Source organism: Paramisgurnus dabryanus, chromosome 5, assembly GCF_030506205.2.
Source record: "Paramisgurnus dabryanus chromosome 5, PD_genome_1.1, whole genome shotgun sequence".
Taxonomy (NCBI): Eukaryota; Metazoa; Chordata; class Actinopteri; order Cypriniformes; family Cobitidae; genus Paramisgurnus; species Paramisgurnus dabryanus.
In genome coordinates, this window is record NC_133341.1 from 2,301,022 (window position 1) to 2,373,110 (window position 72,089).

Here is a 72,089-nt window from a genome sequence, read left to right on the forward strand (position 1 = left end):
AATCCAAGCCAATCAAACAAACGCTGTTGGAAGAGTTTGAAAAGTTGGTATGCTTTGTAATTGAAAATGGCAAAACGTTTTGATATCGTTTGACTCGGCATGCCTCAAGGAATCTAACAATAACAATTTCATGATTTTAGACTCAATTTTGCAGTATATAAGCAAAAACAGTCACTTTTCAAATCTCGTGACCACTAGGTGGCCCTGTGACAAACCATTCCATGCACCCTCAGTTCATGACATTTACAAGTTGTGAAATATTCACCTATTCATACACTGTCAGCCATGCGAGAGCCATCCAGCTCATCAGGAGCAGTTGGGGTTCTCAATGATACCTCAACACTTGGTCAGGTGGAGCTGGGGTTTGAACCACCAACCTTCCGATTTGTAGACAACCTACACTAACCACTGAACCACTGGCAATGCACACATTAATGTGCAAAACTTTTGCAAAGATATAGCCTCAAATCCATAAATTTAATATCAAGTTATAATTAGATATAAGCAAAAATAGAAATTTTTCAAATCTCGTGAAAACTATGTGGCACTGTGACGAAACTGTGCACGCACCCTCATGTCATGACTGCCATCAAAACTATTTAGGCAAAGTTACAGCCTCAAATCTGTTTGTTCGCGCTCTACGTAAAATGTTATGACGCGGTATACGGAAACGGATTGGCGAATCGACACGAATTCCATAACTTTTTGCCATTAGTGTCTCTAGATGCTAAACACCCATTCTTTACGCAAATTGGACAAAAGCTCTAGGACGAGTTCGAAAAAGTAGGTTTTACAAACAATTCAAAATATCAAAATAATTAGCATAACGGAAATGACGTCATATGGTGCAATCGAATCGGCATGAGCCAAGGAATCAGAAGAAACAATAATTGCATTTCTATGACGTATGGGTCAGCAGTTACAACCAAAAATGCAAGTGAAAATTTGGACTGTTGGTGGCGCTATCGGGTTTGACAAAGACACTCCAAATTTGGTGTCGGGACTATTTGGAATGTCCTCTTTGAGTGTGCCAAATTTCATAACTTTCCGACAAAAAAAGTTAAAATTCAAAATGGCCGACCCCCAAAATGGCCGACCGAAAACATTTTGGTATCGTTTGACTCGGCATGCCTCAAGGAATCTAACAATAGCACTTTTATAATTTTAGACTCAAGTTTGCAGTAGTTATAAGCAAAAATAGCCATTTTTCAATTCTCGTGAACACTAGGTGGCGCTGTGACGAAACTGGGCATGAACCCTCAGGTCATGACTGCCATCAAAACTACCAAGTGTCGTGTGAATACGTTCAACTTTGGCGAAGATACAGCCTCAAATCCGTTTTTCCGCACTCTACGTAAAATTCATTGACGCGGTATACGGAAACGGATTGGCGAATCGACACAAATTCCATAACTTTTTGCCATGAGTGTCTCTAGATGCTACACACCCATTCTTTACGCAAATTGGACAAAAGCTCTAGGACGAGTTCGAAAAAGTAGGTTTTACAAACAATTCAAAATATCGAAATAATTAGCATAACGGAAATGACGTCATATGGTGCAATCGAATCGGCATGAGCCAAGGAATCAGAAGAAACAGAATTGCGTTTCTATGACGTATGGGTCAGCAGTTATAACCAAAAATGTAAGTGAAAATTTGGACTGTTGGTGGCGCTATTGGGTTTGACATAGACACTCCACATTTGGTGTGATGACTATTTGGAATGTCCTCTTTGAGTGTGCCAAATTTCATAACTTTCCTACGTACGGTTCTATGGGCTGCCATAGACGCAATGGCGGAAGAAGAAGAATAATAGAAAATAATAATAATAAATATAGCTGCAAGCAGCAATACCGAGGTCAAGCCGAAAAGGGCCCAAAAGGATGTAAAATTGAGATTGGATAAGCAGACTGAAGAACCTAGTTAAACCAAGTTTAATTAGTCAAAAGAGCCCACCCCCGTGTCTCTACGATGTTCCGATGCAGAGATATAGCTTTTGCAAAACCGGTTGATAAGGTATTCTCATTGGTTGCTAGGGAGTGAATTGGCAACCATCAGTGATTATAGTCAAAGCCATGAAAGGAATAATCCATGATGACTCATGGTTTTAGAAGTGTTGTTGCAGTAGTTTTAGGCAAAAAATACCATATTCTATCTCAAAACCAGTAGGTGGCGCAATGACAACATTGTGCATGCAACATCAGGTCATAACTGTGTTACATCTAGCTAGTTTTATGACTATACACTTTAGTTTAGTGAAGAAACAGTTGTATGACCATAGGGCTGGCTTGATATCAAAGGTTTTGTTCAATTATAGGGCCACCTAGTGGTGCAAGCATACAATTTTTTTTGTGTGGCCTCAAAATATGCTCATACATCAGGGTATCAAATATGGTGAAAAAATCTATTTTCGTTGCGAAGTTATAACCATTTATGTGTAAAAAACACAAAATGTAAAGGTAATTTTTCGTTTTTTGCAATTTTCGGCCATTTCTGATGAAAATTTTAATATAACGCCAATAGAGTTTTTTGTTCAGAAGGTAATGCAATGTTCTTCCTATGGCATTTTCGAGTCGATCCGAATAACGCTCGCGGAGATATTTGAGCGTGTTTTTTAAGTGCTATTTTGCCGCGCAGGGTTAACCGTAAGGCGAATTCTGGCATGTTTGGTATCGTTGGACTCGGCAACTATTCAGAACTCCAAAGAAACAAGTCCCGTGAAAATATGTCAATCGGAGCCAACGTTATAGGCGTTTAAAGCATAAGTCTGACCACTAGGTGGCGCTGTGACGAAACTCTGCATGCACCCTAAGTTCCTGACTCGCATCACAAGTACCAAGTATCGTGTCAATAGGCTTAAGTTTGGCAAAGATACAGCCTCAAATCCGTTTTTTTGCGCTCTACGTAAAATTCGTTGACGCGGTTTACAGAAACGGATGGACGAATTGACATGAATTCCATAACTTTTTGCCGTGAGGGTCTGTAGATGCTGCATACCGATTTTCGTGGAAATTGGGCAAAAGCTCTAGGACGAGTTCGCAAAAGTAGGTTTTACGAATAATTCAAAATGGCGGAAAAATTTCCATGACGGAAAATGACGTCATAGGGTCAAATCGAATCGTCTTGAGCCAAGGAATCAGAGGAAATAAGAATTTCGTTTATAGGACCTACGGATCAGAAGTTATAAGCAAAAACGTAAGTGCAACTTTGGACTGTTGGTGGCGCTAGAGGGTTGGAGATAGAGACTCCAAATTTGCTGTGGGGACACATTGGACTGTCCTTTATCAGTGTGCCAAATTTCATAACTTTCCTACGTACGGTTCTATGGGCTGCCATAGACCGCAATGGCAGAAGAAGAAGAACAACTAATAACAAGCAGCGATACCGGGGTCAAGCCAAATATGGCAAAAAATGATTCATACGTGATGACTGCCATGATTTAACATCTAAGTTTGCATTAGTTTTATGAAAAAAAGCAATTTTTTCGTATCTTGAGACCACTAGGTGGCACTCTGCCGAAAGAATAGATGGTGCCTCAGGTCATGACTGTGATGACACATACCAAATTTTGTGTAAATACAATAAAGTGATACGGAGATATAGCCTTAAATGACTTGACCACTAGGGGGCACTGACCAAAAAATAAATTGTGACTCAGGTCTTGATTGTGATGACACCCACCAAATTTGGTGTGAATACAATAAAGAGATGCAGAGATATAGCCTTAAATGACTTGACCACTAGGGGGCACTGACCAAAAAATAAATTGTGACTTAGGTCTTGATTGTGATGACACCCACCAAATTTGGTGTAAATACGATAAAGAGATGCAGAGATATAGCTTCAAATCTCTTGACCACTAGGGGGCACCGAAAAGTTTACAAGTTCTCCCAGAACATGTTGCTGATGAACCATACCAAGTTTCATAACAATACGCAATTGCGTTTCTGAAATACTTGAACTTAAAGAAAAATTAAAAATGGCCGACACACAAAATGGCGGACCAAAAACCATTTGGTATCGTTTGACTCGGCATGCCTCATGAAATCTAACAAGACCAGTCTCATAATTTTACATTCAAATTTGCAGTAGTTATAAGCAAAAATAGACATTTTTTATATCTCGTGACCAGTAGGGGGCAGTGTGACGAAATGGTGCATGCACCCTCAAGTCATCACTGTTATGACATATACCAAGTCTCATATTAATACGCAAAAGTTTTGCAAAGATACAGGCTCAAACACATTTTGGCGTGCTCGCCCTTGCATTCTTTGATGCGTTATACGACAACAGATAGGTCTACCGAAAATCTTTTGATAACTTTTTGTCTAGAGTGTCTCTAGATGATGCATACCAAAAATCAAGTCAATCACACGAGCGCTCTAGGAGGAGTTCGAAAAAGTAGCTGTTCAATATAAATCAAAATGGCCGACAGGAAGTAGGTTTGACTCTGACATATTTGGTACAGTCGGACTCAGCATGAGCCAAGGAATCAATAGAGTGAAGTCTTATGTCATAGTGGCAATTTAATCAAATGATATAAAGATTTTAAAAATTTATTTTACATATCCTGACCACTAGGTGGCGCCGTCCTAAAGATTTATAGGTGCGCTCAGAACATGTCACTGATTAACCATGCCAAATTTCGTAGCGATACGCCAATCTGTTTGTGAAATACTGAACTCAATGAGAAAATTCAAAATGGCCGACACCCAAAATGGCCGACCGAAAACCGTTTGGTATCGTTTGACTCGGCATGCCTCAAGGAATCTAACAAGACCACCTTCATGATTTTAGACTCAAGTTTGAAGAAGTTATAAGCAAAAATAGGCATTTTTCGAATCTCGTGACCACTAGGTGGCGCTGCGTTGCAGGCATCCTCAGGTCATGACAGTAATGACATATACCAAGTTTCGTGTCGATACAATAAAGTTTTGCGAAGATACGGCCTCACGTCCGTTTTGGCGTGCTCGCCGCCATATATGTTGTCAATTTATACGAGAACGCATTGGTCTATCAAAAAGCTTTTGATAACTTTTTGTCTGGGGTGTCTCTACATGCTACATACCAAAGGACATGCAAATCGGACAAACGGTCTAGGAGGAGTTTGAAAAAGTAGGTTTTACGAAAAATTCAAAATGGCGGAAAGATGTGCATGACACAAATGACATAAATGTGTGCATTTGAATCATCATGAGCCAAGGATTCAGAGGAAACAAGAATTACGTTTCTAGGACTCACGGGTCAGAAGTTATGAGCATGAACATAAGTGGAATTTTTGGACTGTTGGTGGCGCTAGAGGGTTTAAGTCAGACACACCAATGTTGCTATAGTAACTTCTGAGACCGTCCTCTACATGTGTGCCAAATTTCATAACTTTCCTATGTACGGTTCTATGGGCTGCCATTGACTTCAATGGCGGAAGAACAAGAAGAATAATAATATATAATAATAATAATAAATATAGCTGCTAGCAGCGATACCGGGGTCAAGCCAAACATGGCAAAAAATGATTCATATGTGATGACTGTCATGGTTTAAGATCTAAGTTTGCATTATTTTTATGAAAAAAAGCATTTTTTTCGTATCTTGAGACCACTAGGTGGCACTGTGCCGAAAGAATAGATGGTGCCTCAGGTCATGACTGTGATGACACATACCAAATTTAGTGTAAATACAATAAAGCGATACGGAGATATAGCCTTAAATGACTTGACCACTAGGGGGCACTGACCAAAAAATAAATTGTGACTCAGGTCTTGATTGTGATGACACCCACCAAATTTGGTGTAAATACAATAAAGATATGGAGAGATATAGCCTTAAATGACTTGACCACTAGGGGGCACTGACCAAAAAATAAATTGTGACTCAGGTCTTGATTGTGATGACACCCACCAAATTTGGTGTAAATACGATAAAGAGATGCAGAGATATAGCTTCAAATCTCTTGACCACTAGGGGGCACCGGAAAGTTTACAAGTCCTCCCAGAACATGTTGCTGATGAACCATACCAAGTTTCATAACAATACGCAATTGCGTTTCTGAAATACTTGAACTTAAAGAAAAATTCTAAGTGGCCGACACACAAAATGGCCGACCAAAAACCATTTGATATCGTTTGACTCGCCATGCCTCACGAAATCTAACAAGACCAGTCTCATAATTTTACATTCAAATTTGCAGTAGTTATAAGCAAAAATAGACATTTTTTATGTCTCGTGACCAGTAGGGGGCAGTGTGACGAAATGGTGCATGCACCCTCAGGTCATCACTGTTATGACATATACCAAGTCTCATATTAATACGCAAAAGTTTTGCGAAGATACAGGCTCAAACACATTTTGGCGTGCTCGCCCTCGCATTCTTTGATGCGTTATACGACAACGGATAGGTCTCCCGAAAATCTTTTGATAACTTTTTGTCTAGAGTGTCTCTAGATGATGCATACCAAAAATCAAGCCAATCACACAAGCGCTCTAGGAGGAGTTCGAAAAAGTAGGTGTTCAATATAATTCAAAATGGCCGACAGGAAGTAGGTTTGACTCAGACGTATTTGGTACAGTCGGACTCAGCATGAGCCAAGGAATCAATAGAGTGAAGTCTTATGTCATAGTGGCAATTTAATCAAATGATATAAAGATTAAAAAAATTTTTTTACATATCCTGACCACTAGGTGGCGCCGTCCTAAAGATTTATAGGTGCGCTCAGAACATGTCACTGATGAACCATGCCAAATTTCGTAGCGATACGCCATTCTGTTTGTGAAATACTGAACTTAATGAGAAAATTCAAAATGGCCGACACCCAAAATGGCCGACCGAAAACCGTTTGGTATCGTTTGACTCGGCATGCTTCAAGGAATCTAACAAGACCACCTCCATGATTTTAGACTCAAGTTTGAAGTAGTTATAAGCGAAAATAGGCATTTTTCGAATCTCGTGACCACTAGGTGGCGCTGTGACGAAACGTTGCAGGCACCCTCAGGTCATGACTGTTATGACATATACCAAGTTTCGTGTCGATACAATAAAGTTTTGCGAAGATAAGGCCTCACGTCCGTTTTGGCGTTCTCGCCGCCATATATGTTGTCAATTTATACGAGAACGCATTGGTCTATCAAAAAGCTTTTGATAACTTTTTGTCTTGGGTGTCTCTAGATGCTACATACCAAAGGACATGCAAATCAGACAAACGGTCTAGGAGGAGTTCGAAAAAGTAGGTTTTATGAAAAATTCAAAATGGCGGAAAGATGTGCATGACACAAATGACATCAATGTGTGCATTTGAATCATCATGAGCCAAGGATTCAGAGGAAACAAGAATTTAGTTTCTAGGACTCACGGGTCAGAAGTTATGAGCATGAACATAAGTGGATTTTTGGACTGTTGGTGGCGCTAGAGGGTTTGAGTCAGATACACCAATGTTGCTATAGTAACTTCTAAGACCGTCCTCTACATGTGTGCCAAATTTCATAACTTTCCTATGTACGGTTCTATGGGCTGCCATTGACTTCAATGGCGGAAGAACAAGAAGAAGAATAATATATAATAATAATAATAATAAATATAGCTGCAAGCAGCAATACCGGGGTCAAGCCGAAAAGGGCACAGAAGGATGAAAGTTGCGTTTGGATAAGCAGACTGAAGAACCTAGGTAAACCTAATGATTTCAGATGAAAAAATGCAAAGGTAATCAACAAAAATAATCTATATTCTTGTCTACTGCAACTGTCCTTCGGTTATTGACAATCATGGAACATTAGAGCACTGAAGGACATGTATGTGATGCTTACAGTGGGCAAACATGGGTCACAACATGTTACAACAAGTTAAAAGAGTCAAAAGAGACCATCCCCATGTCTCTGTGATGTTCTGATACAGAGAAAAAGCTCTTGCAAAAACAGTTGATAACGTATTCTCATTGGTTGCTAGAGAGTAAATGGACATCCTCTAGTGATTATAGTCAAAGCCATGAAAGGAATAATCCATGATGACTCATGGTTTTAGATGTGTTGTTGCAGTAGTTTTAGGCAAAAAATGCCATATTCTATCTCAAAACCAGTAGGTGGCGCAATGACAAAATTCGTGCATGCAACCTCGGGTCATAAATGTGTTACATCTAGCTAGTTTTATGACTATACACTTTAGTTTAGTGAAGAAACAGTTGTATGACCATAGGGTGGCTTGATTTCAAAGGTTTTGTTCAATTATAAGGCCAACTAGTGGTGCAACCATACAATTTTTTTTGTGTAGCCTCAGACTGTGGTCGTACATCAGCGTATCAAATATGGTGAAAAAATCTCTTTGCGTTACGAAGTTATAACCATTTATGTGTAAAAACACAAAATTTAAAGGTAATTTTTCGTTTTTTGCAATTTTCGGCCATTTCTGATGAAAATTTTAATATAGTGCCAATAGAACTTTTTGTTCAGAAGGTAATGCAATATTCTTCCTATGATGTTTTCGAGTCGATCAGAATTACGCTCGCGGAGATATTCGCGCGTGTTTTTTAAGTGCTGTTTTGCTGCGCAGGGCTAACCGTAAGGCGAAATCTGGCATGTTTGGTATCGTTGGACTCGGCGACTATTCAGGACTCCTAAAAATCAAGTCCCGTCAAAATACGTTGATCACAGCCAAAGTTATAGGTGTAAAAAACATCTGTCTGGCCACTAGGTGGCGCTGCAACGAAACTGTGCATGCACACTCAGTTCCTGACTGGCATCACAAGTACCAAGTGTCGTGTCAATAGGCCTAAGTTTGACGAAGATACAGCCTAAAATCTGTTTTTTTGCGCTCTACTTAAAATTTGTTGACGCGCTATACGACAACGGATTGGTTTATCGAAATTCTTTTGATAACTTTTTGCCGTGAGGGTCTCTAGATGATACATACCAATTTTCGCGGCAATCGGGTAAAAACTCTAGGACGAGTTCGCAAAAGTAGGTTTTACGAATAATTCAAAATGGCGGAAAAATTTCCATGACGGAAAATGACGTCATAGGGTCCAATCGAATCGTCTTGAGCCAAGGAATCAGAGGAAACAAGAATTTCGTTTCTAGGACTTACGGATCAGAAGTTATAAGCAAAAACATAAGTTCAACTTTGGACTGTTGGTGGCGCTAGCGGGTTAGAGATAGAGACTCCAAATTTGCTGTGGGGACACATTGGACTGTCCTTTATCAGTGTGCCAAATTTCATAACTTTCCTACGTACGGTTCTATGGGCTGCCATAGACCGCAATGGCGGAAGAAGAATAACTAATAATAAATATAGCTGCAAGCAGCGATACCGGGGTCAAGCCAAACATGGCAAAAAATGATTCATACGTGATGACTGCCAAGATTTAACATCTAAGTTTGCATTAGTTTTATGAAATAAAGCACTTTTTTCGTATCTTGAGACCACTAGGTGGCACTGTGCCGAAAGAATAGTTGGTGCCTCAGGTCATGACTGTGATGACACATACCAAATTTAGTGTAAATACAATAAAGCGATACGGAGATATAGCCTTAAATGACTTGACCACTAGGGGGCACTGACCAAAAAATAAATTGTGACTCAGGTCTTGATTGTGATGACACCCACCAAATTTGGTGTGAATACAATAAAGAGATGCAGAGATATAGCCTTAAATGACTTGACCACTAGGGGGCACTGACCAAAAAATTAATTGTGACTCAGGTCTTGATTGTGATGACACCCACCAAATTTGGTGTAAATACGATAAAGAGATGCAGAGATATAGCTTCAAATCTCTTGACCACTAGGGGGCACCGAAAAGTTTACAAGTCCTCCCAACATGTTGCTGATGAACCATGCCAAGTTTCATAACAATACGCAATTGCGTTTCTGAAATACTTGAACTTAAAGAAAAATTCAAAATGGCCGACACACAAAATGGCCGACCAAAAACCATTTGGTATCGTTTGACTCGACATGCCTCACGAATTCTAACAAGACCAGTCTCATAATTTTACATTCAAATTTGCAGTAGTTATAAGCAAAAATAGAATTTTTTTATATCTCGTGACCAGTAGGGGGCAGTGTGACGAAATAGTGCATGCACCCTCAGGTCATCACTGTTATGACATATACCAAGTCTCATATTAATACGCAAAAGTTTTGCGAAGATACAGGCTCAAAGACATTTTGGCGTGCTCGCCCTCGCATTCTTTGATGCGTTATACGACAACGGATAGGTCTACCGAAAATCTTTTGATAACTTTTTGTCTAGAGTGTCTCTAGATGATGCATACCAAAAATCAAGCCAATCACACAAGCGCTCTAGGAGGAGTTCGAAAAAGTAGGTGTTCAATATAATTCAAAATGGCCGACAGGAAGTAGGTTTGACTCAGACATATTTGGTACAGTCGGACTCAGCATGAGCCAAGGAATCAATAGAGTGAAGTCTTATGTCATAGTGGCAATTTAATCAAATGACATAAAGATTTAAAAACATTTTTTTACATATCCTGACCACTAGGTGGCGCCATCCTAAAGATTTATAGGTGCGCTCAGAACATGTCACTGATGAACCATGGCAAATTTCGTAGCGATACGCCATTCTGTTTGTGAAATACTGAACTTAATGAGAAAATTCAAAATGGCCGACACCCAAAATGGCCGAACGAAAACCGTTTGGTATCGTTTGACTCGGCATGCCTCAAGGAATCTAACAAGACCACCTTCTTGATTTTAGACTCAAGTTTGAAGTAGTTATAAGCGAAAATAGGCATTTTTCGAATCTCGTGACCACTAGGTGGCGCTGTGACGAAACGTAGCAGGCACCCTCAGGTCATGACTGTAATGACATATACCAAGTTTCGTGTCGATACAATAAAGTTTTGCGAAGATAAGGCCTCACGTCCGTTTTGGCGTGCTCGCCGCCATATATGTTGTCAATTTATATGAGAACGCATTGGTCTATCAAAAAGCTTTTGATAACTTTTTGTCTTGGGTGTCTCTAGATGCTACATACCAAAGGACATGCAAATCGGACAAACGGTCTAGGAGGAGTTCGAAAAAGTAGGTTTTACGAAAAATTCAAAATGGCGGAAAGATGTGCATGACACAAATGACATCAATGTGTGCATTTGAATCATCATGAGCCAAGGATTCAGAGGAAACAAGAATTTAGTTTCTAGGACTCACGGGTCAGAAGTTATGAGCATGAACATAAGTGGATTTTTGGACTGTTGGTGGCGCTAGAGGGTTTGAGTCAGATACACCAATGTTGCTATAGTAACTTCTAAGACCGTCCTCTACATGTGTGCCAAATTTCATAACTTTCCTATGTACGGTTCTATGGGCTGCCATTGACTTCAATGGCGGAAGAACTAGGAAGAATAATAATAAGAAAACTAACAATAACAATAGGTGTCTACGCCACTTCGTGGCTTGACCCCTAATAATAAGAAAACTAACAATAACAATAGGTGTCTACGCCACTTCGTGGCTTGACCCCTAATAATAAGAAAACTAACAATAACAATAGGGTTCTACGCCCCTTCGGGGCTTGACCCCTAATAATAAGAAAACTAACAAATACAATAGGGGTCTTCGCCCCTTCGGGGCTTGACCCCTAAATATAGCTGCAAGCAGCAATCACCGGGGTCAAGCCAAAAAGGCACAGCAGAAAGTACAGTTGACTTCGGATGAGCAGTTTAAAAAACCTAGGAAAATCTCTTGATTTCAGACAAAACAATATAACAGTTATCAGCAAAAAAGCTGTGTTCTCATTTAGTGACAATTCTCCCTCTCTTTCAACGAGCATTGATAACTAGAACACTGAAGTAAAAATGAGTGGTGCTTGCAGTGGCAATACTCAGCTCACAAAATGTTACAGTGGTGTTAATGAGTCAAAAGAGCCCACCCCCGTGGCTCTACGATGTTCTGACGCAGATATATAGCTCTTGCAAAAACGGTTGATAAGGTATTCTCATTGGTTGCTAGGGAGTGAATTGGCAACCACAAGTGATTATAGTCAAAGCCATGAAAGGAATAATCCATGATGACTCATGGTTTTAGATGTGTTGTTGCAGTAGTTTTAGGCAAAAAATGCCATATTTCTATCTCAAAACCAGTAGGTGGCGCAATGACAAAATTGTGCATGCAACCTCAGGTCATAACTGTGTTACATCTAGCTAGTTTTATGACTATACACTTTAGTTTAGTAAAGAAACAGTTGTATTACCATAGGGTGGCTTGATTTCAATTGTTTTGTTCAATTATAAGGCCAACTAGTGGTGCAAGCATAGATTTTTTTTGTGTAGCCTCAGACTGTGGTTGTACATCAGCGTATCAAATCTGGTGAAAAAATCTCTTTTTGTTGCGAAGTTATAACCATTTATGTGTAAAAAATGCAAAATTTAAAGGTAATTTTTCGTTTTTTGCATTTTTCGGCCATTTCTGATGAAAATTTTAATATAACGACAATAGAACTTTTTGTTCAGAAGGTAATGCATTGTTCTTCCTATGGTGTTTTCGAGTCGATCGGAATAACGCTCGCAGAGATATTCGCGCGTGTTTTTTAAGTGCTATTTTGCTGCACAGGGCTAACCGTATGACGAAACCTGGCATGTTTGGTATCGTTGGACTCGGCGACTACTCAGGACTCCAAAAAATAAAGTCCCGTGAAAATACTTTTATCGCAGCCAAAGTTATAGGCGTATAGAACATTCGTCTGGCCACTAGGTGGCGCTGCAACGAAACTGTGCATGCACCCTCAGTTCCTGACTGGCATCTCAAGTACCAAGTGTCGTGTCAATAGGCCTAAGTTTGGCGAAGATACAGCCTAAAATCTGTTATTGTGCGCTCTACCTAAAATTCGTTGACGCGCTATATGACAACGGATTGGTTTATCGAAATTATTTTAATAACTTTTTGCTTTGAGTGTCTCTAGATGCTGCATACCGATTTTTGAGGCAAACGAGAAAAAACTCTAGGACGAGTTCGCAAAAGTAGGTTTAACGAATAATTCAAAATGGCGGAAAAATTTTCATGACGGAAAATGACGTCATAGGGTCAAATCGAATCGTCTTGAGCCAAGGAATCAGAGGAAACAAGAAAAAATTTGTTTCTAGGACTTACGGATCAGAAGTTATAAGCAAAAACGTAAGTGCATCTTTGGACTGTTGGTGGCGCTAGAGGGTTGGAGATAGAGACTCCAAATTTGCTGTGGGGACACATTGTACTGTCCTTTATCAGTGTGCCTAATTTCATAACTTTCCTACGTACGGTTCTATGGGCTGCCATAGACCGCAATGGCGGAAGAAGAAGAATAACTAATAATAATAATAATAATAATTATTATAAGAAAACTAACGGATACAATAGGGGTCTTCGCCCCTTCGGGGCTTGACCCCTAATAAGAAAACTAACAAATACAATAGGGGTCTACGCCCCTTCGGGGCTTGACCCCTAAATATAGCTGCAAGCAGCAATACCGGGGTCAAGCCGAAAAGGGCACAGAAGGGTGTAAAGTTGAGTTTGGATAAGAATACTAAAGAACCTATGTAAACCTCATGATTTCAGATGAAAAAAACACAAAAGTAATCAACAAAAATAATCTATGTTCTTGTCTACTGCAATCGTCCTTCTGTTATTGACAATCATGGAACATTAGAGCACTGAAGGACATGTGAGTGATGTTTGCAGTGGCATAAAACACAACATGTCACAACATGTTACAACAAGTTAAATCAGTCAAAAGAGACCATCCCCATGTCTCTACGATGTTCTGATGCCAAGACAAAGCTCTTTCAAAAACGGTTGATAAGGTATTCTCATTGGTTGCTAGAGAGTAAATTCACATCCACCAGTGATTATAGTCCAAGCCATATGAAATGAAGAATCCATGATGACTCATGGTTTTAGATGTGTTGTTGCAGTAGTTTTAGGCAAACATAGCTATTTTCTATCTCCAAACCACTAGGTGGCACTATGACAGAATCGTGCATGCAACCTCAGGTCATGACTGCGTTACATCTAGCTAGTTTCATGACTATACACTTTAGTTCAGTAAAGAAATAGTTGTATGACCATAGGGCTTGCTTGATATGAAAGATTATGTTCATTTATAGGGCCACCTAGTGGTTCAGGCATACCAATTTTTTTGTGTGGCCTCAGACTCTGCTCATACATCAGCGTATCAAATCTGGTGAAAAAATCTGTTTTCGTTGCGAAGTTATAACCATTTATGTGTAAAAAACACAAAATGTAAAGGTAATTTTTTGTTTTTTGCAATTTTCGGCCATTTCTGATGAAAATTTTAATGTAACGCCAATAGAGTTTTTTGTTCAGAAGGTAATGCAATGTTCTTTCTATGGCATTTTCGAGTCGATCGGAATAACGCTCGCGGAGATATTTGAGCGTGTTTTTTAAGTGCTATTTTGCCGCGCAGGGTTAACCGTAAGGCGAATTCTGGCATGTTTGGTATCGTTGGACTCGGCAACTATTCAGAACTCCAAAGAAACAAGTCCCGTGAAAATATGTCAATCGGAGCCAACGTTATAGGCGTTTAAAGCAAAAGTCTGACCACTAGGTGGCGCTGTGACGAAACTCTGCATGCACCTTAAGTTCCTGACTCGCATCACAAGTACCAAGTATCGTGTCAATAGGCTTAAGTTTGGCAAAGATACAGCCTCAAATCCGTTTTTTTGCGCTCTACGTAAAATTCGTTGACGCGGTTTACGGAAACGGATGGACGAATTGACATGAATTCCATAACTTTTTGCCGTGAGGGTCTGTAGATGCTACATACCGATTTTCGTGGAAATTGGGCAAAAGCTCTAGGACGAGTTCGCAAAAGTAGGTTTTACAAATAATTCAAAATGGCGGAAAAATTTCCATGACGGAAAGTGACGTCATAGGGTCAATTCGAATCGTCTTGAGCCAAGGAATCAGAGGAAACAAGAATTTTGTTTCTAGGACTTACAGATCAGAAGTTATAAGCAAAAACATAAGTTCAACTTTGGACTGTTGGTGGCGCTAGAGGGTTAAAGATAGAGACTCCAAATTTGCTGTGGGGACACATTGGACTGTCCTCTATCAGTGTGCCAAATTTCATAACTTTCCCACGTACGGTTCTATGGGCTGCCTCAGACCGCAATGGCGGAAGAAGAACCAGAATAAATATAGCTGCAAGCAGCGATACCGGGGTCAAGCCGAAAAGGGCACAGAAGGGTGTAAAGTTGAGTTTGGATAAGCAGACCAAAGAACCTAGGTAAACCTAATGATTTCAGATGAAAAAACGCAAAAGTAATCAACAAAAATAATCTATGTTCTAATCCACTGCAATCGTCCTTCTGTTATTGACAGTCATGGAACATTAGAGCACAGAAGGATATGTGAGTGATGTTTGCAGTGGCATAACATGGGTCACAACATGTTACAACAAGTTAAATCAGTCAAAAGAGACCATCCCCATGTCTCTACGATGTTCTGATGCAGAGAAAAAGCTCTTTCAAAAACGGTTGATAAGGTATTCTCATTGGTTGCTAGAGAGTAAATTCACATCCACCAGTAATTATAGACCAAGCCATATGAAATGAAGAATCCATGATGATTCATGGTTTTAGATGTGTTGTTGCAGTAGTTTTAGGCAAATATAGCTATTTTCTATCTCCAAACCACTAGGTCGCGCTATGACAGAATCGTGCATGCAACCTCGTGTCTTATCTGCCTTACATCTAGCTAGTTTCATGACTATACACTTTAGTTCAGCAAAGAAATAGTTGTATGACCATAGGGCTTGCTTGATATGAAAGATTTTGTTCAATTATAGGGCCACCTAGTGGTTCAGGCATACCAATTTTTTTGTGTGGCCTCAGACTCTGCTCATACATCAGCGTATCAAATCTGTTGAAAAAATCTCTTTTCGTTGCGAAGTTATAACCATTTATGTGTAAAACCCACAAAATCTAAAGGTAATTTTTCGTTTTTTGCAATTTTCGGCCATTTCTGATGAAAATTTTAATATAACACCAATAGAACTTTTTGTTCAGAAGGTAATGCAATGTTCTTCCTATGGTGTTTTCGGGTCGATCGGAATAACGCTCGCGGAGATATTCGTGCGTGTTTTTTAAGTGCTGTTTTGCTGCGCAGGGCTAACCGTAAGGCGAAATCTGAAATGTTTGGTATCGTTGGACTCGGCGGCTACTCAGGACTCCTAAAAATCAAGTCCCGTCAAAATACGTTGATCGCAGCCAAAGTTATAGGTGTATAAATCATCTGTCTGGCCACTAGGTGGCGCTACGACGAAACTGTGCATGCACACTCAGTTCATGACTGGCATCACAAGTACCAAGTGTCGTGTCAATAGGCCTAAGTTTGAAGAAGATACAGCCTAAAATCCGTTTTTTTGTGCTCTACTTAAAATTCGTTGACGCGGTTTACGGAAACGGATGGACGAATTGACATGAATTCCATAACTTTTTGCCGTGAGGGTCTGTAGATGCTACATACCGATTTTCGTGGAAATCGGGCAAAAGCTCTAGGACGAGTTCGCAAAAGTAGGTTTTACGAATAACTCAAAATGGCGGAAAAATTTTCATGACGGAAAATGACGTCATAGGGTCAAATCGAATCGGTTTGAGCCAAGGAATCAGAGGATACAAGAATTTAGTTTCTAAGACTTACGGATCAAAAGTTATAAGCAAAAACGTAAGTGCAACTTTGGACTGTTGGTGGCGCTAGAGGGTTGGAGATAGAGACTCCAAATTTGCTGTGGGGACACATTGGACTGTCCTTTATCAGTGTGCCAAATTTCATAACTTTCCTACGTACGGTTCTATGGGCTGCCATAGACCGCAATGGCGGAAGAAGAACCAGAATAAATATAGCTGCAAGCAGCAATGCCGGGGTCAAGCCAAAAAGGGCACAGAAAAAAGTAAAGTTGAATTCGGATGAGCAGTTTAAAGAACCTAAGAAAATCTCCTGATTTTAGATTAAGTAATATAACAGTTATCAGCAAAAAAGCTGTGTCTTCTCGAGGAGCATTGACAACTAGAACACTGAAGAAAATGTGAGTGGTGCTTGCAGTGGCAATTCTCAGCTCACAAAATGTTACAGTGGTGTTAATGAGTCAAAAGAGACCACCCCCATGTCTCTACGATGTTCTGATGCAGAGATATAGCTCTTGTAAAAAGGGTTGATAAGGTATCCTAATTGGTTGCTAAGGAGTTAATTGGCATGCACCAATGATCTCCAAGCCTTTAAAGGAATAATCCATGACGACCCAAGATTTTAGATGTACTGTTGGAGTAGTTTTAGGCAAAAATACCATATTTCTATCTCAAAACCACTAGGTGGCGCAATGACAAAGTTGTGCATGCAACCTCAGTTCATAACTGTGTTACATCTAGCTAGTTTTATGACTATACACTTTAGTTTAGGGAAGAAATAGTTGTATGACCATAGGGCTTGCTTGATATGAAAGATTTTGTTCAATTATAGGGCCACCTAGTGGTTCAGGCATACCAATTTTTTTGTGTGGCCTCAGACTCTGCTCATACATCAGCGTATCAAATCTGGTGAAAAAATCTCTTTTCGTTGCGAAGTTATAACCATTTATGTATAAAAACACAAATTGTAAAAGGTAATTTTTCGTTTTTTGCAATTTTCGGCCATTTCTGATGAAAATTTTAATATAATGCCAATAGAACTTTTTGTTCAGAAGGTAATGCAATGTTCTTCCTATGGTGTTTTCGAGTCGATCGGAATAACGCTCGCGGAGATATTCGCGCATGTTTTTTAAGTGCTGTTTTGCTGCGCAGAGCTAACCGTAAGGCGAAATCTGGCATGTTTGGTATCGTTGGACTCGGCGACTATTCAGGACTCCTAAAAATCAAGTCCCGTCAAAATACGTTGATCACAGCCAAAGTTATAGGTGTAAAAAACATCTGTCTGGCCACTAGGTGGCGCTGTGACGAAACTGTGCATGCACACTCAGTTCCTGACTGGCATCACAAGTACCAAGTGTCGTGTCAATAGGCCTAAGTTTGACGAAGATACAGCCTAAAATCTGTTTTTTTGCGCTCCACGTAAAATTTGTTGACGTGCTATACGACAACGGATTGGTTTATCGAAATTCTTTTAATAACTTTTTGCCGTGAGGGTCTCTAGATGCTACATACCAATTTTCGCAGCAATCGGGTAAAAACTCTAGGACGAGTTCGCAAAAGTAGGTTTTTCGAATAATTCAAAATGGCGGAAAATTTTCATGACGGAAAATGACTTCATAGGGTCCAATCGAATCGTCTTGAGCCAAGGAATCAGAGGAAACAAGAATTTCGTTTCTAGGACTTACGGATCAGAAGTTATAAGCAAAAACATAAGTGCAACTTTGGACTGTTGGTGGCGCTAGCGGGTTAGAGATAGAGACTCCAAATTTGCTGTGGGGACACATTGGACTGTCCTTTATCAGTGTGCCAAATTTCATAACTTTCCTACGTACGGTTCTATGGGCTGCCATAGGCCGCAATGGCGGAAGAAGAAGAATAATAATAAATATAGCTGCAAGCAGCAATGCCGGGGTCAAGCCGAAAAGGGCACAGAAGGATGTAAAGTTGCGTTTGGATAAGCAGACTGAAGAACCTAGGTAAACCTAATGATTTCAGATGAAAAAATGCAAAGGTAATCAACAAAAATAATCTATATTCTTGTCTACTGCAACTGTCCTTCGGTTATTGACAATCATGGAACATTAGAGCACTGAAGGACATGTATGTGATGCTTACAGTGGGCAAACATGGGTCACAGCATGTTACAACAAGTTAAAAGAGTCAAAAGAGACCATCCCCATGTCTCTGTGATGTTCTGATACAGAGAAAAAGCTCTTGCAAAAACAGTTGATAACGTATTCTCATTGGTTGCTAGAGAGTAAATGGACATCCTCTAGTGATTATAGTCAAAGCCATGAAAGGAATAATCCATGATGACTCATGGTTTTAGATGTGTTGTTGCAGTAGTTTTAGGCAAAAAATGCCATATTCTATCTCAAAACCAGTAGGTGGCGCAATGACAAAATTCGTGCATGCAACCTCAGGTCATAAATGTGTTACATCTAGCTAGTTTTATGACTATACACTTTAGTTTAGTGAAGAAACAGTTGTATGACCATAGGGTGGCTTGATTTCAAAGGTTTTGTTCAATTATAAGGCCAACTAGTGGTGCAACCATACAATTTTTTTTGTGTAGCCTCAGACTGTGGTCGTACATCAGCGTATCAAATATGGTGAAAAAATCTCTTTGCGTTACGAAGTTATAACCATTTATGTGTAAAAACACAAAATTTAAAGGTAATTTTTCGTTTTTTGCAATTTTCGGCCATTTCTGATGAAAATTTTAATATAGTGCCAATAGAACTTTTTGTTCAGAAGGTAATGCAATATTCTTCCTATGATGTTTTCGAGTCGATCAGAATTACGCTCGCGGAGATATTCGCGCATGTTTTTTAAGTGCTGTTTTGCTGCGCAGGGCTAACCGTAAGGCGAAAACTGGCATGTTTGGCATCGTTGGACTCGGCGACTATTCAGGACTCCTAAAAATCAAGTCCCGTCAAAATACGTTGATCACAGCCAAAGTTATAGGTGTAAAAAACATCTGTCTGGCCACTAGGTGGCGCTGCGACGAAACTGTGCATGCACACTCAGTTCCTGACTGGCATCACAAGTACCAAGTGTCGTGTCAATAGGCCTAAGTTTGACGAAGATACAGCCTAAAATCTGTTTTTTTGTGCTCTACGAAAATTTTGTTGACGCGCTATACGACAACGGATTGGTTTATCGAAATTCTTTTGATAACTTTTTGCCGTGAGGGTCTCTAGATGCTACATACCAATTTTCGCGGCAATCGGGTAAAAACTCTAGGACGAGTTCGCAAAAGTAGGTTTTACGAATAATTCAAAATGGCGGAAAAAATTTCATGACGGAAAATGACGTCATAGGGTCCAATCGAATCGTCTTGAGCCAAGGAATCAGAGGAAACAAGAATTTCATTTCTAGGACTTACGGATCAGAAGTTATAAGCAAAAACATAAGTTCAACTTTGGACTGTTGGTGGCGCTAGCGGGTTAGAGATAGAGACTCCAAATTTGCTGTGGGGACACATTGGACTGTCCTTTATCAGTGTGCCAAATTTCATAACTTTCCTACGTACGGTTCTATGGGCTGCCATAGACCGCAATGGCGGAAGAAGAATAATGAATAATAAATATAGCTGCAAGCAGCAATGCCGGGGTCAAGCCAAAATGGGCACAGAAGAAAGTAAAGTTGAATTCGGATGATCAGTTTAAAGAACCTAAGAAAATCTCTTGATTTCAGACTAAGTAATATAACAGTTATCAGCAAAAAGCTGTGTTTTCAATCAGTGTAATCTCTCCCTCTCTTCTCGAGGAGCATTGACAACTAGAACACTGAAGAAAATGTGAGTGGTGCTTGCAGTGGCAATTCTCAGCTCACAAAATGTTACAGTGGTGTTAATGAGTCAAAAGAGACCACCCCCATGTCTCTACGATGTTTTGATGCAGAGATATAGCTCTTGTAAAAAGGATTGATAAGGTATCCTAATTGGTTGCTAAGGAATTAATTGGCATGCACCAATGATCTCCAAGCCATGAAAGGAATAATACATGATGACCCAAGATTTTAGATGTACTGTTGGAGTAGTTTTAGGCAAAAATACCATATTTCTATCTCAAAACCACTAGGTGGCGCAATGACAAAGTTGTGCATGCAACCTCAGTTCATAACTGTGTTACATCTAGCTAGTTTTATAACTATACACTTTAGTTTAGTGAAGAAATAGTTGTATGACCATAGGGCTTGCTTGATATGAAAGATTTTGTTCAATTATAGGGCCACCTAGTGGTTCAGGCCTACCAATTTTTTTGTGTGGCCTCAGACTCTGCTAATACATCAGCGTATCAAATCTGGTGAAAAAATTTCTTTTCGTTGCAAAGTTATAACAATTTATGTATAAAAACACAAATTGTAAAAGGTAATTTTTCGTTGTTTGCAATTTTCGGCCATTTCTGATGAAAATTTTAATATAACGCCAATAGAACTTTTTGTTCAGAAGGTAATGCAATGTTCTTCCTATGGTGTTTTCGAGTCGATCGGAATAACGCTCGCGGAGATATTCGCGCATGTTTTTTAAGTGCTGTTTTGCTGCGCAGGGCTAACCGTAAGGCGAAATCTGGCATGTTTGGTATCGTTGGACTCGGCGACTATTCAGGACTCGTAAAAATCAAGTCCCGTCAAAATACGTTGATCACAGCCAAAGTTATAGGTGTAAAAAACATTTGTCTGGCCACTAGGTGGCGCTGCGACGAAACTGTGCATGCACACTCAGTTCCTTACTGGCATCACAAGTACCAAGTGTCGTATCAATAGGCCTAAGTTTGACGAAGATACAGCCTAAAATCTGTTTTATGCGCTCAACGTAAAATTTGTTGACGCGCTATACGACAACGGATTGGTTTAACGAAATTCTTTTGATAACTTTTTGCCGTGAGGGTCTCTAGATGCTACATACCAATTTTCGCGGCAATCGGGTAAAAACTCTAGGACGAGTTCGCAAAAGTAGGTTTTACGAATAATTCAAAATGGCGGAAAAATTTTCATGACGGAAAATGACGTCATATGGACCATTCGAATCGGCTTGAGCCAAGGAATCAGAGGAAGCAAGAATTTTGTTTGTGGGACTTACGGATCAGAAGTTATAAGCAAAAACATAAGTGCAAATTTAGACTGTTGGTGGCGCTAGTGGGTTAGACATAGAGACTCCAAATTTGCTGTGGGGACACATTGGACTGTCCTTTATCAGTGTGCCAAATTTCATAACTTTCCTACGTACGGTTCTATGGGCTGCCATAGACCGCAATGGCGGAAGAAGAAAAATTTACTAACAGAAACAATTGCCAATATAGCTGCAAGCAGCAATACCGGGGTCAAGCCGAAAAGGGCCCAAAAGGATGTAAAATTGAGATTGGATAAGCAGACTGAAGAACCTAGTTAAACCAAGTTTAATTAGTGAAAAGAGCCCACCCCCGTGTCTCTACGGTGTTCCGATGCAGAGATATAGCTTTTGCAAAAACGGTTGATAAGGTATTCTCATTGGTTGCTAGGGAGTGAATTGGCAACCATCAGTGATTATAGTCAAAGCCATGAAAGGAATAATCCATGATGACTCATGGTTTTAGAAGTGTTGTTGCAGTAGTTTTAGGCAAAAAATGCGTTATTCTATCTCAAAACCAGTAGGTGGCGCAATGACAAAATTGTGCATGCAACCTCAGGTCATAACTGTGTTACATCTAGCTAGTTTTATGACTATACACTTTAGTTTAGTGAAGAAACAGTTGTATGACCATAGGGCTGGCTTGATATCAAAGGTTTTGCTCAATTATAGGGCCACCTAGTGGTGCAAGCATACAATTTTTTTTGTGTGGCCTCAAAATATGCTCATACATCAGGGTATCAAATATGGTAAAAAAATCTCTTTGCGTTACGAAGTTATAGCCATTTATGTGTAAAAACACAAAATTTAAAGGTAATTTTTCGTTTTTTGCAATTTTCAGCCATTTCTGATGAAAATTTTAATACAATGCCAATAGAACTTTTTGTTCAGAAGGTAATGCAATATTCTTCCTATGATGTTTTCGAGTCGATCAGAATTACGCTCGCGGAGATATTCGCGCGTGTTTTTTAAGTGCTATTTTGCCGCGCAGGGTTAACCGTAAGACCAATTCTGGCATGTTTGGTATCGTTGGACTCGGCAACAATTCAGGACTCCAAGGAAACAAGTCCCATGAAAATACGTCGATCACAGCCAAAGTTATAGGTGTGTAAAACATTCGTCTTACCACTAGGTGGCGCTGCGACGAAACTGGGCATGCGCTCTCAGTTCCTGACTGGCATCACAAGTACCAAGTGTCGTTTCAATAGGCTTAAGTTTGGCGAAGATACAGCCTCAAATCCGTTTTTTTGCACTCTACGTAAAATTTGTTGACGCGGTTTACGCAAACAGATTGGCGAATCGACATGAATTCCATAACTTTTTGCCGTGAGGGTCTGTAGATGCTACATACCGATTTTCGTGGAAATCGGGCAAAAGCTCTAGGACGAGTTCGCAAAAGTAGGTTTTACGAATAATTCAAAATGGCGGAAAAATTTTCATGACGGAAAATGACGTCATAGGGTCCAGTCGAATCGTCTTGAGCCAAGGAATCAGAGGAAACAAGAATTTCGTTTCTAGGACGTATGGGTCAGAAGTTATAAACAAAAACGTAAGTGCAACTTTAGACTGTTGGTGGCGCTAGAGGGTTGGAGTTAGAGACTCCAAATTTGCTGTGGGGACACATTGGACTGTCCTTTATCAGTGTGCCAAATTTCATAACTTTCCTACGTACGGTTCTATGGGCTGCCATAGACCGCAATGGCGGAAGAAGAAGAAGAATAATAATAAATATAGCTGCAAGCAGCAATGCCGGGGTCAAGCCAAAAAGGGCACATAAGAAAGTAAAGTTGAATTCGGATGAGCAGTTTAAAGAACCTGGGAAAATCTCTTGATTTCAGACTAAATAATATAACAGTTATCAGCAAAAAAGCTGTGTTTTCATTCAGTGTCATCTCTCCCTCTCTTCTCGAGGAGCATTGACAACTAGAACACTGAAGAAAATGTGAGTGGTGCTTGCAGTGGCAATTCTCAGCTCACAAAATGTTACAGTGGTGTTAATGAGTCAAAAGAGACCACCCCCATGTCTCTACGATGTTCTGATGCAGAGATATAGCTCTTGTAAAAAGGGTTGATAAGGTATCCTAATTGGTTGCTAGGGAGTTAATTGGCATGCACCAATGATCTCCAAGCCATGAAAGAATAATACATGATGACCCAAGATTTTAGATGTACTGTTGGAGTAGTTTTAGGCAAAAATGCCATATTTCTATCTCAAAACCAGTAGGTGGCGCAATGACAAAGTTGTGCATGCAACCTCAGTTCATAACTGTGTTACATCTAGCTAGTTTTATGACTATACACTTTAGTTTAGTGAAGAAATAGTTGTATGACCATAGGGTGGCTTGATTTCAAAGGTTTTGTTCAATTATAAGGCCAACTAGTGGTGCAACCATACAATTTTTTTTGTGTAGCCTCAGACTGTAGTCGTACATCAGCGTATCAAATATGGTGAAAAAATCTCTTTGCGTTACGAAGTTATAACCATTTATGTGTAAAAACACAAAATTTAAAGGTAATTTTTCGTTTTTTGCCATTTTCGGCCATTTCTGATGAAAATTTTAATATAGTGCCAATAGAACTTTTTGTTCAGAAGGTAATGCAATATTCTTCCTATGATGTTTTCGAGTCGATCAGAATTACGCTCGCGGAGATATTCGCGCGTGTTTTTTAAGTGCTGTTTTGCTGCTCAGGGCTAATCGTAAGGCGAAATCTGGCATGTTTGGTATCGTTGGACTCGGCGACTATTCAGGACTCCTAAAAATCAAGTCCCGTCAAAATACGTTGATCACAGCCAAAGTTATAGGTGTAAAAAACATCTGTCTGGCCACTAGGTGGCGCTGCGACGAAACTGTGCATGCACACTCAGTTCCTGACTGGCATCACAAGTACCAAGTGTCGTGTCAATAGGCCTAAGTTTGACGAAGATACAGCCTAAAATCTGTTTTTTTGCACTCTACGAAAATTTTGTTGACGCGCTATACGACAACGGATTGGTTTATCGAAATTCTTTTGATAACTTTTTGCCGTGAGGGTCTCTAGATGCTACATACCAATTTTCGCGGCAATCGGGTAAAAACTCTAGGACGAGTTCGCAAAAGTAGGTTTTACGAATAATTCAAAATGGCGGAAAAAATTTCATGACGGAAAATGACGTCATAGGGTCCAATCGAATCGGCTTGAGCCAAGGAATCAGAGGAAGCAAGAATTTTGTTTGTGGGACTTACGGATCAGAAGTTATAAGCAAAAACATAAGTGCAACTTTGGACTGTTGGTGGCGCTAGCGGGTTAGACATAGAGACTCCAAATTTGCTGTGGGGACACATTGGACTGTCCTTTATCAGTGTGCCAAATTTCATAACTTTCCTACGTACGGTTCTATGGGCTGCCATAGACCGCAATGGCGGAAGAAGAATAACTAATAATAATAATAATTATTATAATAAAAAGAAAACTAACGGATACAATAGGGGTCTTCGCCCCTTCGGGGCTTGACCCCTAATAATAAGAAAACTAACAAATACAATAGGGGTCTTCGCCCCTTCGGGGCTTGACCCCTAATAATAATAATAATAATAAAAAGAAAACTAACGGATACAATAGGGGTCTTCGCCCCTTCGGGGCTTGACCCCTAAAAAGAAAACTAACGGATACAATAGGGGTCTTCGCCCCTTCGGGGCTTGACCCCTAAATATAGCTGCAAGCAGCAATGCCGGGGTCAAGCCAAAAAGGGCACATAAGAAAGTAAAGTTGAATTCGGATGAGCAGTTTAAAGAACCTGGGAAAATCTCTTGATTTCAGACTAAATAATATAACAGTTATCAGCAAAAAAGCTGTGTTTTCATTCAGTGTCATCTCTCCCTCTCTTCTCGAGGAGCATTGACAACTAGAACACTGAAGAAAATGTGAGTGGTGCTTGCAGTGGCAATTCTCAGCTCACAAAATGTTACAGTGGTGTTAATGAGTCAAAAGAGACCACCCCCATGTCTCTACGATGTTCTGATGCAGAGATATAGCTCTTGTAAAAAGGGTTGATAAGGTATCCTAATTGGTTGCTAGGGAGTTAATTGGCATGCACCAATGATCTCCAAGCCATGAAAGAATAATACATGATGACCCAAGATTTTAGATGTACTGTTGGAGTAGTTTTAGGCAAAAATACCATATTTCTATCTCAAAACCAGTAGGTGGCGCAATGACAAAGTTGTGCATGCAACCTCAGTTCATAACTGTGTTACATCTAGCTAGTTTTATGACTATACACTTTAGTTTAGTGAAGAAATAGTTGTATGACCATAGGGTGGCTTGATTTCAAAGGTTTTGTTCAATTATAAGGCCAACTAGTGGTGCAACCATACAATTTTTTTTGTGTAGCCTCAGACTGTAGTCGTACATCAGCGTATCAAATATGGTGAAAAAATCTCTTTGCGTTACGAAGTTATAACCATTTATGTGTAAAAACACAAAATTTAAAGGTAATTTTTCGTTTTTTGCCATTTTCGGCCATTTCTGATGAAAATTTTAATATAGTGCCAATAGAACTTTTTGTTCAGAAGGTAATGCAATATTCTTCCTATGATGTTTTCGAGTCGATCAGAATTACGCTCGCGGAGATATTCGCGCGTGTTTTTTAAGTGCTGTTTTGCTGCTCAGGGCTAATCGTAAGGCGAAATCTGGCATGTTTGGTATCGTTGGACTCGGCGACTATTCAGGACTCCTAAAAATCAAGTCCCGTCAAAATACGTTGATCACAGCCAAAGTTATAGGTGTAAAAAACATCTGTCTGGCCACTAGGTGGCGCTGCGACGAAACTGTGCATGCACACTCAGTTCCTGACTGGCATCACAAGTACCAAGTGTCGTGTCAATAGGCCTAAGTTTGACGAAGATACAGCCTAAAATCTGTTTTTTTGCACTCTACGAAAATTTTGTTGACGCGCTATACGACAACGGATTGGTTTATCGAAATTCTTTTGATAACTTTTTGCCGTGTGGGTCTCTAGATGCTACATACCAATTTTCGCGGCAATCGGGTAAAAACTCTAGGACGAGTTCGCAAAAGTAGGTTTTACGAATAATTCAAAATGGCGGAAAAAATTTCATGACGGAAAATGACGTCATAGGGTCCAATCGAATCGGCTTGAGCCAAGGAATCAGAGGAAGCAAGAATTTTGTTTGTGGGACTTACGGATCAGAAGTTATAAGCAAAAACATAAGTGTAACTTTGGACTGTTGGTGGCGCTAGCGGGTTAGACATAGAGACTCCAAATTTGCTGTGGGGACACATTGGACTGTCCTTTATCAGTGTGCCAAATTTCATAACTTTCCTACGTACGGTTCTATGGGCTGCCATAGACCGCAATGGCGGAAGAAGAATAACTAATAATAATAATAATTATTATAAAAAGAAAACTAACGGATACAATAGGGGTCTTCGCCCCTTCGGGGCTTGACCCCTAATAATAATAAAAAGAAAACTAACGGATACAATAGGGGTCTTCGCCCCTTCGGGGCTTGACCCCTAAATATAGCTGCAAGCAGCAATGCCGGGGTCAAGCAAAAAAGGGCACAGAAGGATGTAAAGTTGAATTCGGATGAGCAGTTTAAAGAACCTGGGAAAATCTCTTGATTTCAGACTAAATAATATAACAGTTATCAGCAAAAAAGCTGTGTTTTCATTCAGTGTCATCTCTCCCTCTCTTCTCGAGGAGCATTGACAACTAGAACACTGAAGAAAATGTGAGTGGTGCTTGCAGTGGCAATTCTCAGCTCACAAAATGTTACAATGGTGTTAATGAGTCAAAAGAGACCACCCCCATGTCTCTACGATGTTCTGATGCAGAGATATAGCTCTTGTAAAAAGGAATGATAAGGTATCCTAATTGGTTGCTAAGGAGTTAATTGGCATGCACCAATGTTCTCCAAGCCATGAAAGGAATAATACATGATGACCCAAGATTTTAGATGTACTGTTGGAGTAGTTTTAGGCAAAAATACCATATTTCTATCTCAAAACCAATAGGTGGCGCAATGACAAAGTTGTGCATGCAACCTCAGTTCATAACTGTGTTACATCTAGCTAGTTTTATGACTATACACTTTAGTTTAGTGAAAAAATAGTTGTATGACCATAGGGCTTGCTTGATATGAAAGATTTTGTTCAATTATAGGGCCACCTAGTGGTTCAGGCATACCAATTTTTCTGTGTGGCCTCAGACTCTGCTCATACATCAGCGTATCAAATCTGGTGAAAAAATGTATTTTCGTTGCGAAGTTATAACCATTTATGTATAAAAACACAAATTGTAAAAGGTAATTTTTCGTTTTTTGCAATTTTCGGCCATTTCTGATGAAAATTTTAATATAACGCCAATAGAACTTTTTGTTCAGAAGGTAATGCAATGTTCTTCCTATGGTGTTTTCGAGTCGATCGGAATAACGCTCGCGGAGATATTCGCGCATGTTTTTTAAGTGCTGTTTTGCTGCTCAGGGCTAACCGTAAGGCGAAATCTGGCATGTTTGGTATCGTTGGACTCGGCGACTTTTCAAGACTCCTAAAAATCAAGTCCCGTCAAAATACGTTGATCACAGCCAAAGTTATAGGTGTAAAAAACATCTGTCTGGCCACTAGGTGGCGCTGTGACGAAACTTTGCATGCACACTCAGTTCCTGACTGGCATCACAAGTACCAAGTGTCGTGTCAATAGGCCTAAGTTTGACGAAGATACAGCCTAAAATCAGTTTTTTTGCGCTCTACGTAAAATTTGTTGACGCGCTATACGACAACGGATTGGTTTATCGAAATTCTTTTGATAACTTTTTGCCGTGAGGGTCTGTAGATGCTACATACCGATTTTCGTGAAAATTGGGCAAAAGCTCTAGGACGAGTTCGCAAAAGTAGGTTTTACAAATAATTCAAAATGGCGGAAAAATTTCCATGACGGAAAATGACGTCATAGGGTAAAATCGAATCGTCTTGAGCCAAGGAATCAGAGGAAACAAGAATTTCGTTTCTAGGACTTACGGATCAGAAGTTATAAGCAAAAACATAAGTTCAACTTTGGACTGTTGGTGGCGCTAGCGGGTTAGAGATAGAGACTCCAAATTTGCTGTGGGGACACATTGGACTGTCCTTTATCAGTGTGCCAAATTTCATAACTTTCCTACGTACGGTTCTATGGGCTGCCATAGACCGCAATGGCGGAAGAAGAAGAAGAATAACTAATAATTATAATAATAAGAAAACTAACGGATACAATAGGGGTCTTCGCCCATTCTGGGCTTGACCCCTAAATATAGCTGCAAGCAGCGATACCGGGGTCAAGCCGAAAAGGGCACAGAAGGGTGTAAAGTTGAGTTTGGATAAGCAGACCAAAGAACCTAGGTAAACCTAATGATTTCAGATGAAAAAACGCAAAAGTAATCAACAAAAATAATCTATGTTCTAATCCACTGCAATCGTCCTTCTGTTATTGACAGTCATGGAACATTAGAGCACAGAAGGATATGTGAGTGATGTTTGCAGTGGCATAACATGGGTCACAACATGTTACAACAAGTTAAATCAGTCAAAAGAGACCATCCCCATGTCTCTACGATGTTCTGATGCAGAGAAAAAGCTCTTTCAAAAACGGTTGATAAGGTATTCTCATTGGTTGCTAGAGAGTAAATTCACATCCACCAGTAATTACAGACCAAGCCATATGAAATGAAGAATCCATGATGATTCATGGTTTTAGATGTGTTGTTGCAGTAGTTTTAGGCAAATATAGCTATTTTCTATCTCCAAACCACTAGGTCGCGCTATGACAGAATCGTGCATGCAACCTCGGGTCATATCTGCCTTACATCTAGCTAGTTTCATGACTATACACTTTAGTTCAGCAAAGAAATAGTTGTATGACCATAGGGCTTGCTTGATATGAAAGATTTTGTTCAATTATAGGGCCACCTAGTGGTTCAGGCATACCAATTTTTTTGTGTGGCCTCAGACTCTGCTCATACATCAGCGTATCAAATCTGGTGAAAAAATCTCTTTTCGTTACGAAGTTATAACCATTTATGTGTAAAAAACACAAAATGTAAAGGTAATTTTTCGTTTTTTGCAATTTTCGGCCATTTCTGATGAAAATTTTAATATAACGCTAATAGAGTTTTTTGTTCAGAAGGTAATGCAATGTTCTTCCTATGGCATTTTCGAGTCGATCGGAATAACGCTCGCGGAGATATTCGCGCATGTTTTTTAAGTGCTATTTTGCCGCGCAGGGTTAACCGTAAGTCGAATTCTGGCATGTTTGGTATCGTTGGACTCGGCAACTATTCAGAACTCCAAAGAAACAAGTTCCGTGAAAATACGTCAATCGGAGCCAAAGTTATAGGCGTGTAAAGCATAAGTCTGACCACTAGGTGGCACTGTGACGAAACTCTGCATGCACTCGTAGTTCCTGACTGGCATCACAAGTACCAAGTATCGTGTCAATAGGCTTAAGTTTGCCGAAGATACAGCCTCAAATCCGTTTTTTTACGCTCTATGTAAAATTTGTTGACGCGGCTTACGAAAACAAATTGACGAATTGACATGAATTCCATAACTTTTTGCCGTGAGGGTCTGTAGATGCTACATACCGATTTTCGTGGAAATCGGGCAAAAGCTCTAGGACGAGTTCGCAAAAGTAGGTTTTACGAATAAATCAAAATGACGGAAAAATTTTCATGACGGAAAATGACGTCATAGGGTCCAATCGAATCGTCTTGAGCCAAGGAATCATAGGAAGCAAGAATTTTGTTTCTAGGACTTACGAATCAGAAGTTATAAGCAAAAACATAAGTGCAACTTTGGACTGTTGGTGGCGCTAGCGGGTTAGAGATAGAGACTCCAAATTTGCTATGGGGACACATTGGACTGTCCTCTATCAGTGTGCCAAATTTCATAACTTTCCTACGTACGGTTCTATGGGCTGCCATAGACCGCAATGGCGGAAGAAGAAGCAGAATAATAATAATAATAAATATAGCTGCAAGCAGCAATGCCGGGGTCAAGCGGAAAAGGGCACAGAAGGATGTAAAGTTGCGTTTGGATAAGCAGACTGAAGAACCTAGGTAAACCTAATGATTTCAGATGAAAAAATGCAAAGGTAATCAACAAAAATAATCTATATTCTTGTCTACTGCAACTGTCCTTCGGTTATTGACAATCATGGAACATTAGAGCACTGAAGGACATGTATGTGATGCTTACAGTGGGCAAACATGGGTCACAGCATGTTACAACAAGTTAAAAGAGTCAAAAGAGACCATCCCCATGTCTCTGTGATGTTCTGATACAGAGAAAAAGCTCTTGCAAAAACAGTTGATAACGTATTCTCATTGGTTGCTAGAGAGTAAATGGACATCCTCTAGTGATTATAGTCAAAGCCATGAAAGGAATAATCCATGATGACTCATGGTTTTAGATGTGTTGTTGCAGTAGTTTTAGGCAAAAAATGCCATATTCTATCTCAAAACCAGTAGGTGGCGCAATGACAAAATTCGTGCATGCAACCTCAGGTCATAAATGTGTTACATCTAGCTAGTTTTATGACTATACACTTTAGTTTAGTGAAGAAACAGTTGTATGACCATAGGGTGGCTTGATTTCAAAGGTTTTGTTCAATTATAAGGCCAACTAGTGGTGCAGCCATACAATTTTTTTTGTGTAGCCTCAGACTGTGGTCGTACATCAGCGTATCAAATATGGTGAAAAAATCTCTTTGCGTTACGAAGTTATAACCATTTATGTGTAAAAACACAAAATTTAAAGGTAATTTTTCGTTTTTTGCAATTTTCGGCCATTTCTGATGAAAATTTTAATATAGTGCCAATAGAACTTTTTGTTCAGAAGGTAATGCAATATTCTTCCTATGATGTTTTCGAGTCGATCAGAATTACGCTCGCGGAGATATTCGCGCATGTTTTTTAAGTGCTGTTTTGCTGCGCAGGGCTAACCGTAAGGCGAAAACTGGCATGTTTGGCATCGTTGGACTCGGCGACTATTCAGGACTCCTAAAAATCAAGTCCCGTCAAAATACGTTGATCACAGCCAAAGTTATAGGTGTAAAAAACATCTGTCTGGCCACTAGGTGGCGCTGCGACGAAACTGTGCATGCACACTCAGTTCCTGACTGGCATCACAAGTACCAAGTGTCGTGTCAATAGGCCTAAGTTTGACGAACATACAGCCTAAAATCTGTTTTTTTGCGCTCTACAAAAATTTTGTTGACGCGCTATACGACAACGGATTGGTTTATCGAAATTCTTTTGATAACTTTTTGCCGTGAGGGTCTCTAGATGCTACATACCAATTTTCGCGGCAATCGGGTAAAAACTCTAGGACGAGTTCTCAAAAGTAGGTTTTACGAATAATTCAAAATGGCGGAAAAAATTTCATGACGGAAAATGACGTCATAGGGTCCAATCGAATCGTCTTGAGCCAAGGAATCAGAGGAAATAAGAATTTCATTTCTAGGACTTACGGATCAGAAGTTATAAGCAAAAACATAAGTTCAACTTTGGACTGTTGGTGGCGCTAGCGGGTTAGAGATAGAGACTCCAAATTTGCTGTGGGGACACATTGGACTGTCCTTTATCAGTGTGCCAAATTTCATAACTTTCCAACGTACGGTTCTATGGGCTGCCATAGACCGCAATGGCGGAAGAAGAATAACTAATAATAATAATAATAATAATAATAAAAAGAAAACTAACGGATACAATAGGGGTCTTCGCCCCTTCGGGGCTTGACCCCTAATAAGAAAACTAACAAATACAATAGGGGTCTTCGCCCCTTCGGGGCTTGACCCCTAATTATTATTATAATAGGAAAACTAACAAATACAATAGGGGTCTTCGCCCCTTCGGGGCTTGACCGCTAAATATAGCTGCAAGCAGCAATGCCGGGGTCAAGCCAAAAAGGGCACAGAAGAAAGTAAAGTTGAATTCGGATGAGCAGTTTAAAGAACCTAGGAAAATGTATTGATTTCAGACTAAATAATATAACAGTTATCAGCAAAAAAGCTGTGTTTTCATTCAGTGTAATCTCTCCCTCTCTTCTCGAGGAGCATTGACAACTAGAACACTGAAGAAAATGTGAGTGGTGCTTGCAGTGGCACTACTCAGCTCACAAAATGTTACAGTGGTGTTAATGAGTCAAAAGAGACCACCCCCATGTCTCTACAATGTTCTGATGCAGAGATATAGCTCTAGCAAAAACGGTTGATAAGGTATCCTAATTGGTTGCTAAGGAGTTAATTGGCATGCACCAATGATCTCCAAGCCATGAAAGGAATAATACATGATGACCCAAGATTTTAGATGTACTGTTGGAGTAGTTTTAGGCAAAAATACCATATTTCTATCTCAAAACCACTAGGTGGCGCAATGACAAAGTTGTGCATGCAACCTCAGGTCATAACTGTGTTACATCTAGCTAGTTTTATGACTATACACTTTAGTTTAGTGAATAAACAGTTGTATGACCATAGGGTGGCTTGTTTTTAAAGGTTTTGTTCAATTATAAGGCCAACTAGTGGTGCAAGCATACAATTTTTTTTGTGTAGCCTCAGACTGTGGTCGTACATCAGCGTATCAAATATGGTGAAAAAATCTCTTTGCGTTACGAAGTTATAACCATTTATGTGTAAAAACTGAAAATTTAAAGGTAATTTTTCGTTTTTTGCAATTTTCGGCCATTTCTGATGAAAATTTTAATATAACGCCAATAGAACTTTTTGTTCAGAAGGTAATGCAATGTTCTTCCTATGGCGTTTTCGAGTCGATCGGAAAAACGCTCGCGGAGATATTCGAGCGTGTTTTTTAAGTGCTATTTTGCCGCGCAGGGTTAACCGTAAGGCGAATTCTGGCATGTTTAGTATCGTTGGACTCGGCAACTATTCAGAACTCCAAAGAAACAAGTCCCGTGAAAATATGTCAATCGGAGCCAACGTTATAGGCGTTTAAAGCATAAGTCTGACCACTAGGTGGCGCTGTGACGAAACTCTGCATGCACCCTAAGCTCCTGACTCGCATCACAAGTACCAAGTATCGTGTCAATAGGCTTAAGTTTGGCAAAGATACAGCCTCAAATCCGTTTTTTTGCGCTCTATGTAAAATTCGTTGACGCGGTTTACGGAAACGGATGGACGAATTGACATGAATTCCATAACTTTTTGCCGTGAGGTTCTGTAGATGCTAGATACCGATTTTCGTGGAAATTGGGCAAAAGCTCTAGGACGAGTTCGCAAAAGTAGGTTTTACGAATAATTCAAAATGGCGGAAAAATTTCCATGACGGAAAATAACGTCATAGGGTCAAATCGAATCGTCTTGAGGCAAGGAATCAGAGGAAACAAGAATTTTGTTTCTAGGACCTGCGGATCAGAAGTTATAAGCAAAAAAGTAAGTGCAACTTTGGACTGTTGGTGGCGCTAGAGGGTTGGAGATAGAGACTCCAAATTTGCTGTGGGGACACATTGGACTGTCCTTTATCAGTGTGCCAAATTTCATAACTTTCCTATGTACGGTTCTATGGGCTGCCATAGACCGCAATGCAGAAGAAGAAACGGAAGAAGAAATATAGCTGCAAGCAGCAATGCCGGGGTCAAGCCAAAAAGGGCACAGAAGAAAGTGAAGTTGAATTCGGATGAGCAGTTTAAAGAACCTAGGAAAATGTATTGATTTCAGACTAAATAATATAACAGTTATCAGCAAAAAAACTGTGTTTTCATTCAGTGTAATCTCTCCCTCTCTTCTCAAGGAGCATTGACAACTAGAACACTGAAGAAAATGTGAGTGGTGCTTGCAGTGGCAATTCTCAGCTCACAAAATGTTACAGTGGTGTTTATGAGTCAAAAGAGACCACCCCCATGTCTCTACGATGTTCTGATGCAGAGATATAGCTCTTGCAAAAACGGTTGATAAGGTATTCTCATTGGTTGCTAGAGAGTAAATTCACATCCACCAGTGATTATAGTCAAAGCCATGAAAGGAATAATCCATGATGACTCATGGTTTTAGATGTGCTGTTGCAGTAGATTTAGGCAAAAATAGCTATTTTCTATCTCCAAACCACTAGGGGGCGGTATGACAGAATCGGGCATGCAACCTCAGGTCATGACTGCGTTACATCTGGCTAGTTTCATGACTATACACTTTAGTTCGGCAAAGAAATAGTTGTATGACCATAGGGCTTGCTTGATATGAAATATTTTGTTCAATTATAGAGCCAACTAGTGGTTCAGGCATACCAATTTTTTTGTGTGGCCTCAGACTCTGCTCATACATCAGCGTATCAAATCTGGTGAAAAAACCTCTTTTCGTTGCGAAGTTATAACCAATTATGTGTAAAAACCACAAATTTTAAAGGTAATTTTTCGTTTTTTGCAATTTTCGGCCATTTCTGATGAAAATTTTAATATAACGCCAATAGAACTTTTTGTTCAGAAGGTAATGCAATGTTCTTTCTATGGTGTTTTCGAGTCGATTGGAATAACGCTCGCGGAGTTATTCGCGCTTGTTTTTTAAGCGCTATTTTAATGCACAGGGCTAACCGTAAGACGAAATCTGGCATGTTTGGTATCGTTGGACTCGGCGACTATTCAGGACTCCTAAAAATCAAGTCCCGTCAAAATACGTTGATCACAGCCAAAGTTATAGGTGTAAAAAACATCTGTATGGCCACTAGGTGGCGCTGCGACGAAACTGTGCATGCACACTCAGTTCCTGACTGGCATCACAAGTACCAAGTGTCGTGTCAATAGGCCAAAGTTTGACGAAGATACAGCCTAAAATCTGTTTTTTTGTGCTCTACTTAAAATTTGTTGACGCGCTATACGACAACGGATTGGTTTATCGAAATTCTTTTGATAACTTTTTGCCGTGAGGGTCTGTAGATGCTACATACCGATTTTCGTGAAAATTGGGCAAAAGCTCTAGGACGAGTTCGCAAAAGTAGGTTTTACGAATAATTCAAAATGGCGGAAAAATTTCTATGACGGAAAATGACGTCATAGGGTCAAATCGAATCGTCTTGAGCCAAGGAATCAGAGGAAACAAGAAATTTGTTTCTAGGACTTACGGATCAGAAGTTATAAGCAAAAACGTAAGTGCATCTTTGGACTGTTGGTGGCGCTAGAGGGTTGGAGATAGAGAGCCCAAATTTGCTGTGGGGACACATTGGACTGTCCTTTATCAGTGTGCCAAATTTCATAACTTTCCTACGTACTGTTCAATGGGCTGCCATAGACCGCAATGGCGGAAGAAGAAGAAGAATAACTAATAATAATAAGAAAACTAACAAATACAATAGGGGTCTTCGCCCCTTCGGGGCTTGACCCCTAAATATAGCTGCAAGCAGCAATACCGGGGTCAAGCCAAATAGGGCACAGAAGGGTGTAAAGTTGAGTTTGGATAAGGATACTAAAGAACCTATGTAAACCTCATGATTTCAGATAAAAAACGCAAAAGTAATCAACAAAAATAATCTATGTTATTGACAATCATGGAACATTAGAGCACAGAAGGACATGTGAGTGATGTTCGCAGTGGCATAATATGGGTCACAACATGTTACAACACGTTGAATCAGTCAAAAGAGACCATCCCCATGTCTCTACAATGTTTTGATGCAGAGAAAAAGCTCTTTCAAAAACAGTTCATAAGGTTTTCTCATTGGTTGCTAGAGAGTAAATTCACATCCACCAGTGATTATAGACCAAGCCATGAAATGAAGAATCCATGATGACTCATGGTTTTAGATGTGCTGTTGCAGTAGTTTTAAGCAAAAAAAGCTATTTTCTATCTCCAAACCACTAGGTGGCGCTATGACAGAATCGTGCATGCAACCTCAGGTCATGACTGCGTTACATCTAGCTAGTTTCATTACTATACACTTTAGTTCGGCAAAGAAATAGTTGTATGACCATAGGACTTGCTTGATATGAAATATTTTGTTCAATTATAGGGCCACCTAGTGGTTCAGGCATACCAATTTTTTTGTGTGGCCTCAGACTCTGCTCATACATCAGCGTATCAAATCTGGTGAAAAAATCTCTTTTCGTTGCGAAGTTATAACCATTTATGTGTAAAAAACACAAAATGTAAAGGTAATTTTTCGTTTTTTGCAATTTTCGGCCATTTCTGATGAAAATTTTAATATAACGCCAATAGAGTTTTTTGTTCAGAAGGTAATGCATTGTTCTTCCTATGGCATTTTCGAGTCGATCGGAATAACGCTCGCGGAGATATTCGCGCATGTTTTTTAAGTGCTATTTTGCCGCGCAGGGTTAACCGTAAGGCCAATTCTGGCATGTTTGGTATCGTTGGACTCGGCAACTATTCAGAACTCCAAAGAAACAAGTCCCGTGAAAATACGTCAATCGGAGCCAAAGTTATAGGCGTGTAAAGCATAAGTCTGACCACTAGGTGGCGCTGTGACGAAACTCTGCATGCACTCGTAGTTCCTGACTGGCATCACAAGTACCAAGTATCGTGTCAATAGGCTTAAGTTTGCCGAAGATACAGCCTCAAATCCGTTTTTTTGCGCTCTAAGTAAAATTTGTTGACGCGGTTTACAAAAACAGATTGACGAATTGACATGAATTCCATAACTTTTTGCCATGACGGTCTGTAGATGCTACATACCGATTTTCGTGGAAATCGGACAAAAGCTCTAGGACAAGTTTGCAAAAGTAGGTTTTACGAATAATTCAAAATGGCGGAAAAATTTTCATGACGGAAAATGACGTCATAGTGTCCAATCCCATCGACTTGAGCCAAGGAATCATAGGAAGCAAGAATTTTGTTTCTAGGAGTTACGAATCAGAAGTTATAAGCAAAAACATAAGTGCAACTTTGGACTGTTGGTGGCGCTAGCGGGTTAGAGATAGAGACTCCAAATTTGCTATGGGGACACATTGGACTGTCCTCTATCAGTGTGCCAAATTTCATAACTTTCCTACGTACGGTTCTATGGGCTGCCATAGACCGCAATGGCGGAAGAAGAAGAAGCAGAATAATAAATATAGCTGCAAGCAGCAATCACAGAGGTCAAGCCAAAAAGGGCACAGCAGAAAGTAAAGTTGACTTCGGATGAGCAGTTTAAAGAGCCTAGGAAAATCTCTTGATTTCAGACAAAATTATATAACAGTTATCAGCAAAAAAGCTGTGTTCTCATTTAGTGAAATCTCTCCCTCTCTTTCGACGAGCATTGATAACCAGAACACTGACGTAAAAATTAGTGGTGCTTGCAGTGGCAATACTCAGCTCTCAAAATGTTACAGTGTTGTTAATGAGTCAAAAGAGATCACTCCCATGTCTTTACGATGTTCTGATGCAGAGATATAGCTTTTGCAAAAATGGTTGATAAGGTATTCTCATTGGTTGCTAGGGAGTGAATTGGCAACCACCAATGGTTATACTCCAAGCCATGAAATGAATAATACATGATGACTCAAGGTTTTAGAAGTAGTTTTGCAGTAGTTTCAGGCAAAAATACCATATTTCTATCTCAAAACCACTAGGTGGCGCAATGACAAAAATGTGCATGCAACCTCAGGTCATGAGTGTATGACGTCTAGTTAGTTTTATGACTATACACTTTAGTTTAGTGAATAAACAGTTATATGACCATAGGGCTGGCTTGATATCACAGGTTTTGTTCAATTATAACGCTAGCTAGTGGTGAAAGCATAATTTTTTTTTGTGTAGCCTCAGACTGTGGTCGTACATCAGTGTATCAAATATGGTGAAAAAATCTTTTTTGTTTGCGAAGTTATAACCATTTATGTGTAAAAAACACAAAATCTAAAGGTAATTTTTCGTTTTTTGCAATTTTCGGCCATTTCTGTTGAAAATTTTAATATAACGCCAATGGAACTTTTTGTTCAGAAGGTAATGCAATGTTCTTCCTATGGTGTTTTCGAGTCGATCGGAATAACGCTCGCAGAGATATTCGCGCGTGTTTTTTAAGTGCTCTTTTGCTGCGCAGGGTTAACCGTAAGGCGAAATCTGGCATGTTTGGTATCGTTGGACTCGGCACCTATTCAGAACTCCAAAGAAACAAGTCCCGTGAAAATACGTCAATCGGAGCCAAAGTTATAGGCGTTTAAAGCATAAGTCTGACCACTAGGTGGCGCTGTGACGAAACTCTGCATGCACCCTTAGTTCCTGACTGGCATCACAAGTACCAAGTATCGTGTCAATAGGCTTAAGTTTGGCGAAGATACAGCCTCAAATCCGTTTTTTTGTGCTCTACTTAAAATTCGTTGACGCGGTTTACGGAAACGGATGGACGAATTGACATGAATTCCATAACTTTTTGCCGTGAGGGTCTGTAGATGCTACATACCGATTTTCGTGGAAATCGGGCAAAAGCTCTAGGACGAGTTCGCAAAAGTAGGTTTTACGAATAACTCAAAATGGCGGAAAAATTTTCATGACGGAAAATGACGTCATAGGGTCAAATCGAATCGGCTTGAGCCAAGGAATCAGGGGATACAAGAATTTCGTTTCTAAGACTTACGGATCAAAAGTTATAAGCAAAAACGTAAGTGCAACTTTGGACTGTTGGTGGCGCTAGAGGGTTGGAGTTAGAGACTCCAAATTTGCTGTGGGGACACATTAGACTGTCCTTTATCAGTGTGCCAAATTTCATAACTTTCCTACGTACGGTTCTATGGGCTGCCATAGACCGCAATGGCGGAAGAAGAAGCAGAATAATAATTATTATAATAAGAAAACTAACAAATACAATAGGGGTCTTCGCCCCTTCGGGGCTTGACCCCTAAATATAGCTGCAAGCAGCGATTACCGGGGTTCAAGCGATTTGGGACATTAAGACCTTTAAGGGGATGGCTGTGTAGATTTGCTGTATTGTACAAAATAAATGATGAAAAATAAGATACCAGACACCAGGGCTGGACTGGGACAAAAATTCGGCCCTGGCATTTTGGCCCAAACCGGCCCACACTACATACACTGCAAAAAATTATTTAAGAAAAAATGCATTTTTGTCTTTTTTAAGTAAAAATATCTAAAAATTCTTAAATTAAGATGCTTTTTCTTGATGAACAAAACGACCCAAGAAAATAAGTCTAGTTTTTAGACCAAAAATATCAAATTTAAGTGATTTTGTGCCAATGGGGTAAGCAAAAAAATCTTTAACATTCTTCTTAAACACTAAATGCAAGAATTTTTTTTGCTTGTTTTATGCACAAAATCACTTAAATTTAAAAATTTTGGTCTAAAAACTAGACTTATTTTCTTGGGTCATTTTGCTAATCAAGAAAAAACATCTTATTTTAAGAATGTTTAGATATTTTTACTGAAAACAAGACAAAAATACTAAGAATTTTTTTCTTGAAAATAATTTTGGCAGTGTATAATTACAAATACCACCCATCTTTGCACGCCTTTAAATATGTATAGCAATAGCAACTCCGATTCCACAAAAGCACTAAACCCAATTAATAGCAGGTAGAAAATGAGGGTTGACACAACAAACACTGCTAGAACGTGTTATTTATTAATGCAATAAAACTGTATAATCCACACTTATGAATCCTAAAACAAGCTTCATGCAATTGGCAAAATTTGACATTGGATTGCTGACTTATTACAAAATACAAGTGCTGCTTACAGTAATATTGAAAACTGATTATTACTTGCAGTACTTCCAGGAAAGTATTCACTACATTCACTGAACTAAACTTGTGTGATTACACTAATAGAGATTTTTAACATTATCTGTCAAGTGTGTTGTTATATACAATAAACATATATTTTTTCTGTAAGCAGATCTCCTCGATTGTTTGATTTAGCTTGAAGAGAAATTATATGTTTTGAAACAGACAATCAACGAAAAATCTACGAATCAGATACACTCTTGTAGTCACAGAGCAAAGAGTGCAATTATTTTATTGCAGCTTTATCACCATATTTTGTGTTTTTGACTCAGCTTTATCAAGGGGTATCCATCTAAACTTGTGTTTTGAAAGCAGTTCTGCTTACCGCAGGCACTACACTCTCCTCACTGACCCTTTGCGTGCTGGTGCTGACAGTGCCACCACCGCCACCATCATCATCATCAGCAGCGACGCGAGTTGAAGTTCATGCTGCCGCAGAAAACATTTGTGTTATTTAACACATTTTGCAGCGTCTGCCTGAAGAGCCTGCTTCTTTTCTGCGCCTCCCTTGCGGTTTTTTTTCTCTCTCTCTCTCTGTTTTGACACGTGAACTGACCGACGATGCACGCTCGCTTGCAAAGAGACCAAAGCGGTGATTGGGCCAGCTTAATGTCATTAAAAAAAAAATAACCAATGGGCTGCTGCTTAAATGTGAGTGGGCCGGTCTATCTAGGAAAAGAAAGGATGATGACTGTGCTGGTCAGTCATTGGGCCAGCTTAATGTCGTTTAAAAAAAATAACCAATGGGCTGCTGCTTAAATGTCAGTGGACCGGTCTGTCTAGAAAAAAAAGACGCTAACTGGGCTGCTCAGACAAATATAGTATGAGATGTATCGGCCCAAAAAGTACGTCGGCCCACCGGGAAACTGCCCGGTTTGCCAGATGGCCAGTCCGCCCCTGCCAGACACACGTGTTCAAAGTATCAGCAAAAAAGTGCTATCATTCAGTGAAATGTCTCCCTCTCTTCTCACGGAACATTGACAAATGGAACACTGAAGGAAATGTTTGTGGTGCTTGCATTGGCAAAACTCGGGTTACAAAATGTTAAAATAGTGTTTGTGAGTCAAAAGAGCTGAACCCCATGTCTCTACGATGTTCTGATACAGAGATACAGCTCTTGCTAAATGGTTGCTAGGGTATTCTCATTGGTTGCTAGGGAGTGACTTGCAATCCACCAATGATTATACTCAAAGTCATGAAAGGAATAATCCATGATGACTCATGATTTTAAATGTAAGGTTACGGTATTTTTAAGTGAAAATAACAAATTACCACTAGTTGGCGCTATGACAAAGTCGTGCATGGAATCTCAGGTCATGACTGTGTTACATCTAGCTAATATAATGGCTATACACTTTAGTTTAGTGAAAAAACAGTTGTATGACCATTGGGCTTGCTGAATGTCAAAGGTTTTGTTCAATTATGAGGCCAACTAGTGGTGCAGGCATACCATTTTTTTTATTGCCTCAGACTGTGCTCAGACATCAGCGTATCAAATCTGGTGAAAAAATATCATTTCGTTGCGGAGTTATAACCATTTATGTGTAAAAAACACAAAATTTTGAGGTAACTTTTCGTTTTTTGCAATTTTCGGCCATTTCTGATGGAAATTTTAACATAACGCCAATAGAACTTTTTGTTCAGAAGGTAATACAATGTTCTTCCTATGGTCGTTTCGAGTCGATCGGAATAACCCTCGCGGAGTTATTCGCACGTGTTTTTTAAGCGCTAATTTCCTGTGCAGAACCAACCGTAAAGCAAAACCTGGCATGCTTGGTATCGTTGGACTCGGCAACAATTCAGGACTCCAAGGAAAAAAGTCGAATGAAAATACGTTAAACTCAGCCTAAGTTATAAGCATTATTTGATTCGTCTGACCACTAGGTGGCGCTGTGACGAAACGCTGCATGAAACCTCAGGCCATGACTCTCATCACAAGTACCAAGTGTCGTGTTGATACTTCATTCTCTGTCCCCAGTTATAGCCAATAATGTTCTAGTGCCTGCCCACAATTCAGACGTTTGGGCGTGGCATGTTGACCGTGAGTCGAAAGTTCAACTTTTTTTTAATAATTATTGATATTCAAACTCCAAGGAACATTTTAGCACTGGAATGATTCCGATCGGGCGAAAAACCAAGGACTAGTTCGTTTTTATTTTTTTCAACAAAATCGAAAATAGCGGAAAATTTTTCATGGCGGAAATAAAATCGGAGATATACATTTTGTTCGTCTTGATGCAAGGAATCCAGGGATATGAGACACTTGACATTTGGACAAGAAATGTGGGAGGTATGAGCCTAAACGCGTTTGCCATCGCTGTAGCGCCCCCCATAGGCCGATTGGGTTCATGCTCTGTCAACTTCGCGCACGAATGAGACCTATCATTTGGCCAAGTCTCAAGTCTCTAGGCCTTACGGTTTGGTCTGCACGATCCGTTTCACGGCAGAAGAAAAATAATAAAAAGAAATATAGCTGCAAGCAGCGATTACCGGGGTTCAAGCGATTTGGGACATTAAGACCATTAAGGGCATGGCTGTGTAGATTTGCTGCATTGTACAAAATAAATGATGAAAAATAAGATACCAGACACACGTGTTCAAAGTTATTAGCAAAAATTGCTATCGTTCAGTGAAATGTCTCCCTCTCTTCTCACGGAACATTGACAAATAGAACACTGAAGGAAATGTGTGTGGTGCTTGCAATGGCAAAACTCGGGTCACAAAATGTTAAAATAGGGTTAATGAGTCAAAAGAGCCGAACCCCACGTCTCTACGATGTTCTGATACAGAGATACAGCTTGCTAAATGGTTGCTAGGGTATTCTCATTGGTTGCTAGGGAGTGACTTGCAATCCATCAATGATTATACTCAAAGCCATGAAAGGAATAATCCATGATGACTCATGATTTTAAATGTAAGGTTACGGTATTTTTAAGTGAAAATAACAAATTACCACTAGGTGGCGCTATGACAAACTCGTGCATGGAATCTCAGGTCATGACTGTGTTACATCTAGCTAGTATCATGGCTGTACACTTTAGTTTATTGAAAAAACAGTTGTTTGACCATAGGGTTTGCTCAATGTCATAGGTTTTGTTAAATTATGAGGCCAACTAGTGGTGCAGGCATACCATTTTTGTTGTATTGCCTCAGACTGTGCTCAGACATCAGCGTATCAAATCTGGTGAAAAAATATTATTTCGTTGCGGAGTTATAACCATTTATGTGTAAAAACACAAAATTTTGAGGTAATTTTTCGTTTTTTGCAATTTTCGGCCATTTCTGATGAAAATTTTAACATAACGCCAATAGAACTTTTTGTTCAGAAGGTAATACAATGTTCTTCCTATGGTCGTTTCGAGTCGATCGGAATAACCCTCGCGGAGTTATTCGCGCGTGTTTTTTAAGCGCTATTTTCCTGTGCAGAACCAACCGTAAAGCAAAACCTGGCATGCTTGGTATCGTTGGACTCGGCAACAATTCAGGACTCCAAAGAAAAAAGTTGCATGAAAATATGTTAAACTCAGCCTAAGTTATAAGCGTTTAAATGATTCGTCTGACCACTAGGTGGCGCTGTGACGAAACGACGCATGCCACCTCAGGCCATGACTGTCATCACAAGTACCAAGTGTCGTGTTAATACTTCATTCCTGTCCGCAGTTATATCCAATAAATCCCTAGTGGCTGCGCACACTTCAGACGTTTGGGCGTGGCATGTCGACCGTGAGTCGAAAGTTCAACTTTTTTTCAATAATTATTGATATTCGAACTCCAAGGAACATTTCAGCACCGAAACGATTCCGATCGAGCGAAAAACCTAGGACTAGTTCGTTTTTATTTTTTTCGACAAAATCAAAAATAGCGGAAAATTTTTAATGACGGAAATGAAATCGGAGATAAACATTTTTTTCGTCTTGACGCAAGGAATCCAGGAATATAAGACACTTGACATTTGGACAAGAATTGTCGAAGTTATGAGCATCAACGCGTTTGCCATCGCTGTAGCGCCCCCCATAGGCCGATTGGGATGACACTCTGTCATCTTCGCGCACGAATGAGACCTACCATTTGGCCAAGTCTCAAGTCTCTAGGCCTTACGGTTTGGTCTGCACGACCCGTTTTACGGCAGAAGAAAAATAATAAAAATAATAATAATAATAATAATAATAATAATAAAAATCAGTACAAATACAATAGGGTTTCAGCCCTTCGGGCTTGAACCCCTAAATATAGCTGCAAGCAGCAATTGCCGGGTTTCGAGCTTTAAGGGAACATCAAAAACGTCAGACGTCGCTTACCAGGCTGAGCAGTTACACCGAACACAGCCACAATGAATGATAGACCACCTCGCTCCAGAAAAATGAAAGAGATGGTCAAAAAAGGATCATACAGACTAAGTATGCTTACACACAGGTGCACCTATAAGACAAACATGTAATGTCCTTAATGTGACGTTATGAGGATAATTTGTTAACGAGAATTAGTTTTTCAGATTTATAACGTAACATACAATTCAAAAATGGCCTTGTTTAGTTGAACTACAAGGCCATTGAGTCATGGTATGGTGCAATGGTGCAAACAGACTGCACACGTGTACATAAGAAACAAACACAGCAGCGCAGCAGACCGCAAGGACCTACAGTGAACAGCAAACACAGCTGGAAAGATAATGCTTGACTTATTTAATGTCCTTCTGAATTGTGTTATGATAACCCCAGGACTAAGCATAAGGCAAAACTGGGCATGTTTGGTATCGTTGGACTCTACAACAATTCAGGACTCCTGTGAAAAAAGTCCCATGAAAATACGGTGACTGCAGCCAAAGTTGTAGGCGTGTAAAATATGCTTCCGAAACTGCAGGCTCCCTCAGGTCCTGACTGCCATCAGAATTACCAAGTACCATGTCATTAAACATACGTTTGGTAAAGATACAACCTTAAATACATTAGTTATCAGCAAAAAACGGCTCTCATTCAGTGAAATCTCTCCATATAACCATTTATGTGTAAAAAAACGACAAATTTTGGGGTAATTTTACATTTTTTGTAATTTTCGGCCATTTCTGATGGAAATTTTAACATAACGCCAATAGACTTTTTTGTTCAGAAGGTAATGCAATGTTCTTCCTATGGTCGTTTCGAGTCGATCGGAATAACCCTCGCGGAGTTATTTGCGCGTGTTATTTAAGCGCTATTTTCCTGTGCAGAACTAACTGTTAGGCGAAATCTGGCATGCTTGGTATCGTAGGACTCGGAAACAATTCAGGATGCTAAAAAAAGCAACTCCCATGAAAATCTCTTGACCACAGATAAAGTTATAGGCGTGAAAGTTGTAACCATTGCATAATCACAGTATTTAGTGCCATTTTCCCCGTTATAGCGCCATCTAGTGTCCGATCGGCAAGATTTTTATATCACGACCTCAGATCGATACATATTATTCAAGCTCCATGATGATATCACAAACCCCTCTCGAGTTATGGCCGTTTAAATGTTCTACGCTCCGCCCAGTTCGGTTTTTGGCCATTCCTCGCGTGTATGAATACAAATTTCAACTTTTTTTTGATAATTATTCATATTCACACTCCACAGAGTCAATCAGCCTTGGTTAGGTTCAGATCGGACGAAAAACCTAGGACTAGTTCGCAAAAGTAGGTTTGAACGTTATCGCCAATAACTAACGAACCGTTTGATTGACAGCAATGCTTCAAGAGGCAAAGTTTTTCGTCATGAGACGATCTATTATATGATGTCATGTTTGTGTATGTATGTCAAACGTCACGTGATACAGGCACCGAAATACGGTATTACGCCCCCTAGTGGCCAAATGACACCATAATTCTTACAGACCTTCTGGAGCAGTACACGAACAAGCACAGTGAGTGTCGTTCCGATCGACCTTCGTTAACCCTGTCAAATCAGCCCTCACACTTCATTGGCCGATGACGGCCATGTTTTTGCAGATACGCCAATGTCCTTCTACACCCTCATGGTACATTGCACAAAGACACACCATACCAAATATGAAGTGTATCGGGCTTACGGTTGTGTAGTGATAGCCATTTTCGACCTCAAGCTTATTATAGCGCCACCTAGTGGCCATAATCCGCGTATTTTTTCCTGTGACCCCGGAGTGAGCTGATACACATGTGTACCAAACCGCGTTAAGATATCTCTAACCGTTCACGAGTTATAGCCATTTTCCTGGAGATAGTCTACTTCCGGTATTGAATTTTGGCGCCCCTTAGTGACACTGAAGCGAAATTACACATTCTGTTCGATAATTATTTACCTACTTACTCCACAGATTTCTCCTGCGTTGGAACGATTCCGATCGGGCGAAAAACCTAGGACTAGTTCATTTTGGCTTGAAATGCATATTATGCAAATTAGCGAAAAAATTTGCATACCGGAAATGAAATCGGAGATATACATTTTTTAAGTTTGGAGCCAGGGATTACAAGGATACTAAACACTTGAGTGTAGGATGTCCGGTTTAGGAGTTATGAGCCCCAACGCGTCGGGCATTGCTATAGCGCCACCTATGGGCCGATTTGGCTGATTCACTGTATCTGAGAAGCCTGCTAATATACAACCAGTTGACCAAGTGGCAAGTTTCTACGACTTACGGTTTGTGCTGGGCGACGCGTTTTATGGCGGAAAAATAATAATAATAATAATAATAATAATAATAATAATAATAAAACAGACAAATACAATAGGTTTTCAGCACTTCGTGCTCGAAACCCTAATAATAAAAATCCATACAAATACAATAGGGTTTCAGCCCTTCGGGCTTGAACCCCTAAAAATCCATACAAATACAATAGGGTTTCAGCCCTTCGGGCTTGAACCCCTAATAATAAAAATCCATACAAATACAATAGGGTTTCAGCCCTACGGGCTTGAACCCCTAAAAATACATTTTTTGTTAATTGAGAGCAATTTCTTTTGGTTTAATTTCAGATTTCATTTATGACATATCTCACACAACTGAAATAAACTGATTAAAATATTTTATTATATTGTTTTTATTTAAAAGAAATCTAATATATTATATATATTTTATAATACTCTGAATTGTTTTCAAAATCCAATTACTTTCAATAACTTTAATATTTCCAAATTACTTTCAATTTGTATCGTTTATATGAATTACTAATAAATAAATGTCTAATTGCATTATTCTTTACTTTTTATATTTTTAATGTTTGATTATTGTTTTTCAACACATCTTCTATAGCAAAAACGTTTCCTTTAATCCTTATAATATTTTGTTTACACTCTAAAAATGGCTGGGCTATTTTTGACTGATTATGGGTAAATATTGGACCAAACACATGCTGGTTTAAAAATTGACCCGATGCTGGGTTAGTTTAACCTAACTGCTGGGTTATTATACCCCATGCTTGCATAAAAACAACCGAACATTGGGTCATTTTTGAACCAGCATGGGGTAATGTATGTGTTCTGTCTAATATTGACCGATTATTGGTCAAAAATAACCCAGCCATATTTAGTGTATATAATACTACTGTATGCATTGTTCTAAAATTGTTGTTAAACATTTCTTAACACTTTAGCATAAGGGTTATTTGTCACTCTTAAATACTTGCTTATTAACTTAAATGTATTAGTATTTACAAAGGACATATTTATGTCTTGATCTCTGCAATCATACTGTGCCTACCTTAATCCTATCACATGCACAAATCTAACTGATCCATCACATATCTTATTTGGGATTAATTAGCAGAGATTTAGGACTGAATTAGCAGAGATTTAGGACTGAATTTTCAATATATTTAGCAAATGTTTTTAGTTCTAAAAGTGTCTATGGAGAAAGAGATAAGGAAAGCAAGGACAATCCAATAAAAGTAAACTTTAATGACAATATACTCTAAACAACAGACTACAAATTAAAAACACCATGTCTGAATCTAAAGTATACAAAATAATTAAAGTCAAATAAATTAATGAATTAGTTTATTTTAATGTACACATTTTAATGGTCTTTCGGTGATATTTTGTGTAGATTTCATTGACACACATCTTATTACGTTTTATATAGACAAAGTTAAAAAATATATAATGACTCAATAATTATAACATAAATCATTTCTTTGCCATAGCATGTCTAACAATGAACTCAAAACAACACCCTACAAATTACAACTAATAATAACAGATGAAGATAAACCGGAGCAAGCAATGAAGATAAACAGGACTGCATATATAGTGCAGATGATAAGGGTAATGGCTGGCAGGTTTTAATACAAGACACGATGAGGGACCATGGAGGATTATTGGATCATTGAAAGGAAAACAGACTGCAATCGTGACACATGGTTTTTTCTTTTTTTTTATCACAGAATGTCTGACTGTAAAATAGACAAAAGAATTAAAGTGAAATGAATGAATGATTTTTTTGTTATCTAAACATTTTTATACAGTGTTCTTTCTGTTTTGTATTTTTTGTTGATAATATATACATATATACAGCTGCTGAATGGAACCTAACACAAGGAATCTGTATTAAATAAAATGTACATTTCAGCCTCTTGGTGTCTGCATTTGTTGCACATAAAAAATATCAGGAACATTCCTAAATATAGTGTAAAATCACTGGAATTAGGATTACATGAATATTTCGGTTGAATCTAAGAATGCTGGTCTGGGTTTTTAACCAGATTTCTATTGATCTAGTATGGGTAACAACTCTAAATTTCCAAACTAATAATATTTACACAAAATGTGAAACATAATCCATATTAGTGTAGTAGAATTAGCCAGAGATTGATCCTCTCCTGCCATCTAGCGGACAAAATGCAGACATTTACCATAAAAACAGGACTTGATGCCTTTTAACTTTAAATTAGGCATATTTTACCTCAGCTAGACTTTTCATACTTCGTCGTAAAATTGATGTTAGTTTTGTTATTTAATTATTAACAGCTATACAATTGCAAAAGTTGATTTTGTATTTTGTATATATATATATATATATATATATATATATGTGACCAGTCACGGAAAGTAGGGACACAAGTCGGATCTGGGAAATTTTGAGTTATAGAGCACAGATTCTGAAAGTGTAGTTTCTAAGCTTTCCAACGATGTGTAACACATGGAAATCTGATAAGATTTGGAGAAGTTGTGACCATTTGAATATAGAGGGGTTGCAAGTTTACAAACATTGCAGGGTGCGCGCGCATCCAGGAGGCAGAAAGCCCGATTGGTGAGCTGATCCGCTACTGCAACAACCTTAATTATTGAAGCGTTCTTTATTGTTTGTATATAAATAAAACTTGATTTTAGTTGGATCTGTTTTTCTGTCTTTATTTTTGCAGTGTTACTGTTATACATGTATGAATTATAATGTTAGGTTAGTAACGTAATAGTCTCATCTACTGGTATGTTAACATCAGGCACCCAGCACTGACTCTGTTGGTACTATTTTCCACGCAACAACTCCTTGGCATTTTGACTTACAGACACCGCTAGTAGCCTACAACCCAATGCACGTCTCTTCTTTCTGCCTCTCGGTTGCGCGCGCAACCAGTTAGTGACGTCGCCGTGCAACCCGTCTATAGGAACTCAGAAATACTCAAACCGAGAAAATCGAGACGAAAGGGACTCTTCTTTCCAAGACGGGAGACAATAGGGCTCATTTACATCTCATTTAGCTAAGCCATACCCCCTGTAAAGCCGTTTTGAGATACATGTTCTAGCATCATATGTAGTATTTTATGACAGAAGTCCAAATGACAACATGCAAAAATAAACATTGACTTTTTACCTTTGTGTTGATCACAAGTCGAATCCAGTCTGTTTCAGATTATCCAATGACCATTTTGTCCACAAATGCGTATATCCGTGAAATATAGATTGTTTACATCAGATTTCGCATGAATGTCTGGTAATACAATATAATATACAATCTGAAGACTATTTACATCGTAACATGTAAGGGTATATGAGATTACACTCCGTTAAACACATGAACCCGCCTTCAAAGTTTGTATTTAAAATAGTGAGGCAGTATAATAGATCATCCAAACAGCGCCTTCGAAAACGTGACGTCCTTTAGAGATGTTACCAATCGCTCGCTCGTTCCTCCATCAGCCAATAACTTCATGGAAAATATTGATAGACAAAGCATGTAGACAATTATATAAAGAATACAACGATCTCTGTGTAAACTTCTGTGTGTTTGGACTCATGCTGCGCTGCAAGAACTGACGTAGAGATGACGTCAAAGTACCGCGAGAGCGAGTCGAAATTAAACTACTCCGTAAGATTTCTTGAAGAGCTCTCGCGGTACTTTGACGTCATCCGACTGCGGCGCCGCATAAATTCAGTGACGCGGCTGACGTACGATGCGGCTGACTGTTATTTGTTCCGCCCCAGCTTCTTTTATTTTTCTTTTGTTTTGTGCGCCCGAGCTTTACAGTCTGGGGAGATGCACGCTATAAGTTAAAAAAAAAAAAAAACTTAGCAAACATATCTGAGGAACAGGGCAGCCGCGTCACTACAGTCACGTGACTTCACGCTCGAGCCGAAAGAGAAGAAAATGCTGAAAAGTCGTAATTCTGCTATTTTTGGACCAAACTGTATTTCCGAGGCTTCAACACAATCTTACTGACCCACTGATGTCACATGGACTACTTTGATGATGTTTTTATTACCATTCTGGACATGGAAACCATACGTAGATTTTCAATGAAGGAGATAGAAAGCTCTCGGACTAAATCTAACGATAAAACATCTTAAACTGTGTTCCGAAGATGAATGGAGGTCTTCCGAGTTTAGAACGACATAAGGGTAAGTCATTAATTACATTACTTTCATTTTTGGGTGAACTATCCTTGTTTAGTAGTCACGCTGTTCGCTTTGGGGGCGGAGGCGAAAACACAAGCTTAAACAGTATGTAAATATACACAGACAATGACGCCCCCAGCTGCACGCTAGAATCTCCGGAAAAACAAGCCTATTTTAAAGGCGGAGTCCATGATGTTTGAAAGCCAATGTTGATATTTGAAATCACCTAAACAAACACGCCCCTACCCCAATAGAATCTGGACCTTCTGTTGATAGACCCGCCCCACACATACGCAAACCGGCATTTGATTTGATTTGATTGGCTATAAGTGTGTTTTGGTAGTGGGCCCGTCTCCTTTTCCAACGCGTTTTTCAAACATCGTGGACTCCGCCTTTAACCGCAAAATGAACGCTTTTAAATATACAAAAACTGCTATCTCAAACATGGAGAGGCTTCTTCGTGATCTCAACTAACAGATTCTGCAATAAAACGAAAATCACAAATTTTGAAAAAAAACTTTGTTTCTCATTTTCTCGAAACTTGTGCTGCCGACTTGGGGTTCAAGCCATTTAGATCACAAGACGTTTAAGGACATGGCCATATAGATATTCTGCATTGTACATTGTACACACACATGTTTACCTGAGAAAGGAGAAACAAGACTTAATACTGACATGGTTACACACTCATTTGGAATGTAGTTTTTTTATAAAAAACAAAAAAATATAATTCTTACTGCAAATGTCGTGTAAGTGCCTCCAAAATTATGTTCACATTTCACAGCTATCATAAAGTGACATGAGTGTTAAAACTGATAATTCAGAACAATTGAAGTGTTAGTCTTTCACTAAATGTGATTTATATTATAACAGTAAAATCATGAAGTTAAAGGTGTAGTGTGTAAATTTTAGCGGCATCTAGTGGTGAGGTCACGAATTGCAACCAATGGCTTAGTCTACTGTTCACCCCTCGCTTTTGAAACACATAGAGAAGCTACGGTAGCCGCCACCAGTCAAACATGTCATCGTCAAAGACAACTTAGTAAAAAAATTAATCGAGTACCATGAAGGCTTTCTGTTTTAATTAGGTAAATAAAGTGAGGTATGCAAGTTATTAAACCGTTTATATTTTATGGACAAAAGGAACATGTACACAAACATGCTCTGCACATTTTGTATGTTTCTCTCATCTGAAACAGTCATTTTAGTTCATAGAGATCTATTCTGTAGGTCTTACTAAATGTTTGCTTGTTTAACTCTTTCCCCGCCATTGACAAGTTATCTCGTCAATATGCAATACCGCTATTATCCACCAGGTGGCGCTATTCCGCTACTTATAAAAAACAGAAGTATTACCCTAGGGCAAACAGCTGTATGTCCGTGTATGTTTTAAAGATCGCTCTGCATCTGATCTCTATCAAAAGTCCATCACAAAAACGGAATTATCTCAGCTTTTTGCTCAAAATTTGGTGTTTTTAATGAAACCTACCCATATTTGAGAGGTGATAAAAACAGAACACATGAAGGTAGGATGAAACAGATTTTTTTCTTTGAAAGCAAAGGGTCTGTTCTTTTAATTCATATATTGTATGTTTATATATTTAAAAAGGAGCATTTTCTGGAAGGCATTCAACTTTTGTGAAAATCATGAAAAAATGCTGGCGGGGAAAGAGTTAAATGTATTAGACAATTTTTTAACAAAGGAATTGTTCTTATAGAACATATATATATTCTTTGACATAGATATTATGTGCAAACGTACAAGTATTTCAGATGACAGCCTCTGTCATATTATAGTAGGCCTAAAAATAGCACTAAAGCTCTGCATATTTTTATATTTAACCACTGGCTATGCCCATACATAATTGATCCAGATGTGTTGTTTATATCAAATGGAGTTAATAACAAATATGATGTCATTAAGCAAATGTCAGTCAGATTTGCTATTAGGCACTTATTTGTGTTCACACATGTGCTGTGCTAGAATAAGTTTTCAGATAATCATTTACATTTAAAACAACCAATTGTATCATAACATTACAATTTTATTGCAATAATTCTATAAACAATTATTAAAAACTTTATAAGATACATCATGACATGTTTATGTTCTGGAAAGTAGATTAGAATACTAAAGCTACTGATAACCAAATATATATTCTCTTTATGTATGATTATTAGTTATTATTTCTAATGTTGGCCTATTATTGTTCTTTAAGGATCCACATATTTACAGCAATCTTTTTCATACCTTTAGGATTTGAAAAATTCTAAGACAACATTTGAAGCTTTATAACTTTATTGGGTTGTTTCCCACAGGTTTAGATTGATGCATGACTAGCCATTAGTTATGTAAAAACATTTAGGTACTTTTTACAAACAAACCTTATAAAAAACATTACTGGTGTACATCTTAAGACAAAACTATGGCCCAGATATATTCAAAGGTAGGCCAGCGTAAGCTATTTTCAAGTAAGACAACTAAAACTTAAGCCTAAATTTTAGTCTGGAACTACACTTAAACCAATGGTCAGTAACATTAATCTCTAAGACTAGTATTCAAAGTTAGTCATACATTTTTATCTTCACGATTGAACACAACTGTTTTAATTATCACGTGAATTTTTTTTTAAATTATTTAAATTATATTTAAATCCAAATAGTAAGACTGATTAGCCCTAACTAACTACTAATTCTTCAGACTAGTCCTTAAAACACAGTCTTAATTATGTTTTTTATATTATATAGTTTTTTAAATAACATTACTAAAATATAAAATGTATAATTTTTTATAACGAGTTGAATTTGAATCCCGAGCAGTTTTAACCTTACGGACATGTTACTATAACAACTACTCTAGGATGACCTTCGAAGAAACAAATAATTCAACATGAAGCTAAATCGTCAACAATGAAATCCATCTAACTGAGTAATCCACGTATGAACAACAGACCCAGCAGTGAAGCACTACATTAAAAAGTCAATTCTATGCAATCCAGTTGAGAAAGGAGGATACATTTTTTTCACTAGATTTTAATACTGCTAACTGTGTTTTTAAAAATAAGTGGATAAAAAGTTACTGAAGTTGCAAAGGTGGTATATGGAACATCATACCAGAAATGATTTTTAAGAAATTGGGTGGTTTGGAATTTTTTTTGCGATACAATTTTGATATAAACAAGTTTCCCATAAAACTGTCAGGTTTCCATAAACAGGTTTGTTTTTCTTGGATGCTCATATATAAACATAACTTTTCTCCACATAGATCTGTTATTTGGAATAACAAGAATATTCTATACAAGAAACAGACTCTTATTTTATAGAAATTGGTATGATAATAATATAATATTAGTGAGGCAGTTATTTAAAGATGATGGTCACCTCTTTAATTATTGTGAATTCCTCAATCACTATAAGATTCCAGTAACTGCTAAGGAATTTGCAGTTGTATTTGATGCCATACCTAGTGGACTTATTCAACTCTTTCAATGTTATACATCTTATGATTGTAACTCCTTACATAATACTCAGTTATGTATCAATGGAGTAAATATTCTAGGAAAAAAAATTAATAACTTTTTTATAAGAACAGAAATGAATGTAGAAATGAATATTTGCCTAGACGTAAACCATACTAATCTGCAGTTCAACCTTTAAACAAGTTTTAATTTAAACTATTTGATTGTAATATTATAGTAATGAGTTTCTAAAATTAATATATATATATATATATATATTAATATATAAAAATCCTCACAGACACTTGAGAACATAAGACAAACAGGCCCATCAGTTTAGTTGTAATCGCACACCATTACACTGGACTCGTACATGGTTAATGCTGGCTGGCTGTTGGTCTCATGTTTTCTAAGATATGTAATTATCCTAATAGACCCTTATAAGAATCTGAAATCAGATGTTAAGTGCAAAATAACAAGTAGGTCAGACAAATATTTATGTGTCGTATACATATGCTATAGTCATTGTTCTTTGTTCTTAGTTTATAGCGCCACCTAGTGGACAATCTCTGCAATTTTTTGCATGTGACCTCGGCCTAGGTCTATACATATGTGTACCAAATTTCGTGTTGATATCTCATTCCTATCATAAATGATGGCCATTTAAGTATTTGTGGCACCGCCTCTTCGTACTTTTGACCGTGGTATTGCGACAATGAGTGCAAAGTTCAACTTTTTTTTGATAATTATTGATATTCAGTGTCTAAGGAATATTCCAGCACTGGATTGGTTCAGATCGGTCAAAAAACCTAGGACTAGTTCGCAAAAGTAGGTTTATAAGAAAATTATGAATATCTAACAAACGATTCGACTGAGACAAATGCTTCTTAAGGAAAAGTTGTTCATTATAAGTACCTCTATTAAATGATATGAAGATCTTGTTGATATCTGAAACACTGCATAATACAAAATCACTTAAACACTGAAAAAACGTGATAGCGCCTCCCGGAGGCCGAATTTTTTCTTACTCTGCACAGACCTTCATGGCCAAGAGACAAACAGGCCCAACGCGTTTCGTTTGGATCGGCCTAAGTTAACCCTGTCTAATAGCTGCTTTTTCTTGATTGGCCGATGGCGGCCATGTTTTTTGAGCTACGCAAAATTCCTTTTAGACATAGATAGTACCCTAGACCAGGAGCACCGGTGTCAAAGGTCAAGTTGATCGGTCGCATATTTCTATAGTTACAGACCTTCAAAGTTGAGGTGGTGTTATAGCGCCAACTAGTGGTCAAGCGGCGAAATTTTTGGCACCTGACCCCAGAATAGTCCCCTGTATAAGTGTACCAAATTTGGTGTCGATACCTCTTTCCAATCCCAAGTTATAGCCATTTAAGTCCAAGAGGCTCCGCCCATTGGGGGCGTTTGGGCGTGGCTTTACGACCGTGAGTCGAAAGTTCAATTTTTTTTTGATAACTTTTGATATTCACACTCCAAGGAATATTACAGCACTGGAACGGTTCCGATCGGACAAAAAACCTAGGACTAGTTCGTTTTTATTTTTTTCGACAAAATCGAAAATAGCGAAAAAAATTTAATGACGGAAATGAAATCGGAGATATACGTTTTGTTCGTCTTGACGCAAGGATTCCAGTGATATAAGACACTTGACATTTGGACAAGATTTGTGGGAGTTATGAGCATCAACGCGTTTGTTATCGCTATAGCGCCACCCATAGGCCGATTGGGGTGACACTCTGTCATCTTCGCGCACGAATGAGACCTACCATTTGGCCAAGTCTCAAGTCTCTAGGCCTTACGGTTTGGTCTGCACGATCCGTTTTACGGCAGAAGAAAAATAATAAAAAGAATAATAAAAATCCATACAAATACAATAGGGTTTCAGCCCTACGGGCTTGAACCCCTAAATATAGCTGCAAGCAGCGATTACCGGGGTTCAAGCGATTTGGGACATTAAGACCTTTAAGGGCATGGCTGTGTAGATGATGAATAAATAATAAATGATGAAAAATAAGATACCAGACACACGTGTTCAAAGTTATCAGCAAAAAAGTGCTATTATTTAGTGAAATGTCTCCCTCTCTTCTCACGGAACATTGACAAATGGAACACTGAAAGAAATGTTTGTGGTGCTTGCATTGGCAAAACTCGGGTCACAAAATGTTAAAATAGTGTTAATGAGTCAAAAGAACTGAACCCCATGTCTCTACGATGTTCTGATACAGAGATACAGCTCTTGCTAAATGGTTGCTAGGGTATGCTCATTGGTTGCTAGGGAGTGACTTGCAATCCACCAATGATTATACTCAAAGTCATGAAAGGAATAATCCATGATGACTCATGATTTTAAATGTAAGGTTACAGTATTTTTAAGTGAAAACAACAAATTACCACTAGGTGGCGCTATGACAAACTTGTGCATGGAATCTCAGGTCATGACTGTGTTACATCGAGCTAGTATCATGGCTTTACACTTTGTTTTAGTGAAAAAACAGTTTTATGACCATTGGGCTTGCTCAATGTCAAAGGTTTTGTTCAATTATGAGGCCAACTAGTGGTGCAGGCATACCATTTTTTTTGTATTGCGTCAGACTGTGCTCAGACATCAGCGTATCAAATCTGGGGAAAAAATATCTTTTCGTTGCGAAGTTATAACCATTTATGTGTAAAAACACAAAATTTTGAGGTAATTTTTCGTTTTTTGCAATTTTCGGCCATTTCTGATGGAAATTTTAACATAACGCCAATAGAACTTTTTGTTCAGAAGGTAATACAATGTTCTTCCTATGGTCGTTTCGAGTCGATCAGAATAACCCTCGCGGAGTTATTCGCACATGTTTTTTAAGCGCTATTTTCCTGTGCAGAACCAACCGTAAAGCAAAACCTGGCATGCTTGGTATCGTTGGAGTCGGCAACAATTCAGGACTCCAAAGAAAAAAGTCGCATGAAAATACGTTAAACTCAGCCTAAGTTATAAGCATTTAAATGATTCGTCTGACCACTAGGTGGCGCTGTGACGAAACGACGCATGCCACCTCAGGCCATGACTGTCATCACAAGTACCAAGTGTCGTGTTGATACTTCATTCCTGTCCGCAGTTATAGCCAATAAATCCCTAGTGGCTGCGTACACTTCAGACGTTTGGGCGTGGCATGTCGACCGTGAGTCGAAAGTTCAACTTTTTTTCAATAATTATTGATATTCGAACTCCAAGGAACATTTTAGCACCGAAACGATTCCGATCGAGCGAAAAACCTAGGACTAGTTCGTTTTTATTTTTTTCGACAAAATCGAAAATAGCGGAAAATTTGTAATGACGGAAATGAAATCGGAGATATACATTTTGTTCGTCTTGACGCAAGGAATCCAGGGATATAAGACACTTGACATTTGGACAAGAATTGTGGAAGTTATGAGCATCAACGCGTTTGCCATCGCTGTAGCGCCCCCCATAGGCCGATTGGGATGACACTCTGTCAACTTCGCGCACGAATGAGACCTACCATTTGGCCAAGTCTCAAGTCTCTAGGCCTTACGGTTTGGTCTGCACGATCCGTTTTACGGCAGAAGAAAAATAATAAAAAATATAGCTGCTAGCAGCGATTATCGGGGTTCAAGCCATTTAGATCACAAGACGTTTAAGGACATGGCCATATAGATATTCTGCATTGTATATTGTACACACACACGTTTACCTGAGAAAGGAGAAACAAGACTGTTAAAGAACAAGACTTAATATTGACATGGTTATACACTCATTTGGTATGTAGTTTTTTTTATAAAAAACAAAATATATATAATTCTTACTGCAAATGTCGTGTAAGTGCCTCCAAAATTATGTTCACGTTTCACAGCCATCATAAAATGACATGAGTGTTAAAACTGATAACTCAGAACAATTGAAGTGGTAGTCTTTCACTAAATGTGATTTTAATATTATAACAGTAAAATCATGAAGTTAAAGGTGCAGTGTGTACATTTTAGCGGCACCTAGTGGTGAGGTCACAAATTGCAACCAATGGCTTAGTCCACTGCTCACCCCTCGCTTTTGAAACACAGAGAAGCTACAGTCCCTTACGAAACAAAAATATATTGCAGTATATTGGAAAATATCATGTAATATATTAGGCAACATATTCCCATATATGGGATTTAATATTTATATTTTCCAATATATTGAAATATATGCATGAAACATACATGTATATATTGTCAGGAAACGGACTCAGAGTCAAGTGCAAGTTAAATAGTTTATTTAGAAAAAAATAGAGAACAGGAGAGCAAAGTCACTGGTAGATCCACACACGGCGTACACCCGTTGACTCACTCTGGTGGAAACACTACTGTGGGGATGAAGCACTCCCACAGTAGGAGAGAGTGAGTCGGCGCTACACAATAATCCACTGTGTAATCCAAATGTTGAAGGACCACCCGGAAACCACTGGTCACCGCCTAAAAACGAAGCGAACCAGCGGTTCCGAGAAACAACAGTCGTTAGAGTCAATATAATCCACAAAGGTGAAATGGGTGTACTCCACTCACGGGTGATAATGCAAACCGGAGAGAGAGAGAGACAGCTGGTATACCGCCTAGAAACGAAGCGAACCAGCAGCATCGAGAGACAAACAAAGTCAATATAATCCAACACTCCACAAGCGAGCGGTCCGGGTGAAGACGTGTCCCCGAACGCCGAAACCAAACCTGGGGTAGCAGAGGAGAAGACAGAGAGCGACTGACAAGACAAGGCAGGGCAGCAGGACTGTGATAAAACAATGAGCGCGCAACGAAGGACAGGACTATGTGCAATATAAAGGGAAAGGTAAACGAGACACCACCGGTGAACAATCAACTGAAACAAGGGGGCGGAGTTAGTGAACACACGAGGAACCGGCACCACAGGTAAACAACACACACACACAGATCACACAGCCATCGATCACCCAGCAGTCATGACAGTAGCCCCCCCTCCACGACCGGCACCAGACGGACCGGGAGACTCACCCTGTCGCCGACGGAGGTCCTCGATCAGCCCAGGATCCAGCAAATCCCGACCCGGAACCCAGCTCCTCTCATCAGGACCGTATCCTTCCCAATCCACTAAATACTGAAATCCTCTGCCCCTGCGGCGGGAGTCTAGTAACCTCTTAACAGTGTAGACAGGGGCACCATCCACTAGACGAGGGGTGGGGGGATTGGGGGCAGAGACAGGGGGGTTATAGCGAGCAAACATCACAGGTTTAACCTTGGATACATGAAAAACAGGGTGAACCCGACCAAGAGAAAGGGGTAACTTAAGCTTAATCGTCACCGGATTAATGACCTTAGAAATACTGTATGGCCCAATGAATCTCGGAGCCAGCTTACGAGAAGGCTCACGGAGAGACAGATCCTTGGTAGAAAGCCATACCTTTTGACCACAAACGTAACGGGGTGGAGGTCGCCGATGACGATCAGCTGCAGCTTTGGTTCGTCTGGAATTAGATAATAACAGTGTCTTAGCTCTCCTCCAGGTGCGTCTGCACCTGCGTACGAAAGCTAACGCAGACGGAACCGCTGCCTCGGGCTCCTGTGATGGAAACAGGGGAGGTTGATAACCGATGGAAAGTTCAAACGGGGACAAATTGGTAGACGTAACGGGAAGAGAATTATGAGAATACTCAACCCACGGGAGCTGATCTCACAAGGAATTCGGATATTGTGACGACAGACAGCGGAGCGTTCTACCGAGATCCTGATTAGCCCGTTCGCATTGCCCATTGGTCTGCGGGTGATAACCAGAAGACAAGCTGGCCGTGGCGCCAATTTGTCTACAAAACTCCTGCCAAAAACGAGAGATGAACTGAGGACCCCTATCTGACACTACGTCAGTCGGAATACCATGTAACCGAAAAACGTGATTAATCAAAACCTGAGCCATCTCTTTTGCAGAAGGTAGCTTGGGCAGGGGAATGAAATGAACCGCCTTCGAAAAACGATCCACCACAGTTAGAACAACAGTGTTACCATTAGATGCCGGTAAGCCGGTGACAAAATCAAGGGCTATATGAGACCAGGGGCGGGAGGGCACGGGCAAAGATTTAAGCAGACCAGCGGGTGGTAAATTAGATGCTTTATTACGAGCACAAACCGAACAGGCTAATACAAACTGTCTGACGTCAGTGGACATAGAAGGCCACCAAAAACGCTGACGGGCGGCAGCCAACGTTCTCCGAATACCTGGATGGCCGACAAATTTGGACTCGTGACCCCACCGGATGACATCGGAACGTAACCGCTCAGGAACCCATAGGCGACCCGCTGGACACCCCTCCGGAACTTCCCCCTCCCGGCCGGCCTCTCTCACCCGCTGTTCGATTCCCCATACGAGGGCGCCGACCACCCTCCCCTCCGGGAGAATGGTCTCCGTCCTCTCTGAATCGGACTTTTCGAACAGACGGGAGAGAGCATCAGGTTTGGTATTTTTCGAGCCAGGCCGGTACGAGAGGGTGAAGTTGAAACGATCAAAGAAGAGTGCCCAACGAGCCTGCCTAGATGTTAGTCTTCTGGCCGAACGGATATATTCAAGATTCTTATGATCCGTCCAGACCAGAAAGGGCTCCGAGGTTCCCTCCAACCAGTGACGCCATTCACCCAAAGCGAGTCTAACCGCCAACAGCTCCCGATTCCCTATGTCGTAATTATGTTCTGCTGGGTTTAACCGGTGAGAGAAAAAAGCACACGGATGTACTTTCCCATCAATAGACGATCGCTGTGATAAAACGGCGCCTACCCCGACATCAGATGCATCCACTTCCACTATAAATTGTTTAGCCGGATCGGGAATAGAGAGGACAGGCGCAGAGATGAACCGGGATCTTAACACATCAAAGGCTTCCTGAGCCTCTCTACTCCAACGGAAACATACATTAGGTGAAGTGAGAGCGGTGAGAGGCTTAGCGATCTGACCAAAATTTCTGATGAAACGCCGATAAAAATTGGCGAACCCCAGAAATCGCTGAAGCTCCTTCCGAGTGTCGGGTACTGGCCAATCGGCAACCGTCTTAACCTTAGCGGGATCGGGACGAATTTCTCCCTCGGCAATGACAAAACCCAGAAACGAAACCGACTTCTTGTGGAACTCGCACTTCTCCGCCTTAACGAATAGCTGATTCTCTAATAGCCGTTGTAAAACCATGCGAACGTGCTGAGTGTGTATCTGCATGGAGGGAGAAAAGATGAGAATGTCATCGAGATACACAAAGACAAATCTGTTAATCATGTCACCCAGCACTTCATTGACCATGGTCTGGAAGACAGCTGGAGCGTTACAAAGACCGAACGGCAGAACGGAATATTCCCAGTGTCCAGAAGGTGTATTAAAGGCTGTCTTCCACTCATCGCCCTCTCTAATACGTACCAAGTGATAAGCGTTGCGCAGATCTAACTTGGTAAATACGCGCGCTCCCTGTAATAACTCGAATGCTGATGACATTAAAGGCAAGGGGTACTTATTCTTAACAGTAATGTCATTCAGCCCTCGATAATCAATGCACGGACGAAGAGACCCGTCTTTCTTTTTTACAAAGAAAAATCCAGCACCAGCTGGAGACGAGGAGCGGCGAATGAGACCGGCTTTAAGAGCGTCATTAATGTATTTATCCATAGCCTCTCTTTCTGGTTTAGCTAGGGAAAATATACGACCCTTAGGTGGAGAAGTGTTGGGAAGTAGTTTGATCTCGCAATCATACGACCGATGAGGAGGCAGAGAAGTAGCCCGGGACTTACTGAAAACCTGATTCAGATCCGAGTACTCCGCCGGGACCCCTGAGAGATCGATAGCCGGGACCTGCGAGACAGAACAAGAGACAAGAGAGGGAGCAGGACCAAGACAAGAAACATAACACGAAGACTTCCACGATAACACAACATTGTTCTGCCAATCAACGTGAGGATTATGTTTGGATAGCCAGTCATGACCTAAAATGATTGTGAATCCTCTAAGATGTAAAATTCAATCTCCTCACGATGATTGCCAGAAACAAACAAACTCACAAGGGGTGTGCGGTGCGTGATCACAGCCATATGCTGGCCCTTCAATGTCCAGGCAGACAAAGGAGAGGAGAGAGGGATGAATGGAATACCCCAGGACTTGGCCAACCCAGCATCCAAAAGACACGCCTCCGCACCGGAATCCAGCAACGCCTGTGACGAGAAAGAGTTAATCATGACAGGTAGTGTGGTGCTGCTTACGGGAGATTTAAATGACGATGCGCCCACCGAGACTCCCAGGTTCATCGGCGGGCGTGAGCTTTTACCGGAACAGGTAGCCGCCAGATGCCCCGGTTTGCCACAATACAAACAGAGGCCATTAGACAGCCGACGATTTCTCTCTCCAGCAGAAATCCGGAACTTGCCCAGCTGCATAGGCTCCTCGGAGTGCGTCTCTGAAGCGATCTCCACTGGTTCCGACATCAGCTGGCGAAATGAGTGACGCAGATCTCTCTGGCGATGGCGAGACTCGACCCTCAGAGCCAGATCGATGGTAGCTTCCAGGGACGTGGGTGGCTCTCTCAGTGTAATCTCGTTTTGAATACCTGGCGTGAGACCCTCGAGGAACTGTGCTCTTAATGCCGCGTCATTCCAGTTGCAGCCAATAGCGAGCGTCTTAAATCGTATGGCAAAATCTGTCACAGAGTCATTACGTTGCCGTAATCTCACCAACTCAGCCGCTGCCATGTCTCCCTTGAGTGAGCGGTCAAACAATCTTAACATCTCCTCCTCGAGAGCCTCAAATGAAAAAGTAAAAGGAGCTTTAGCCCCCCAGGCGGCCATACCCCAGTCTCTTGCCCTTCCAGTGAGTAATGTCAGGACATAGACCACCTTGGAAGTGGATGAAGAAAATCGACGGGGCTGGAGCGCGAAGACGAGAGCGCACTGCTGTAAAAAGGGTCTGCAGGTGTTGGGATCGCCATTGTAGGTGGGGGGTGTAGCCGTGTGTGGCTCCCGTTCGAATGAAGCGGCTCCTCCGGATGAGGTTGGGGCTTCATGGTGAGGAGTCACTTGGTCCAAGCGATTGCTGAGCTCTTTCAGTTGCTCAGACAGGATGCTGAAATCTCTGGCAGCAGCAGACAATAACGACGAATGTTGGTCAATGGCCGCCCCCTGCTGGTGAAGGGCGGTCTGCACCTCCAGACCTTCTAAACTTGCTGACTCCATTTTTGGCGCGCTCATCTGTCAGGAAACGGACTCAGAGTCAAGTGCAAGTTAAATAGTTTATTTAGAAAAAAATAGAGAACAGGAGAGCAAAGTCACTGGTAGATCCACACACGGCGTACACCCGTTGACTCACTCTGGTGGAAACACTACTGTGGGGATGAAGCACTCCCACAGTAGGAGAGAGTGAGTCGGCGCTACACAATAATCCACTGTGTAATCCAAATGTTGAAGGACCACCCGGAAACCACTGGTCACCGCCTAAAAACGAAGCGAACCAGCGGTTCCGAGAAACAACAGTCGTTAGAGTCAATATAATCCACAAAGGTGAAATGGGTGTACTCCACTCACGGGTAATAATGCAAACCGGAGAGAGAGAGAGACAGCTGGTATACCGCCTAGAAACGAAGCGAACCAGCAGCATCGAGAGACAAACAAAGTCAATATAATCCAACACTCCACAAGCGAGCGGTCCGGGTGAAGACGTGTCCCCGAACGCCGAAACCAAACCTGGGGTAGCAGAGGAGAAGACAGAGAGCGACTGACAAGACAAGGCAGGGCAGCAGGACTGTGATAAAACAATGAGCGCGCAACGAAGGACAGGACTACGTGCAATATAAAGGGAAAGGTAAACGAGACACCACCGGTGAACAATCAACTGAAACAAGGGGGCGGAGTTAGTGAACACAGGAGGAACCGGCACCACAGGTAAACAACACACACACACAGATCACACAGCCATCGATCACCCAGCAGTCATGACATATATGATACAAAATATATTGCAATCAAGAACAAAAAAGGCACTATATTTTTTACATGTAATAGTTTGTCTTTATATGCTTTGATATATTGCAATATATGCATAGACCATACATGTAAAAAATATAGTGCCCTTTTTGTTCTTGAATGCAATATATTTTGTCTCATATATACATGTATGGTCTATGCATATATTGCAATATATCAAAGCATATAAAGACAAACTATTACATGTAAAAAATATAGTGCCCTTTTTGTTCTTGAATGCAATATATTTTGTCTCATATATACATGTAATAGTTTGTCTTTATATGCTTTGATATATTGCAATATATGCATAGACCATACATGTATATATGAGACAAAATATATTGCATTCAAGAACAAAAAGGGCACTATATTTTTTACATGTAATAGTTTGTCTTTATATGCTTTGATATATTGCTATATATGCATAGACCATACATGTATATATGAGACAAAATATATTGCATTCAAGAACAAAAAGGGCACTATATTTTTTACATGTAATAGTTTGTCTTTATATGCTTTGATATATTGCTATATATGCAACTATAGACCCATTTCAAATTTTTGTTTTATTTCTATATATGCATAGACCATACATGTATATTCAGGCGCGAAGAAAGGACAGGATGCGTAACAGACACCAGCAACAAGGAGGCTGATAGATAGGTCCTGACCTATGATCCTGACCCAAATCAGTAGGTGGCGGTAATGCCACTAAAAGTTGTTTGCCAACTGCCAGTAAAACTCAAGAAGAAGAAGAAGAAGAAGACTGGTGTCAGCAGGCTCCAAGGAAACTTCAAGTTTTAAAAGGTATATAGTTTTCAGAGCTGGTGCTTTTCAGTTTTTATTGCATATCTGAGACATTTTTGTGAACAACTTGTTGTTCTGCTCCACAGATGCTGTTTTAAAACAGGCCAAGGAAGCTGATGTCAGAAAATCTATCAACAGTAGAATCTGCGAGCTAATGGCATTAAGACACCAGGTGAAGAGCAAAAGCATGGGTATGTAAGTGGTTTACATCAGTGAAGAACCAAGGTGGACTCCTAACCAGGATAATGGACTGTTCTTTTGGCAAATTTTCTTTTTTTTTTTTTTTGCTTTTTCACGGTTCCCAAAACTTCTTGAAAGTTTGTTTATTATTTATTTGTTCATTATTGTCTGTGCATTTTGTTTATTGATATTGTCTTTATTGATATTGTCTTTATATTGTATAATGGCACTGCTGAAATTTTGAAATGGACATTGGTAATTTAAGTTACTTTAATTTATATTTTGTATATTTTTTGTTTAATGGCACTCTTTTAAAATGTAATTTATGTAAATGCAATGCAACACATTTATGTAATGTAATGTAAAGCCAATCAAATTTCCTTTGACTGACCATATGCAAAACCTCTTGTGGTTTTAATAGGCCTATAGAGCTCTGAACCTCAAATTGGGTTTAGTATCTGTGCCTGATTAAAAGAAAATAAAGGTGGCTTTTGATAGATTACCCATCAGTCTGTGTTAATATGTGGTGTAAATGTTTGTATATTGCAGGTTGCATATTTAAGTATTTATATATTTTAGATGTTTCATGTACATATACTGTATATATCCCAAATATATTCATACATTGTATGTGCATGTTCTCATATATGTACACATATTGTGCATACATTTACAATAAATATGTACATATATTTCCATCTAATTTTAAATATATGCAAAATGTATTCCACAATATATCAAACACATATCTACATATATATTTCCATATAGTTGTACATATATTTGAAATATATTCTACCATATAGTAAACATACATGTGACACTATATCTGTACATATATTGTTAATACATGTTCCCATATATGCACATATATTTCACATATTTTCCATCTAATTTTACATATATGTAAAATGTATTCCACAAGATATCGAACACATATCAACATATATATTTCCATATAGTTGTACATATATTTGAAATATATTCTACCATAGAGTAAACATACATGTGACACTATATCTGTACATATATTTTTAATACATATTCCCATATATGCACATATATTTCCCATCTTATTTTACATATATTTAAAATGTAATCCACAATATATCGAACACATATCTACATATATTTCATGTATATTTCCATATAATTTTACATATATTTGAAATATATTCTACCATATAGTAAACATATATGTGAAACTATATCTCTACATATATTGTTAATACATTTTCGCATATAAATCAAAATACAACATTGCAGATATTTATAAATATAATATTGCATATATTTTTAAATATATAAACACATATATTATATCCATGTACAATATATTGAAAGTGGCAATAATTTGTATATTTTGCAATATACTGCAATATATTACACATATATAGAATATATGTACCATCAATATATTATTCCATGTATTGCCAATGTATAATATATTGGAAAATGGAAAGTAAAATAATATATTGCAATATATTAAAATATATTTCAAGTAATATATTGGTAAATATATTTTCCTTTCGTAAGGGGTAGCCGCCACCAGACAAACATTTCATCGTCAGAAACAACTTAGTAAAAAAAATTGTCCGTTAAAGGCTTCTGTAGAAAAATGGCGGCACAAAATGGTGACTTCTATGTAAGGGGACCCTCAGTGCATGTAGATAAAAAGGTCTTGTTCTAAGGTAATAAACACATACCGGTTCATTATGAAAGGTCTTTATACACCCCTGATAATATAGTTTTGTATATCATTTTGCATTTTCGTCAGGAGATCCTTCTAAAAATTACACACTGCACCTTTAAATGTGTACAGAGTTCTATTAATAGTAGACTTAGTTAAAGAGTAATCATCTTCTGTGTTTTCTGTGAGTGCAAATGTCAGCCAGTGATTGATCCTCTACAGCCATCTAGTGGACATAACGGAAAATTGCACCTAAAAACCACAATAAGGAATTTGAGTATATTGCCTGATCTCAATAATACTTGTATGCTTTGTCATAAGCTTTAGGGGCCGTTCGTCAGGGCCGTTTTCAAAATGACTGTGTGATAGCTATACTTCTGCAAAGTTGTTTTTGTATTTGTATTATACAGTGTAGAGAAAATTGTACTGCACTGGCTTTACTGTTGTTGAGTGTAAGAACTGAAACAATTTAATAAAACAAAACCAGATACGTTATCTGAATGGTGGATGGTGTTATTAAATTTTGTCAATAACAAATATCATTTCATTTAGCAGATTCATGTTCATGTCCTTTAATCGAGTACCATGAAGGCTTTCTGTTTTAATTAGGTAAATAAAGTGAGGTATGCAAGTTATTAAACCGTATATATCTTTATGGACAAAAGGAACATATACACAAACATGCTCTGCACATTTTGTATGTTTCTCTCATCTGAAACAGTCATTTTAATTCATAGAGATCTAGGTCTTACTAAATGGTTGCTTGTTTAAATCTTTTAGACTATTTTTTTAAACAAAAGTAATTGTTCTTATAGAACATATATATTCTTTGACATAGATATTATGTGCAAACATACAAGTATTTCAGATGACAGCCTCTGTCATATTATAGTAGGCCTAAAAATAGTACTAAAGCTGTACATTTTTTATATTTAACAACTGGCTATGTCCATACATAACTGATCCAGATGTGTTGTTTATATCAAATGGAGTTAATAACAAATATGATGTCATTAAGCAAATGTCAGTCAGATTTGCTATTAAGCACTTATTTGTAAATAGAAAATAGAAAATCGATTAGAATACTAACTTTTAAATCTAGATTAAAAACACATCTGTTTAACTCTGCATTTACTGAATGAGCACTGTGCTGCTTTACACTGACTGCACCTTTAACTCAAGCCACTTTTACTCCTGTTTTATTCTTTTTATCATTTTAAACTGTTTTTATTAAAATCATATTCATTTTCTTTCATTGTTATTCTAAATTCTCATGTATCTTTTTTTATTGTGATTTTATTGTGTATCTATTATTTTTACATTTTCTTTTTTCTCTTCTATATATTGTTTTCTCATTTCTATGTAAAGCACTTTGAATGACCTCTGTGTATGAAATGTGCTATACAAATAAACTTGCCTTACCTTGCCTTGCCTTGTGTTCACACATGTGCTGTGCTAGAGTAAGTTTTCAGTAAATCATTTATATTTAAAATAACCAATTGTATCATAACATTACAATTTCATTGCAATAATTCTATAAACAATTATTGAAAAATTTATAAGACACAGCATGATGTGTTTATGTTATGGAAAATAGATTAGAATACTAAAGCTACTGATAACCAAATATATATTATCTTAATGTGTGATTATTAGTTATTATTTCTAATGTTGGCCTATTATTGTTCTTTAAGGATCCACATATTTACAGCAATCTTTTTCATACCTTTAAGGCCAGTTCACACTGGTCAGCCAACTACCAACTCCAACAGACACCAACAGACACCAACAGACAACCACATTGTAAAGTCTCATTTACTTTGATCCAACAACTTCCAACAGGGGTTTCACACTGGTCAGAGTCTGTCTGACCAGTGTGAAGTGGTCTTTAGGATTTGAAGAATTCTAAGACAACATTTGAAGCTTTATAACTTCATAGGGTTGTTTCCCACAGGTTTAAATTGATGCATGACTAGCCATTAGTTATGTAAAAACATTTAGGTACTTTTTACAAACAAACCTTATAAAAACATTACTGGTGTACATCTAAAGACAAAACTATGGCCCAGATATATTTAAATGTAGGCCAGTGTAAGCTATTTTCAAGTAAGATAACTAAAACTTAAGCCTTAATTTTAGTATGTAACTACACTTAAACCAATGGTCAGTAACATTAATCTCTAAGACTAGTATTCAAAGTTAGTCATACATTTTTGTCTTCATGATTGAACATAACTGCTTTAAGTATCATGTGAAAAAATATTTAAATTATTTAAATTATATTTAAATCCAAATAGTAAGACTGATTAGCCCTAACTAACTACTAGTTCTTCAGACTAGTCCTTAAAACACAGTCATAACTTAATGGCTACTGTATGTTTATTCAACCAGCCCTAGTCTTGGAAAGACATATATTGTCTGATCTTAATAAAACTGTTAATATTTTGTCATAAGCTTCACATTACTAGTTAATTAGTTAGATATACTTAGTCTGGCCCATTTTGAAAATGTCACATTTCAAAATGCTTGAATTGATTACCTCAAGTCTTTTAGTTTTAATGAGGTAAATGACTGCAAATCATTAAATCTTATAATGATTTTCATGCAGATGCAAACCCATGGACAAAAGGAACATAACAGCAGCTACAAATGAAATAAAGAATACAGGTTACAAATGGTGCCCACCTCACTATGTGACATCACATCAAATCCAGTAATACAACGGCAAAAGTTTATTTTATGTTTCATATTGATATTTGCCCAGATAGTACAGCAAATTCATAAAATTGTTTTTCATATAAACATAAACATAAACATCTAGAGCAGTACTTTCAACTCAGTGAACCGCAGTGGTTTCTCGAGACCCAATGCTCGGCACATTTTGTATGTTTCTCTCATCTGACACAATCAGTTCAGTTCATACAAATCTCTACTGATGATTAAAGTAAATTTGTTTAAAATAGAAGACTTTCGTATATGTGCAGAGCAGTGGGCCTCCAGGAATAATTTTGAGAACCATTGATCTAGGGCACAGTTAACGTAACTCCCGTTGTTCTAGATGCAAATATTTCCGGAATGATGAGCCAAAAATTATCAAAGACACTTGAGAACATAAGACAAGCAGGCCCATCAGTTTAGTTGTAATGGCACACCATTACGCTGGACTTGTACATGGTTAATGCTGGCTGGCTGTTGGTCGGCATGTTTTCTAAGATATGTAATTATCCTAAAAGACCCTTATAAGAACCTGAAAGCAGATGTTATGTGCAAAATAACAAGTAGGTCAGACAAATATTTATGTGTTGTATACATATGCTATAGTTATCATTATTTGTTCTTAGGTTATAGCGCCACCTAGTGGACAATCTCTGCAATTTTTTGCATGTGACCTCGGCCTGGGTCTATACATATGTGTACCAAGTTTCGTGTTGATATCTCATTCCTATCATAAATGATAGCCATTGTAGTATGTGTGGCACCGCCTCTTCGTACTTTTGACCGTGGTGTTGCGAAAATGAGTGCAAAGTTCAACTTTTTTTTGATAGTTATTGATAATCAGTGTCTAAGGACTATTCCAGCACTGGATCGGTTCAGATCGGTCAAAAAACCTAGGACTAGTTCGCAAAAGTAGGTTTAAAAGAAAATGATGAATATCTAACAAACGATTCGACTGAGACAAGTGCTGCTTGAGGAAAAGTTGTTCATTTTAAGTACCTCTATTAAATGATATGAGGATCTTGTTGATATCTGAAACACTGCATAATACACAATCACTTAAACACTGATAAAACGTGATAGCACCCCCCGGAGGCCGAATTTTTTCTTACTCTGCACAGACCTTCATGGCCAAGAGACAAACAGGCCCACCGCGTTTCATTTCGATCGGCCTCCGTTAACCCTGTCTAATAGCTGCTTTTTCTTGATTGGCCGATGGCGGCCATGTTTTTTGAGTTACGCAAAATTCCTTTTAAACATAGATAGTACCCCAGACCAGGAGCACACCTGTCAAATGTCAAGTTGATCGGTCCCATATTTCCGTAGTTACAGCCCTTCAAAGTTGAGGTGGTGTTATAGCGCCAACTAGTGGTCAAGCGGCGCAATTTTTTGCACCTGACCTCAGAATAGTCCCCTGTATATGTGTACCAAATTTGGTGTCGATACCTCCTTCCCTTCCTAAGTTATAGCCATTTAAGTTCAAGAGGCTCCGCTTATTGGGGGCGTTTGGGCGTGGCTTGACGACGGCGAGTCGAAAGTTCAACTTTTTTTTGATAACTTTTGATATTCACACTCCAAGGAATATTACGGCACTGGAACGGTTCCGATCGGACGAAAAACCTAGGACGAGTTCGTTTTTATTTTTTTTGACAAAATCGAAAATAGCGAAAAAATTTTCATGACGGAAATGAAATCGGAGATATACGTTTTGTTCGTCTTGACGCAAGGAATCCAGGGATATAAGACACTAGACATTTGGATAAGATTTGTGGAAGTTATGACCATCAACGCGTTTGTTATCGCTATAGCGCCACCTATGGGCCAATCGGGTTGATACTCTATCAACCTCTCCCCAAATTGGGTCCTACCATCTGGCCAAGTTTCAAGTCTCTAGGCCTTACGGTTTGGTCTGCACGTTCCGTTTTACGGCAGAATAATAATAACTAATAATAATAAAAACCTTG